The 50,821-nt window shown below is 35.2% G+C and overlaps 1 protein-coding gene across 1 annotated transcript; it reads right to left on the bottom strand.

The window, feature by feature from the left end:
• Nucleotides 1-16,880: 16,880 nt before the first annotated feature.
• Nucleotides 16,881-32,377, bottom strand: LOC133330802 (uncharacterized). The gene is made up of 3 exons (XM_061539209.1): nt 31,987-32,377; nt 17,144-17,241; nt 16,881-17,063 (listed from the first exon to the last, which is right to left on the bottom strand). The coding sequence occupies exons 1-3, from the start codon at nt 32,375-32,377 to the stop codon at nt 16,884-16,886; spliced, it is 669 nt and encodes a 222-aa protein (XP_061395193.1). The 3' UTR covers nt 16,881-16,883.
• Nucleotides 32,378-50,821: the final 18,444 nt, after the last annotated feature.

Below are 50,821 nucleotides of genomic sequence, written 5' to 3'. Positions count from 1 at the left end.
AAGGTCTCTTAACTAATTGTTCGGACCTCTAAAGACCTCTTCACTAATGATTTGGACCTCTAAATATCTCATCAATAAGTATTCGGACCTCAGAATACCTCCTTAATAATTGTTCTGACCTCTAAAGACCTATTCACAATGATTTGGACCTCCAAAGACCTCCTTAATAATTATTCGGATCTCTGAAGACCTCTTCACTAAATGTGCCGAGCTCCAAAGGCCTCTTCACTAATGATTTGGACATCTAAAGACTTCCTCAATAATTACTCGAACCTCGGAATACCTCCCCAATAATTGTTCGGACCTCTAAAGACCTCTTCACTTATGATTTGGACCTCCAAAGACCTCTTTACTAAATATTCGGACCTCTGAAGGTCTCTTAACTAATTGTTCGGACCTCTAAAGACCTCTTCACTAATGATTTGGACCTCTAAATATCTCATCAATAAGTATTCGGACCTCAGAATACCTCCTTAATAATTGTTCTGACCTCTAAAGACCTATTCACAATGATTTGGACCTCCAAAGACCTCCTTAATAATTATTCGGATCTCTGAAGACCTCTTTACTAAATGTGCGGAGCTCCAAAGGCCTCTTCACTAATGATTTGGACATCTAAAGACTTCCTCAATAATTACTCGAACCTCGGAATACCTCCTCAATAATTGTTCGGACCTCTAAAGACCTCTTCACTTATGATTTGGACCTCCAAAGACCTCTTTACTAAATATTCGGACCTCGGAAGGTCTCTTAACTAATTGTTCGGACCTCTAAAGACCTCTTCACTAATGATTTGGACCTCTAAATATCTCATCAATAAGTATTCGAACCTCAGAATACCTCCTCAATAATTTTTCGGACCTCTAAAGACCTCTTCACTTATGATTTGGACCTCCAAAGACCTCTTTACTAAATATTCGGACCTCTGAAGGTCTCTTAACTAATTGTTCGGACCTCTAAAGACCTCATCACTTATGATTTTGGCCTCTAAATACTCATCAATATCTCATTCGGACCTCAGAATACCTCATTAATAATTGTTCGGACCTCTAAAGACCTTTTCACAAATGATTTGGACCTCCAAAGACCACTTTACTTATTATTCGGACCTCTGAAGGTCTCCTCACTAATAGTTCGGACCTTCAAAGACATATTCACTAATGATTTGGGCCTCCAAAGCTTTCCTTACTATTTTTCGGACTCCTAAAGACATCCTCATTAATGATTCGGGCCACTAAAGACCTTCCCACTAATGATGTATACTTCTGAGGCCTTCGACATCTGAAAACTTTGTGACTAATGTTTTGGGCCTCTAAAGGCTTCCCTATGAAATATTCCGACCTCCAAAGACCTCAATAGAAATTCGGAAACCTAAAGACCTATTCACTAAATCAAAGTCTATTCAGTCCATTTGCAAGGATCTCATAACATTTTCGGATACTTATGGTTGAGACCTCTAAAGAAGATTTGGACCTCTGAAAGCCTCCTCGCTAATGATTTGTACTTATCTCATCAATAAGTATTCGGACCTCAGAATACCTCCTTAATAATTGTTCGAACCTCTAAAGACCTCTTCACAAATGATTTGGACCTCCAAAGACCACTTTACTTATTATTCGGACCTCTGAAGGTCTCCTTACTTAATATTCGGATATCCTGAAGAGATCCGAGCTCTTAGTTGGTCCAAATACGGTGTGAGAAGCTCTGAAAAGGTCCGAATATGTTATGAGGAGCTCTCGAGTGGTCCGAATACACATTGATGAGCTCTAAAGAGGTCCGAATAGGTTATGAGAACTTCTCAAAATTATGAAATGCTCTGATGAGGTCATGAGAAGTTCTTAAGTGGTCCGAATGTGGTATGAGAAACTCTGAAGAGGTCCTAATCAGTTATGAGAAGGTCTGAAAGGGTCCGAATACACTATGATGAACTCTAAAGAGGTCCGAATAGATTATGACAACTTCTCAAGTGCTCTGAAGAGGTCATTAGAAGTTCTCAAGTGGTCCGAATGTGGTATGAGAAACTCTGAAGAGGTCCTAATCAGTTATGAGAAGATCTGAAGGGGTCCGAAAAGACTTCGATGAACTCTAAAGGTCCGAATAGGTTATGACAACTTCTCAAGTAGTCCGATTAGGTTATGAGAACCTCTCAAGTGGTCCGAATACGATATGAGGATCTCTATCTCTAAGTTATGATAAGCTCGGGATAGGTTATGAGTTGCTCTGAACAGGTGTTATATTGTTATAGAGGTCCGTATAGCTAATGAGTATCTCTATAGAAGTTTGGGTAGGTTATAAGAAGGTGCCGGAAGTATCAGTAGGTCGTGAAGTATCAGTAGGTCTATATTTATATTTAAAGAAGAGGTCCATATATGTCCAAATAAATTATTCGGAGGCCTATACAGCTCCAATTAGGTTAATATGAGCAGAGTATTGGTCGGATTATCCTGTATAAATGAGCTTAGGAAGCACTATAGGCTTTCGTTAGCTTTATTAGAGTCGCTCATCTTTTTTGAAATAAATTAACCGGCGATCTTGAAATGCGAACCGATTGTTGTCCTATTTTTCGGATAGCCTTAACATAGCTCTATCTCGTCAAAAAGTTCATATGTTCAGTTATTAACCGCCAAGGCATATATATTTTCATTAGGTGTGACCGTTTCCTGATAACAATTCTCTTATAAAAAGCGGACATCGAAAAAATTAGAATACATTGCAGTCAGCAGATAAGCGCTTACAGACATCGAGGACAGAAAAAATAATAGCAGCAGAATGCGGAACATTATTGGAATTCTAATATTTTTATTTGCGGTAAGTTTTCTGGGAAACACACACAAAAATAAAATAAACAAATATTGGGAATTTTATTTTTCAGTCCTGCCTAGCTAACCCCATTGATGACCCCACGGAACCGCAAAATCAACAACTATATGCTAAGCTGCGCAAAGAACTCATCCATTTAGCGGATAAAATTGAAATACTTGTGGAAAAGTCGTTACCCCAACTGCCCCGGGAAAAGGAATCTGAAAATTTGCGAGAAGGTTTTCAGGATTTCCTTAAGCAAAAGCGGATGTATCAATCCGCAGCCACTTCTGCTGATTGCCAGGAGAAATCAATGGCATTTTTTGAAGATCTAGTTGAAATTATTAGCTACTTTATCATGGATCATCCACGTACCGCATTTGCTGATAACATTGTCAGGATATTCAATGAAAATGGTATGGGCGAAATTAAGAAGGAAGTCGATGAATTGGTTGGCAGTAGAATTTTCGAAAAGCTTAAAAAGAGTGACTTCGAGAATTATATCAAAGAAACTTGTTAGAAGGGGGAAATAAATAAAGGGTTTAAAGAAAAATAAATGTGTTTTTATGGTCCGAGTCTCTGAAGACCTCCTCAGGCACTATGGATGCTTCTCACTAATGATTTCGGCCTCTGGAGACCTCCATAATAATTATAACGACCTATGTAGACATAATCACTAACGATGGGGACCTCTGCAGGCCTTCTCAGTAATGACTCCGACCTCTAAATACCTAAGATCTAGCACTAGAGACCTCTGGATACCTCCTCAGTAATGATTCCGAACCCTGCAAACAAAACATATTCGCTAATGATTCTAATTATTCAGACCTGCAAAGAATTTTTCACTCATAAATCGGACCTTTGAAATCCTCACCAATTATTCGGATCTCTGAAAACTCCACACTAATTATTTAGACATTTGAAGAACTCCTCCATTATGATTCTTGAATATATTCTCCTTAATGATTCGGGCCTCTAGAGACCTCCTCCATAATGATAAAGACCTATGTAGACTTTTTCGCTAACGTTTGGAACCTTTGGAGGCCTCCTCGACAGTGATTCTGACTTTTGAAGACCTGAGACCTATAGATTGCGCCTTCTGGATGCTTCCTCAATAATAGTTTCATACATTGAAACCTGCGAATATTTCCTCTCTCGTAATTCAGATCTCAGAAAACTTCTTACTAATTATTCAGACCTCTGAAGACCTCTTTACTAATGACTCCGACCTTCAAAGACCTTTCCACAATTGATTCGGGTCTCGGGAGAGTTTCACAATAATGATATGAGCCTACTTTAACTTTACGTCTGGGACTACTTTGACTTTACGTCGGTCCTCCAAACCTTGAACACTTCCATGGACCTCTAAAGACTTGCTCACTAATGACACATAGGGCTTCTTCGAACTAATCCTGCGAGGTTTTGCATACTTATTTTGACCTACTAACTAATGCGTCCGACATTTACATACGTTCTCATTAATGATTTGGGCCTTTGGATACCTCATCGATAGGGTTAAATACCTATTTAGACATCTGCATTAACCATTGGGACCTTTGAATGCCTTCTCATTAAAGAATCGGGTCTCTAGAGACCTCCTCGTTAATGTTAATGAACTATGTAGACCTTTGGGACCTCTGTAGGCCTTCTCGGCAATGATTTGGACCTCTGAAGACCTCTGGATGTCTGCTTAATAATGTTTCGGGCCTCTGAAGCCTTTCTGCCGAATGCCTCATACGCCTCTTCACTATTTATTCAGACCTGTGAAGATTTTCACACTCATAATTCGGATCTGTAAAGTGATCATCAATGATTCGGATCTCTGAAAACTCTTCAGTAATTATGTAGACCCCCTCGCTTTTGATTCCAAACTTCTTACTAATGAATGGGGTCTTTGGATAAAACCTCGATAATGATAACGACCTATGTAGACTTCCTCGCTAACGTTTGGGACCTCTGGAGACCTTCTAGGCAATGATTCTCCGAAAACTTCTGACCTAGCAATCGTGACCTCTGGTTACCTCTTCAATAATTATTCGGACCTCTGCAGACTTTCTCATTACTGACTCCGATGTCTGATGGTCCGAATATGCTATGAGCAACTCTAACGAAGTCCAAAAAGTTACGAGAAGCTCTAAAAGGATCCGAAGAGGTTATGACCAGGTCTAGAAAGGCTCTATTAGCTTACGACAATGTCTAATGAGGTCAGAATAGGTTATGAGCACTTTTGAAGAGGACCGAATAGATTCTTAGCAGCTCCGTAGAAGTCCGAATCGGTTTTAAGGAGCTATAAAAAGGTTTGAATAGGTTATGGGATACTCAAAGCAGGTCCGAATATGTTATGAGGAGCTCTGATAAAGTCCGAATTGGTTCTGAAGAGCTACGAAGAGGTCAGAACATGTTATGAGCATCTCTGAAAAGAACCGAATCGGTTCTGAGGAGCTATAAAATGGTCCGAACAGCTTATTGGATACTCGAAACAGGTCCGAATATGTTATGAGGAGCTCTGAAGAGTTGCTTAAAGGTTATGTGGACGATGTCTAATGAGGACCAAATAGATTATGAGGATATCTGAAGATATCCGAAAATATTATGAGAAGTACATATGGATTAGGAGAAGTTCTCTACAAAGACCAATACGTTATGAGGAAATTTTAAAGGTATACATAGGTTATTAGCAATTCTCAATACATCCGCATACGTCCCTCAGTAGAGGCCCAAATCTGTAATAGGAGGCTCTTGAAAGGTTCGGATATGTTATGAGTCGTTCAAAATTGGTTGTGATGCACTCCTAAAAGGAGTGTTGTAAGAATCTCGGACAAAGTCCGAATAGGGTATGAGGATCTCGGATAAGTTACGAATAGTTATGGGATACTCCGAATATATTATGAGGAGCTCTGAAGAGGTGCGAAAAGTTTATAAAGAGCTCTGAATAAGTTCAAACAGGTTATGTGAAGCTCTAAAGAATTCGGATTTGATTCTGAAAAGCTACGAAGAAGTCAGAATATGTTATGAGCATCTTCGAAGAGGACCAAATAGATTACTAGCTGTTTTGAACAGATCGGAATCGGTTCTGAGGAGTTATAAAAAGTTCCAAATAGGTTATGAAATACTCAAAAGAGGTCCGAATATGTTATGAGGAGCTCTGAAGAGTTGCTTATAGGTTATGAGAGGATCTGAAGAGGTTCCAACAGGTTCTGTGGAGCCCTGAAGGTGTGCGAATAGGTTATAAGAAGCTCTGAAGATGTCCGAATAGGTTATGAGGACCTCGGCAGAGAGCTATAAAGAGTTTCAAATATGCTAAAGAGCTCTAAAGAGGTTCGAATAGGTAATGTGGAGCTCTGAAGAGATCTGAATATGTTATGAAAAGCCTTGAAGATACGATATGTGAATCCTTGATGAACTGTGAATTTGGATGAGTTTCAAATAGGCTATGATGAACTCTGAAGAGGTCCAACTAGGTTATAAGGAGCTCTGAAGAGGTAGAGGTGGATTTTTAAGTTACCTTTTCATTAAGGTCCTCATAAGTATTTTCTGGTTTATCTGAGGGCTAGATTTTTGTCATAGAATCTCTAACAACGTCATAATAATTTATAGATTAGGAAACAAACTAACATAACAATAAAATTTCCATTCTAATCAGTTATGGGCTTTTCCAGAGGGTTATCCAAGGTCAACTCGGAAGTAGATTAATTTTAAAATATAAAAAGCACACCTTTGCAGTGCTGCCCTTTAGTAATCAAACAAAATTCAGCAAATGACAATCAGTCTTAAAAGGTTCTCAAAAATGCAGGCTCTAATTTATTTCGTGGTTGCAATGGTGGCCCTGGGACAGGTAGGACCAATATACAAAATAAAAATAATATATAGAAATTAAAAAAATTATAATAACAATTACAGACCCCCTTTTCGCTAGCCAACAGATTTGGCGATGTTCTGGATAGTGAAGAACGCTCCCAAATAGTGTCGATGTTGGATGAAACCAAAGAAATGGCCGGTCAGGTGGATGCTCTGCTGCTTAAAGTTTTACCACAAATTCCCACCGGTTCCAATTATGAGGAGTTACACAATACAATGCTGGCATATTATGATAAAGTCCATGCCTATAAGGAACGTAAATATCATTGCCGCAAAAGGGCTCGTGAATTTTTAGAAGGTTTTGGAGAATTTTCGAAAGTGTATTCTGACGACGAGGCCAACACTGAGGAAAAGCAAGAAGTTGTAAAGCTACTGGAGGATGCCGGTCTTAAGGAAATGCGTGATAAATTCAATGAGAAAATGTCGCATAATGAATTCGATTATATTATGGAATAGATGTAAGGCTATACATACCGGAATAACTAGAATAAATGGTGATGAATAATTTATTTTAAATTATTTGGGTTAAAACACAAATTTATGAGCAGCTCTAAACAGGTCGAATAGGTTCTATGGATCTATAAAGAGGTCCGAAATAAGTTATGAGGTTCGAGCTCCGAATATGTTATGAGGAGCTCTGAAGAGGTGCGAATATTTTATGAGGAGCTCTGAAGAGGTGCAAATAGGTTATGAGGGGCCCTGAAGAGGTGCGAAAAGGTTGTAAGGACCTCCGAAGATGTCCGAAAAGGTTATAACGAACTCCGAAGAGGTGCGAATAGGTTATGAAGACCTCTGAAGAAGTCCGAATAGGTTATGAGCGCATCGGAAGAGGTCCGAATTGGTTCGATGCGTTTATAAAGAGGTCCCAATAGGTTATGGGATACTCACATGAGGTCCGAATATGTTAAAAGGAGCTCTAAAGAGGTGCGAATAGGTAACGATGATGTCAGAAGAGCTCCGAATTGCTTCTGAGAGGCTATAAAGAGTTCCGAATAAGTTTTCAGATACTCAAAAGAGGTCCGTATATATTTTGAGGAGGAGGAGGAGAGATGTGAATATGTTATGTGGAGCTCTAAAGAGGTCCGAACAGATTATGAGGAGCCCTGAAGAAATGGATACTTAAAAGAGGTCCGAATGTGTTATAAGGAGCACTGAGGAGCTATAAAGGGGTCAGAAATACTCAAAATATGTTATGAGGAGCTTTCAAGAGGTTATGAGGAACTCTGAGGAACTCCGAATTGTTTCTGAAGAGCTACGAAAAGTTAAGAAGAGGTTCTGAGCACTTCTGAAGAGGACCGAATAGATTATTAGCAGCTCCGAAGAGGTCCGAATCGGTTTTGAGGAGCTATAAAAAGGTTTCTGAAGAGCTACGAAGAGGTCAGAATATATTATGAGCATCTCTGTGGAGAACCGAAAAGGTTCTTAGCAGCTCTGAAAATGTCCCAATCGGTTCTGAGGAGCTATAAAATGGTCCGAATAGCTTATTGGATACTCGAAACAGGTCCGAATGCTAAAAGTATTACGACATGAGGAGCTCTGAAGAGTTGCTAAAAGATTATGTGGAGAACTGAATAGGTTCGAACATGTTATGAGGAAAAGGTCCGAATAGGTTATGAAGAGGATTAATTGAAGCTCTCGAAAATTCGGAATATTTTTATATCATCATCATATATCAGCACTGAAGAGGTCCTAATGGCTTATAAAGAACTCTGAAGATGTTCGAATATATTATTAGCAGCACTGAAGAGTTCCGAAGTGGGTTTGAGATGCTCTGAAGATGTCTGAATATGTTTTGATACATTCAAAAAGGTCGGAATTGGTTCTGAAGGGCTATACAGGGGTTCAAGGAGGTAATGGGATACTCAGAATATGTTTTCGGAACCTTTGTTAATCCTTGGAAAAATGTAGTTGAAAATTAAAAAAAAAATATTTATTTTCACTTGTCCTGAGATCAGTCATGTTTTCCCGACCATTGGAATATTTCTTATCTTTTTGGTTGTTGTGGCTTAGAATTATCAGTTTGTTGTCAGGTGATTCGAAACGATAAGAATTTATTGAATTCTAATGGATTCTAATATAAAACCCAATGATGCCTTCAGTATAGCTGACTATTTTCATTTGGAAATTCCTAAAGAGCGGAACGAATATGTTACCTCTATTTTATATAGCTGTGATACTAACGACCCTAAATCAGGTAAGGACCTCTCAACATTTTCAGGATCATAACAAAAACAAATTCAATAAAAATTGAAATTTCTAGGTCCTCCTTGCCGCACCCAGTTCCTCTGACGACATTTCGACCAGTGAAGAACGTCAACGCCTATATTCGGTGATAGATGAAATGAAGGAGTATGCTGGTCGTTTGGAAACCACTATTTCGAACGTTCTGCCACAATTACCCAAATCTTCCGGCTATAATGAGATTCACAAAGATCTCGCAGAATATCAACAGATCGCCAAAGAATATCATGAAGTTAAATGTCGTTGCCTTAAGAGAGCTGCCCAATTTTTTGATTATTTATCGAAATTTCTGGAAAATTATTCCGAGCAGGGACAAGAATCTGAGGAGGAAAAGGAAACTGTAAAGCTTTTGAATGATGCAGGTCTTAAGGAGGTGAGAGAAAAATTCAAAGAAAAAATGGCCAATGGAGAATATGAATATTTGACCGATTGATAAAGCGGAAGAGAAGAAGGCGAAAACTGTAAAATTAAATTTCAAAGTTTTCAATAAAGTTCAGTTGCTAAAAAATTGTCCTCCTTATCTGAAGCCTCTTACAAAAGAGCTATAAGGAGATTTGAATACGTTAGACGATACTTAAGAGAGGTCCGAGTAGATTATTAGCAGCACTGAAGTGGTTTAAAACAGGTTTGAGGTGCTCTTATAAGGCCCGACTACGTTCAGAAGTGGTCCGAAAAGGTTATGAGGAACTCTGGATAGGTCCGAAGTGGTTTTGATGTGCTTTAAAGAGGTCCAAATAAATTGTTTTCAGCACTGAAGGGGTTCGAAGTAGTTTTGAAGAGCTCTTAAGAGGTCAGAATAAGCTCTGGATAGGTCCGAAAAGGTCCAAACAGGTAGTGGAGTACCTAAATGTGGTTCCAATATGTTCTGGGGTGCTCTGAAGAGGACCAAATAGATTACTATCAGTACTGGCGAGGTCCTATTTGATTTTGAAGGGCTCCGAATTGATTATGAGGAACCCTGAAGAAGTCCGAATATATTGTTTTAAGCACTGAAGAGGTTCGAAGTTGCTTTGAAGAGCTCTGAAAACGTCCGAATATATTATGAGGAACCCTGGAGAGGTCCGAACAGATAAGAAGAGGTCTGATTAGGTTATCAGATGCTACAAATGGTCAGAATCGGTTCTGAAGAGTCCGAAGCGATTATTACCACCACTAAAGAGGTTCGAAGTGGTTTTGAAGAACTATGAAGATGTCCGAATGGGTTATGTGGAACTTTGTTGAGGCCTTTCGGGCTTCTGGTGAGCTATAAAGAGATCCGAATAGATTACGATCTGCTCTGAAGTGGTCCGAATAGGCTATGAGGAACGCTGGAGAAGTCAGATGTGATTTTGAGGTAATCATAAGAGGTCCGAATATATTATTATCAACAATAAAGAGATCCGAAGTGGTTGTGAAGAACTTTAAAGATGTCTGAATAGGTTATGGGAAACTACATTGAGGTCCGAATAGGTTCTGAGGAGCTGTAAAGAGGTCCGGATTTGTTATGAGCAGCTCTGAGGAGGTCCGAATATGTTATGAGCAGCTCTGAAGAGGTCCGAACAGATTATTACAACCACTAAAAAGGTCTGATTTGGTTATGAAGAATCTGTTGAGGTCCGAATGGGTTCTAGTAAGTTACAAAGGGGTCCGAATAGGTTATGGGATGCTCATAAGAGGTCCCAATATGTTATGAAAAACTCTGAAGAGGTCCAAACATATTATTAAAACCACTGAAGAAGTTCGAAGTCGTTCGAAGATGACCAAATGGGGAACTTTCCTGATACCCGAATTGATCCGGAGGTGCTATAAATAGATCCGAATAGGTTATGGGATGCTCAACAGAGGTCCGAATATGTTATCTGCAGATCTGAGAGGTCCGAACAGAATATTATGAACACTACAGAGGTTCGAAGTGGTCCTTAAGAACTATAAAGATGTCCGAAAAAGTTATGGAGAATATTGTTGAGGTTCGAATGGGTTCTGAGGAGCTATAAAGAGGTCTGAATAGAATGGTCAAAAAATTCCGGAATATGTCCGAACAGATGATTATCAGGATTGAAGAGTTCCGAAGAACTTTAAAAGTGTTCGAATAGGTTATGGGGAACTTTGTTGAGGTCCGAATGAGTGCTGGGGAGCTTTAGAGAGGTACGAATAGGTTATGGGATACTCAAAAGAGGTCCGAATATGTTATGAGCAGCTCTGAAAAGTTCCGAACAGATTATTATCAGCACTAAAGAGGCCCTAAGTAGTTCTAAAAATCTCTAAAGATGTCCGAATAGGTTATAAGGAACAGTGTTGGGTACAAATGAGTTCCGATGAGCTATAAAGAGGTCCGAATAGGCTACGGGATACTCAAAAGAGAACCGAATATCTTATGTGGAACTTTGTAAAGGTCAAGATATATCATAAAGAGATCTGTAGAGGTTCGAAGTGGTATTGAGAATAACTGAAAATATCCAAATAGGTTATGGGGAACACTGTAGAGGTCTGAATAGGTTATGAGGATCTCAGAAGAGGTCCAAATAGGTTGAAATTGGTCCTTTGGTGCTGTTATTTTTTCTATAGAACAAAATGTTCTATAGCGAAAAAAAATCTGCGCCAATGAAGAATATTTTTTCCTCTTGTTGTCTATTTTTCTGCCCAGCTGGTATTATTGTTGTTGCTGTTATTTTTATAATTTTTTTAAGTAGGCGAAGATGAAATATGAATGTTGAGGATTTTGTTGTTCTCTCAAAAATTTATTCGAATACTGGTTCGTGCGTTCATTGGCTTTCAGTCGTCATCGCTAATTTTTTTTACGAAGAACTAAATATTATGGACAGCCACATCATAATTATTAAATGTCTGTCCAACGAGGGGACAACATGCTTCATGGGAACCATGATTCGTAGTCATCGATTTATTTTTATAAAAATCGATTCATAATTCCAAAAATTTTGGCCTAAAAATCTGACCACCATTCACAATTCGGACAAATGTATTTATATGCAGAATGTATGTATGTGTGTATTTCAATATTTAAACATTTGCTATCACATATTTATTTGAGATTTGTTATTCCATGTGCCCAACTAGCACCTAATTAACAGTTTACATGAAAATTGTATCAGGTCGATGACTTTTTTTTGAAATTTTTAGATTTTTTTTTTAATTTTCCAATAACAATTTTCTGAAGGGCCCAATTAGTGACACTTTGACATTTTATGGGCATCTAAGGTTAAAGGAAAAATTTATCTTTTCTTCGCCATTGGCAATTTTTTCCTTTAGCATTTGTCTGGTCTCCTTAAGACCGGCATCTTCCAACAACTTCACAGATTCCTGCTCCTCCTCATTTAGGGTGTCGGTTTCATGGCCCACCTCCTGTGAATTCATTTTCAGGTATGTTGGTAAATAAGCAAAGGCCCTTGCCATCTTTGTACTGCAACGAATTTTTTCTTGAAAATATTCATCAATAATTTTATGGCGTTCTTCGCTGGTCATAGAGGGCAGGATAACACGAGTACTGGGTGCGGCAAGAAGAACCTGGAAAATTAGTTTTTTAATCTATTTTTCTCGTCCTAAAAACGTTTAGTTCCTTACCTGATTTAGAGTCACTATTATGACAACACAATAAAGAATTCGTAACATTATCGATCTGCACTTCGTAGATTTCCAATTAAAAATTGAGAACTATAAACTAAAGCTTGACTGGGTTTTATATTAAATTTCAATATTTTTTCTCACTTTCAGAAAAGCTAACTAAGCAAAACCGATTAGTCTCGATGAAAAAAATAGTGATAAGAAATCATCAAAAGGTCGGAAAAACTCGCAGGTCATATAATAATAAAAAACAATGTAAAGTAACTAAATGGGGGATTTTGAAAGGAAACCTTTTTCATGGACCAACAGGGGCAAGAATTTGAAAATAATGCATACACTGAAAAGGTTCGAAGTGGTTTTGAGAAACTATGGAGAGGTCCGAAGAGGTTTTGAGGTGATCTGTAGAGGTCCGAATAGATTGTTTTCAGCACTGACGAAGTCCGAATAGATATGGGATATACAAAAGATGTCCGAAATGGTTCTGATAACCTATAAAGATATCCGAATTGGTTCTGTTAAGCTATAAGAGGTTCGAAGTGGTTTCGAGGGACTCTGGAGAGGTCCGAAGTGATTTTGAAGTGAAGATGTCCGAATAGATTATAGGATACACATAAGATGTCGGAATTGGTTCTGAGGAGCCCTGAAGAGGTCTAAAGTGGTTTTGAGTTCTTCTGAAGAGGTCCAAATAGGCTACGAGGAATTCTGAAGAGGTCCGAATAGATTGTTTTAGCTCTAAAGAGGTTCGAATAGATTATGGTATATACTAAAAAAAGGTCCGAATTGGTTCTGAGGAGCCCTGAAGAGTTCTAAAGTGGTTTTGAGTTCTTCTGATGAGATCCGAATAAATTATGAGGAATTCTGAGGAGGTCTTAAAAGATTATTAGCAGCTCGGAAGAGGTTCGATTAGATTGTAGAGGCCAAAAGTTGTTTTGATGAGGTTCGAATAATCTATTATCTGCTTTGAAAAAGTCAGAATCTGATCAGAAGAACTTCGAATCGTTTATGTGATATTCAAAAGATGGCCGATTTGGTTCACAGGAGCTATAAAGAGGTCATTAAAGACTATAAGATACTCATACGCTATTAGTATCTTTGAAGACGACCAAATAATGTACGAAGTGGTGGGAACTCTGTAGAGGATCGAATAGGTTATAGGATGCTGTGAATGTGAATTGGTTCTGAGGAGCTGTCAATAGTTCCGATTAGGTTTTGGGACTCTAAAAAATGCTCGAACATGTTATGAAGAGCCCTAAAGAGGGCCGAATGGGTATGGGGATATTCAAAAACAGGTGTGAATTGCTTCTGAGGAGCTGTCAATAGTTCCCATTAGGTTTTGGAACACTCAAAAGTGGCCGAACATGTTATGAAGAGCCCTAATGAGGTCCGAATGGGTATCGGGATATTCAAAAAAAAAAAAGCTCTGAAGTGGTCTGAATAAGTTCTGAGGTGCTATAGATATTTCCGATTACGTTATGGGACACTCAAAAGTGGTTCGTAATTGCGAAGTCTGTAAATTTTCGAATAGGTTAAAGAAAGCTCAAAAGAGGGCTGAATTACTCAAAAGCATCTCTGAAGTGGTCTGAATAGGTTTTGAGGAGCTACAAAATAGTTCCGCTTACGTTATGGGACACTCAAAAGTGGTTCGAGTATGTTATGAGGATATCTGAAGAGATCCAACATGGTTTTGAGTAGCTATAAGGAGGTCCGAATAGGATTCGGGATACTCAAAAGCAGCTCTAAAGAGATCCTAATTGGTTCTGAGAACTATAAACAAGGACGAATAGGTTATGGGACTCTGAAAAGAGATCCGAATATGTTTTGAGGATCTCTGATGAGATTCAAAAATGTTCTGAGTAGCTATAAGTAGGTCCGAATAGTATACGGGATAATCAAAAGCAGCTCTGAAAAGATCCAAAATGTTTTTTAATAGCTTAAAAGTTGTCCGAATAGGTTTCGAGTTACTTAAAGGAGGTTCGAATATGCTATGAGCAGCTCTGAAGAGATCTGAGGTGCTATAAGGAAGTCCGAATATGTTATTGGAAACTCATAAGAGGTCCGATTATGTTACGAATATATTATCAGCGCTTCGGAAACGAACTGAATATGATAAACAGCTCATACGAGGTCCGAATTCGTTCTGAGGAGCTATAAATAGGTCTAAATAAGTTTCGGAATACTCAAAAGAGGTCCGAATATGTTATAAGGAGCTCTTAAGTTGTTCAGGTTGATTATTAGCGACTTGGAAAAGATATGAATATGTTTCTGAGGAAGTCCGAATTGGTTCTGTGGAGCTATAAATAAGTCCGTATAAGTTATGGGATACTCATAAGAGGTCGCAATATCTTACGTATAGATTATTAGCGCTTCGGAAAATATTTGTTTATGTTATGATCAGCTCTAAAGATGTCCAAAATGGTTCTGATGAGCTATAAAGAGGTTCGAACAGGTTTCGGGATACTCAAAAGCAGTTCTGAAAAAAATCGAATTGGTTCTGAGGAGCCATAAATGGGTTTTACCCATACTCACAATATGTTCGAATACGCTATGAGAAGCGCTGAAGTGGTCCGATTAGATTATCAGGGCTTCAAAAAAATATATATCTGAATATCTCATCAGCAGCTCTAATGAGGTCCGAATTGATTCTGAGGAGCTATATAGAGGATCGAATATGAAGAAGTTCGAATATATTATAGGCAATTCTGAAGCTGTCCGAAGTGGTTTAGAAGAGCTCTGAAGAGGAGCAAGGACAAACAGAATTATAAAAATATCTTTTCCAAGGACCAAACGAGGCGAGGATTTTTAAGAAATATTTTTTCCCAGGACGAACAGAGTTATAAATGAATATGAAGAGGTCCGAATATATTATAAGCAATTCTGAAGCTGTTCGAAGTGGTTTAGAAAAGCTCTGAAGAGGAGCAAGGACAAACAGAGTTATAAAAATATCGTTTCCAAGGTCCAAACGAGGCGTGGATTTTTAAGAAATATTTTTTCCAAGGACGAACAGATTTATAAATGAATATGAAGAGGTCCGAATATATTATAGACAATTCTGAAGCTGTCTGAAGTGGTTTAGAAAAGCTCTGAAGAACGAACATAGTTATAAAAAATATCTTTTCCAAGGACCAATCGAGGCGTGGATTTTTAAGAAATATTGTTTCAAGGACCTTTAACACGTGTGGATTTGTTAAGAAATATTTTTCAAGGACATTCAACAGGCGCTGATTTTTTAGAACTATTTTTCAAATACCTTAAACAGGCGCGGATTTTTAAGAAATATTTTTCAAGGACATTCAACAGGCGCGGATTTTTAAAATATATTTTCTTCAATGACAACAGGGTTGGATGTATAAAAAAATAATACTTCCAGGACTTTTAACAGGCGTGGATGTATAAAAAAAATATTTTTCCAGGTCCCACAGAAGGCGTGGCTTTATAAAAATAAAATATATATTCCAGGACATTCAACATGCGTGGATGTATAAAAAAAATATATTTTCCAGGACCTTCAACAGGCGTTAATTTCTTCCAGACCCTTCAGAAGGCGTTGATGTATAGAAAATATTTTTCAACGACCTTCAATAGGTGTGGATTTAGAAAAAATATGTTTACCGGAACCTCAAACTGACATGACGTTTTTTAATATATTTTTGCAAGGACTTATTTAATATTTTGTCCTGGTGTGGATTTTTTAAAAAAATATTTTCAAAATGTGTATATTCAAAGACCTTCCAGGGACGTGGTTTTTTTAATATCCAACCTATAAGAAGCGTGGATTTTTTAAAAATATTTTTCAAGGTCCTTCAATAGATGCGGATTTGTAAAATATATATTTTTTCATGGTTCATTGACAATTTTTTTAAATAAATGTTTAATTAAAGTGTTTTTTTTAGAATTAACTGGAAAATAACTTTTTTCCCGCGAGACCATGAAATAAAAAAAAAAAACAAATAATCAACCCGACAAATAATCTGATCAGAAAAATATTTTCCCATAATTTAGACAAATAACAAGTGGGTGGTGGGCGTATAATTTGTTTTTTTGGTCAACACTTTCCGCCAACAAAACAAATTAAAACAGCCAACAACAACAACAAAAACCACAGCAAATACCCTTGAATTCTTCAGCATGCTTTGTCGTCGCGATATGCGTACGACAGACATTCTGGTCAAAGCGCATAAATTCGCCATAAAATTGGAAAAGTTTGTGATTTTTTTGGTTTTGAGGAAAAACATTTGTCACTTTGGGGACTTAAGCACCCGTGGCAATCAGTACCACAACAACAACAATAGCCATAAATAAAATGTATATTTCAACTGTTTTTTTTGTGTTCCCATGGAATATTTGTGATAGGCGCTAATTTTTGTTTTCATCGAAGTTATTTTTGGAAATGTGATGACACTGACACTCCTACCCACCCGATCGATTTTTTACTTACCAATTGTCGTATAGATGGTACTGCAGAAAAACATGGCATTCCAAAAGGACCAGGTCTTCTGTGGTGCTGCCAACTCCTCCAGTGTCTTATTGTTATTCAGCAGTGACTCCACACCCGACTGATGATCACGCAGTGTTCGTATCAGTTTGCCATCAAACTCTTTGGGACTGTACTATAAGAAAGGGCGTAGGGGAGAGGTGAGAGGTTAACGAAGGCAATTGGGGAATGGTGGGACTCAAAATCTACTATTACCTTTCTCATTTCATGATCTTCGGCCAGACGACGTATGGCATTGAAAAATTGTTTCTGTGCCTCGTGGGTGTTAATGTGGGCCACTTCTTCTTGTCGGCCTGGAAAGAAAAGAGGCGGAGAGGGAAATGGATGAATTAATAATAAAATAAAGTAGGAAAAACCAGATGAGAATATAAAAAATATCTTTTTCCTTCAACCTTCAACAGAAGTCGATTTAAAAATATATTTTTAAAGTACCTTTAAAAGGAGTAGATTCTGATAATGTATTTTTCAAGGGCCTTCAACAAGCGATGAAGTTTTAAAAAATGTTTTTTACCGCCCATCATAAGCGAGGATTTCTTGAAAACACTTTTTTGAAGACCTTCAGCAGACAGAGTTTAAAACAAAAAATATTTTAAGGACCCTTTAAAAATTTTTAAGTCCTTACAAAGGGCTTAGATTTTTTAAAAAAAAAAAATTACGGAACTTCAATAGGAATGGATCTTTTTCTAGGAGCTTACAAAGGGCTAAGATTTATTAAAAAAAGATTTTAAGGAACTTCAACAGATATGGATCTTTTAAAAATATATTTCAAGGTCTTGCAGAATACTAAGATTTTTAAAAATATAATCTGAGGACCTACAACAGACATGGATCGTTTAAAAATATTTTTCCAAGCCTTAACCAGTAAGGAGAGTATTAAAGTCGGACTGGGCCGACTATATGATACCCTACACCACTCGAAAGAACATACTCATGTCTTCCTGCAACCTATGATAAATTTAATTTCATTCGGGCAGATTTAGAGTCTTCTGCGTACCATGGGATAAATATATGGAAAACGATTTATATTTGGTACGCCGCACTGTTAAAAATTTAATTTCAATCATACAACCGTCCGAAATACATATGGAAGCTATGGCTGCATCTGCACCAATTTCAACAAAACCGTATAACGTCATTCAAGTCTCAATTTAATACGTTCGTGTTAATCGGACAAACATAAGGAGTTTGGTGCACCATATATGTAAAACCGGACGAAAATATATATGGGAGCTATATCTAAATCTGAACCGATTTTCACGAAACTTAGCAAACATCATTCTAGACATAATTCAGTACGTTATGCCAAATTTCGAAAAAATCGAAAAATATATAGGCACTTCAGTACGCCATTTACATAAAATCGGACGAAAATATATATGGGAGCCATATCTAAATCTGAACCGATTTTACACACACCATTCTAGGCTTAATTTAGCACGCTGCGCCAAATTTCGTGCAAATCGAAGCATATTTAGGGACTTTGGTGCACCATTTACCTCAAATCGGACGAATATATGGCAGCTATATCTAAATCTGAACCGATTTTCACGAAACTTAGCACACATCATTCTAGACTCAATGTAGTACGCTGTGCTAAATTTCGTGCAAATCGAAGCATTTTTAGGGACTTTGGTAAACCATTTACCTTAAATCGGACGGAAATATATATGGGAGCTATATCTAAATCTGAACCGATTTTAACGAAACTTAGCACACATCATTCTAGGCTTAATTTAGTACGCTGTGCCGAATTTTGTGCAAATCGACAGATATTTAGGGACTTTGGTCCACCATTTACCTCAAATCGGACGAATATATATATGGCAGCTATATCATAATCTGAACCTATTTTCACGAAACTTAACACACTTTATTATATACTCAATTTAGTATGCTGTGCTAAATTTCGTGCAAATCGAAGCGTATTTAGGGACTTTGGACCACCATTTACCTAAAATCGGGCGAAACTATATATGGGAGCTAATCTAAATCTGAACCGATTTTCACGAAACTTAGCACACACCATTCTAGACCTAATTCAGTCGGCTATACCAAATTTCGTGCAAATCGAAATATATATAGAGACTTTGGTATGCCATTTACATAAAATCAGACGAAACTATATATGAGAGCTATATCTAAATCTGAACCTATTTTCACGAAAATTAGCACACATAATTTCAGGCTTAATTCAGTACGCTGTGCCAAATTTTGTGCTAATCGAAGCATATTTTGGAATTTTGGTCCACCATTTACTTTAAATCGGACGTAAATATATATGGGAGCTATTTCTGAATTTGAACCGATTTTCACGAAACTTAGCACACATCATTCTAGATCTAATTCAGTAGGCTATACCAAATTTCGTCCTAATCGAAAGATATATACTGTTGTACACAATTAACTTTAAATCTGCCGAAACTATATATGGGAGCTATATCTAAATCTGAAACGATTTTCACGAAACTTGGCACACATCATTCTAGACCTAATTCAGTAGGCTATACCAAATACCAAAATCGAATGATATATAGGGACTTTGGTATCCCATTTACATTAAATCGGACGAAACTAAATATGGGAGCTATATCTAAATCTGAACCGATTTTCTCCAATTTCAATAGGGTTTGTCCTTGGACCAAATAAATAAGCTGTGCCAAATTCCCTCCAATTCGAATCATAAATGCCACCTGTACTTTGTTAACAAAAATACATGGACGCACGGTGGACAGACGAACATGCGTAAATCGACTTAGAAAGTGATTCTATGCATATTCTCAAAATGAACCACGGGTCTATCTCGATCCCTTTTGCCTGTTACAAACATATTCACAAAGACATAATACCCTGTACCACAGTGTGGTACAGGGTACAGTACCTCTTTCGATTCGTGGAAAAATTATTCTTGAAATATCCACACCTCCGTTGGTCCTTGGAAAAATTATTCTTTAAACTCCACTCCTCCATTGGTCCTTGGAAAAATTATTCTTGAAATAATTTCCACTCCTCCTTTGGTCTTTGGAAAAATTATTCTTGAAATATCCACTCCTACTTTGGTCCTTGGAAAAAATATTCTTTAAAAAATCCACGCCTCTGTTGGTCCTTGGAAAAAATATTTTTTAAAAATCCACGCCTATGTTGGTCCTTGGAAAAAATATTCTTTAAAAAATCCACGCCTCTGTTGGTCCTTGTAAAAAATATTCCTTAAAAAATCCACGCCTCTGTTGGTCCTTGGAAAAAATATTCTTTAAAAATCCACGCCTATTGATCTGTTAGTCCTTGGAAAAAATATTCTTTAAAAAATCCACGCCTCTGTTGGTCCTTGGAAAAAATATTCTTTAAAAAATCCACGCCTATGTTGGTCCTTGGAAAAAATATTCTTTAAAAAATCCACGCCTCTGATGGTCTTTGGAAAAAATATTCTTTAGAAAATCCACGCTTCTCTTGGTCCTTGGAAAAAATATTCTTTAAAAATTCGCGACTTGGAAAAAAATAAATTTTTTTAAATTCCACTCATTTTCCAAACAGTATTTTCCCCCAATAGAAAAATAATTATTTTTTTCTAGAAAAAATTTCAAAATATTTTCAGCTCCCATGTTGAGTGAACCCATAAAATTGATGAACATCAATTTGAATCGAATTAACATAATTTATTGCTGAAGGCATAAGTGCACCTCAGTGCGTGCGTGCCTTCCTAAATATTCCAAATCAATCTTCTGCTGCTATTCCAAATTTGAATCTCAATTGTTATTTGTTTATAACCGCGTTTAATCATTTTGTATTCCAAAATTATTCTAATTAAAGCAAATTACAGTTCCATAAAATTCTAAAATCGAAACTTTTCACATAAATTTTTCGGTCAGTATTCTGCACAGAATCTCCTTTCAAGATTTTAGTTTATGGATTTTAATATTCCCCCAACAATTATTGATGGGGAATTTTTATTTCAAATTGTGATTATAAATTTGTGTTTAATTTCAAATTTTTTTTTTCGAATTTTATTCATATTTAAGTTTGTTTGTTTATAGAATTGTTTTGGTTTGGCAAATTTATGGAGCATTTCCTTTTGGGGGCAACATGATGTCGGGAATTCAGCTAAATGCCCTGTAGGCAAAATGTTGTTTTTTTTTAATTAAAAAAAAAAACAAATAAGAAATAAAAATATTAAAATTGGGGAGAGTATGGACCTCACAAAAAATATACTTCTAAGATAATTTTGAGGTCATTGGAAAAATACAAATTAAAACCAGTAAGGAAAGGAGTGAAGTCTAACGGTGCCGACTATATGATACCCTTCACCACTTTGGGTATATTCAACTGATGAATTTTAACAGACGTCGTATTCTTGAAGGACCACTAAAATGAAATTGGATCCATAAACATGGCATTCTGCAAACTATACTAAATTTTTCATTTGGTCAAATATATATCTGATCCTATATCTAAGTCTGAACCGATTTCAACGAGATTTGAAAGAGATTAATTTATATTACCTTCATTGTACAAAATTATGTGGCAGCTGGACAAACATAGGGTCTTTAGAGCACAATTTACATAAAATCGAATTTTCTTGAAACTTGGCACACTTCGTTCGTGCAAATCGAAAGATATATCGAAACTTTGCTGCCCCATTTACCTTAAATCGGAAGAAAATATATATGGGAGCTATATATAAATCTGACCCGATTTTCTCGAAACTTGGCACACTTCGTTCTGGACCTAATTTAGTACACTATGCCAAATTTCGTGCAAATCGAAAGATATATAGGAACTTTGGTGTCCAATTTACCTTAAATCGGAGGAAAATATATATTGGAGCTATATATAAATTTGACCCGATTTTCTAGAAACTTCGCACACTTCGTTCTGGACCTAATTCAGTACACTATGCCAAATTTCGTGCAAATCGAAAGATATATAGGAACTTTGGTGCCCCATTTATCTTAAATCGGACGAAACTATATATGGGAGCTAAATCTAAATCTGAACCGATTTTCACGAAACTTAGCACACATCATTCTAGACTCAATTCAGTACGCTATGGCAAATTTCGTGCAAATCGAAGAATATGTAGAAACTTTGGTGCACCATTTACCTTAAATCGGACGAAAATATATATGGGAGCTATATATAAATCTGAACCGATTTTCTCGAAACTTGGCACACTTCGTTCTGGACCTAATTCAGTACTCTATGCCAAATTTCGTTCAAATCGAAAGATATATAGAAACTGTGGTGTCTCATTTACCTTAAATCGGACGAAACTATATATGGGAGCTATATCTAAATCAAAACCGATTTCCACGAAACTTAGCACACATCATTCTAGACTTAACTGAGTACGCCATGTCAAATTTAGTGCAAATCGAAAGATATACAAGGACTTTGGTGCACCATTCATCTAAAATCGGACGAAAATATATATTGGAGCTATATCTAAATTTGACCCGATTTTCACGAAACCTAACACACATCATTTTGGACCTAATTCTGTACCCTATGCCAAATTTTGTGCAAATCGAAAGTTATTTAGAAACTTTGGTGTCCCATTTACATTAAATCGGAGGAAAATATATATTGGATCTATATAAAAATCTGACCCGATTTTTAGAAAAATCGGCACACTTCGTTCTGGACCTAATTCTGTACACTATGCCAAATTTCGTGCAAATCGAAATTCATTTAGGGACTTGGAAGCCCCATTTACCTCAGATCGGACGGAAATATATAAGTGAGCTATATATAAATCTGACCCGATTTTCTAGAAACTTGGCACACTTCGTTCTGGACCTAATTTAGTACTCTATGCCAAATTTCGTGCAAATAGAAAGATATATAGGAACTTTGGTGACCCATTTGCCTTAAATGGTACGAAAATATATATGGGAGCTATATCTAAATCTTAACCGATTTTCACGGAACTTAGCACACATAATTCTAGACCTAATTCAGTACCCTATGCCAAATTTCGTGCAAATCGAAATATATATAAGGACTTTAGTGCACAATTTACAAAAAATCGGACAAAGCTATATATGAGAGCTATATCTAAATCTGAACCGATTTTCACGAAACTTACCACACATCATTCTAGGCCTAATTCAGAACGCTGTGCCAAATTTCGTGGAAATCGAGAGATATTTAGGGTCTTTGGTGCACCATTTACCTTAGATCGGACGAAAATATATATGGGAGCTATATCTAAATCTGAACCGATTTTTCCTAATTTCAATAGGGTTCGTCGTTGGGCCATATAAGTGACGTATGTCAAATTTCATCCAATTCGGATAATAAATGCGACCTGTTCTTTGTTTACAATTTAACATGGACAGACAGACGGACGGACGGATGGGCATGCATAAATCGACTTATAAAGTGATTCTATGCATATTCTCAAAAAGAACCATGTGTCTGTCTCGTTTCCTTTTGCTTGTTACAAACATATGCACAGAGTGGTGAAGGGTATAAATATTAAAATTTGGAAGAGTATGGACCTGGACCTAACAAAAAATATACTTCTAAGGTAATTATGAGGTCCTTGGAAAAATACATATTCCTTTATAAACCAGTAAGGAAAGTAGTAAAGTCGGACGGGGCCGACTATATGATACCCTTCACCACTTTGAGTATATTCAACAGATGAATCCTAACAGAAGTCGCATTTTTAAAGGACCAGTAAAATGAAATTGGAACCATAAACACGTCATTCTGCAACCGATACTAAATTCTTCATTTGGTCAGATATAGAAGCTATATCTAAATCTGAACCGATTTCAGGAAACTTAACACACATCATTCTAGACCTAATTTGTTACGCTGTGCCAAATTTCGTGCAAATCGAAAGATATATAGGGACTTTGGTGCACCATTTACATTAAATCTGACGAAAGTATATGTGGGAGCTATATATAAATCTGAACCGATTTTCAGGCAACTTTACACACATCATTCTAGACCTAATTTGCTACGCGGTGCCAAATTTCGTGCTTAAATCGACTCAAAAAGTGATTCTATGCATATTCTCAAAAGGAGCCATGGGTCTATCTCGATTATTTTTGCATGTTACAAACATATGCACAAAAACATAATACCCTGTACCAGAAAAAAGAATTTGGTTCAATAACCTCAAAACCTGGGGGCTACCAGAAAAAATTGACCAATATTTATAATTTATAGTGGAGAGATGTGCTACCTAATAAGAACTCGACGTACTAAATTACAGTCAATTTGGTCGAAAAATCCGATCAGAACCCCCAAAATACCAAAAATTTTGGGGTACCGTTATATGGGTACTACCAGAAAAACTGGACCTATATTTATAATTTTTAGTGGAGTAATTTGGTACCCAATAAGAACCCAATGTACAAAATTTCAGCGAATTCAGTTATAAAACGAGCCCAAAAACCCGAAAATACCGAAACTTGGGGGTACCCTTATATGGGGGCTTTCCGAAAAAATGGACCTTTATTTATAATGTTTGGTAGGGAGATTTGCTACCCAATAAGAACACAAAGTACCAAATTTCAGTGAATTCGGTCGAAAAATGCGATCAAAACCCCCAAAATACCGAAAATTGGGGGTAATCTTATATGGGGGCTATCCGAAAAAATGGACCTTTATTTATAATTTTTGGTAGGGAGATTTGCTACCCAATAAGAACTCAATGTACAAAATTTCAGGGAATTCAGTTACAAAACGCGCTCAAGAACCTCAAAATACCGAAAATTTGGGGGTACCCTTATATGGGGGCTATGCGAAAAAATGGACCGTTATTTATAATTTTTGGTAGGGAGATTTGCTACCTAATAAGAACACAAAGTACCAAATTTCAGCGAATTCGGTCGGAAAATGCGATCAAAACCCCCAAAATACCGAAAATTGGGGGTAATCTTATATGGGGGCTATCCGAAAAAATGGACCTTTATTTATAATTTTTGATAGGGAGATTTGCTACCCAATAAGAACTCAAAGTACCAAATTTCAGCGAATTCAGTTAAAAAACGCGCTCAAGAACCTCAAAATACCGAAAATTTTGGGGTACCCTTATATGGGAGCTATGCCTAAACGTGGACCGATTTTTTCCAATTTCAATAGGGTTCGTCCTTGGGCCAATTAAGTGACCTGTGCCAAATTTCATCCAAATCGGATCATAAATGCGACCTGTACTTTGTTAACAAAAATACATGGACGGACGGACGGACGGACGGACAGACGGACAGACGGACATGCATAAATCGACTCAGAAAGTGATTCTATGCATATTCTCAAAAGGAACCATGGGTCTATCTCGATTATTTTTGCCTGTTACAAACATATGCACAAAGACATAATACCCTGTACCACAGTGTGGTGAAGGGTATAAAAAGTGTAACATTAATTTTTTTTCAAATATCCAGAACTGGCGGCCTCTGAAAATTTTTTTAAATGTAAGACTGAAGTTCCTTACAAAAAATATATTTTTTTTAAATTCCGATCTTTGAAAAGACATATAAATTCAAAAGTCAAAACAAATTTTTTAATTGTAGAACGAAAATAAATAAATTTCCCCCTCTTTTTCCCTCCCACTGTATGTCGACTGAACGCAATTTCCATAAGCCATGCAATGATTTATTTGTTTGTTTCTTTCAATTTTTTGTGCCATGAATTTTTAATTTTTTTTTTGTTTTGTAACAAATTTTTATATTGTAATGCCAAAAACGCATTTAATTCCATAAAAATATTTGTTTCTAATTTTTTCCCTCAAAATTCCCCCTCTAAGGCTCCCCATACAAAATCTCTCCAACTATATATTAGCTGACATCATGGATTGTTGGACAAATCCACTTAAACCGATATTATATATGAGTAACTGTGTTCCTAAAAATTTATGGGATTATTTTCACATTGCAGTGCCGCCACTAAGTGAAGGTCAAGGTCGTATACTAATTTTGGTTTAACATCAACCTCCAGTCCGAAGTAAAATGGAGACAGACTGACTCTCTAATGCAGTAATGCTTTTTGTTTACCCTTTTTGTATGAAATGTTTTCTCCATTTCATTTTGTGTTGTTGCTATTGTTTTTGTTTTCAAATGCACAACGAAATAATCTCCAGTTCTCTGACCTCTTTTGTTCTGATTTACAAAAAATTTCCAAATTTTATTTGAACTTGACACAAATGGCATGAACTGTAATCGGAACTACATGAATAAGTAATTTACACCATGGCATTATTTTTGGATGTAGGATGTGTGTGTGTACGTATTGTTGTTGTTGTTTTTATACCCTTCACCATACTGTAGTACAGGGTATTATGTATTAGTGTATATGTTTGTAACAGACAAACGGAATCGAGATAGACCCATGGTTCCTTTTGAGAATATGCACGAATCACTTTTTGAGACGATTTATGCATGTCCGTCCGTCTGTTGATGTTAAATTGTAAACAAAGTACAGGTCGCATTTTTAATTCGAATTGGATGAAATTTGGTACAGCTCATTTATTTGGTCCAAGGACGAACCCTATTGAAATTGTTGAAAATCGGTTCAAATTTAGATATAGCTCCCATACATATTTTCGACCGATTTAATGTAAATGGTGCACCAATGTCTCTATATATCATTCGATTTACACGAAATTTGGCAGAGCGTACTGAATCGAGTCTAGAATGATGTGTGCAAACTTTCGTGAAAATCTGTTCACATTTAGATATAGCTCCCATATATAGTTTCTCCCGATTTTAGGTAAATGGTGAACCAAAGTCACTGCAAATCTTTTCATTTGAACGAAATTTGACACAGCATACTGAATTTAGCCTAGAAGGATGTGGGTTAAGTTTCGTGAACATCGGTTCAGATTTAGATATAGCTCCCATATATATTTTCGACCGATTTTAGGTAATTGGTGTACCAAAGTCCCTATATATATCTTTCGAATTGCACGAAATTTGGCATATCGTAATGAATTAGGTCTAGATTGATGTGTGTTAAGATTCGGGAAAATCGGTTCGGATTTTGATATATGTCCTATATATTTTTTCTTCCGATTTTATGTAAATGGTGCTCCAAAGTCCCTATATATCTTTCGATTTGCACGGAATTTGGCACAGCGTACTGAACTAGGCCTAGAATGATGTGTTCTAAGTTTCGTGAAAATCGGTTCAGATTTAGATATAGCTCCCATATACATTTTCGTCCGATTTTAGGTAAATAGTGCACCAAAGTTCCTTTATATCCTTCGATTTGCACGAAATTTGGCAAAGCGTTCTGAATTGAGTCTAGAATGATGAGTGGTGAGTTTCGAGAAGATCGGTTCAGTTTTAGATATAGCTCCCACATATATTATCGTCCGATTTTATGTAAATGGTGGACCAAAGTCCTTATATATCCTTCGATTTGTCCAAAAAGTTAGCATAGCGTACTGAATAAAGTGTAGAGTGATGTGTGTGATATTTCGCGAAAATCGGTTCAGATTTAGATATAGCTCTCATATATATTTTCGTCCGATTTTAGGTAAATTGTGCACCAATTTTGCTAATTTTGCTAAAAATCATTTTCCATAAATTTTTCTCATGGTACGCAGAATGCTCGAATGAAATTAAATTTATCATAAGTTCCGGAAAGACATGAGTATGTTCCTTCGAGGGAACATTGACATGCAATTGTAAGGATACATATGTACAATATAACCAAAGTTGTGAAGGCTATCATATAGTCGGCCCAGTCCGACTTTATTAATTTCCTTACTGGATTTCATGATGATTTATTTGTATGATTTAGATGATGTGATGAAAATAAAATTATATTTTTATAAAAAATCGACTAATCTCGGAATTGTTTAAAAAATGTTGTTTTTAAAAGGACCAAGGACCTTGGGGATTCACAAGTGGTAGTTCTTGGAAAAAATATACTTATTAATGAAATAATTAAAAAAATATTTTTTTTTAATTCACACCTTTAGATTCCTGGGAAAACTATTTAATAATCCGATGGTAATCTGATATTGATTTTTACATTTATATCCACTTTTTCAAAATCCACAACTAAGTCAACTTTTAAAGTCTTTGGAAAAAACATTGTTATTTTAAAGTCAAACCTCTGTTGGCCTCAAAAAAAAATTAAAAAATATATTTTTATAAATTACATTTCTTCAAAAAAGTCTAATTAAAACTCCACCTTAAGGTGAAGGATGCAAAAAAATCTCGAGACGTATAAGTGACGACAACACACATACGCACTAAGAAAATTTTTTGAGAGATCTGAATACACTACAGAATATTGTTGAAGGCCCATCAGAATTTTTAAAAGAATATTTTTTCAATGACCCATAAGTCGTGGCTTTTTAGAAGAATATTTTTTCAATGACCCACAAGGCGTGGATTTTCAAAAGAATTTTTTTATGACCCACAAAGCGTTGATTTTTAAAAGAACATTTTTTCAATGACCCACAAGGCGTCGATTTTTAAAAGAACATTTTTTCAATGACCCACAAGTCGTGGATTTTTATACCCTTCACCACACTGTGGTACAGGGTATTATGTCTTTGTGCATATGTTTGTAACAGGCAAAAATAATCGAGATAGACCCATGGTTCCTTTTGAGAATATGCATAGAATCACTTTCTGAGTCGATTTATGCATGTCCGTCTGTCCGTCTGTCCGTCCGTCCGTCCGTCCGTCCGTCCATGTATTTTTGTTAACAAAGTACAGGTCGCATTTATGATCCGATTTGGATGAAATTTGGCACAGGTCACTTAATTGGCCCAAGGACGAACCCTATTGAAATTGGAAAAAATCGGTCCACGTTTAGGCATAGCTCCCATATAAGGGTACCCCAAAATTTTCGGTATTTTGAGGTTCTTGAGCGCGTTTTTTAACTGAATTCGCTGAAATTTGGTACTTTGAGTTCTTATTGGGTAGCAAATCTCCCTATCAAAAATTATAAATAAAGGTCCATTTTTTCGGATAGCCCCCATATAAGATTACCCCCAATTTTCGGTATTTTGGGGGTTTTGATCGCATTTTCCGACCGAATTCGCTGAAATTTGGTACTTTGTGTTCTTATTAGGTAGCAAATCTCCCTACCAAAAATTATAAATAACGGTCCATTTTTTCGCATAGCCCCCATATAAGGGTACCCCCAAATTTTCGGTATTTTGAGGTTCTTGAGCGCGTTTTGTAACTGAATTCCCTGAAATTTTGTACATTGAGTTCTTATTGGGTAGCAAATCTCCCTACCAAAAATTATAAATAAAGGTCCATTTTTTCGGATAGCCCCCATATAAGATTACCCCCAATTTTCGGTATTTTGGGGGTTTTGATCGCATTTTTCGACCGAATTCACTGAAATTTGGTACTTTGTGTTCTTATTGGGTAGCAAATCTCCCTACCAAACATTATAAATAAAGGTCCATTTTTTCGGAAAGCCCCCATATAAGGGTACCCCCAAGTTTCGGTATTTTCGGGTTTTTGGGCTCGTTTTATAACTGAATTCGCTGAAATTTTGTACATTGGGTTCTTATTGGGTACCAAATTACTCCACTAAAAATTATAAATATAGGTCCAGTTTTTCTGGTAGTACCCATATAACGGTACCCCAAAATTTTTGGTATTTTGGGGGTTCTGATCGGATTTTTCGACCAAATTGACTGTAATTTAGTACGTCGAGTTCTTATTAGGTAGCACATCTCTCCACTATAAATTATAAATATTGGTCAATTTTTTCTGGTAGCCCCCAGGTTTTGAGGTTATTGAACCAAATTCTTTTTTCTGGTACAGGGTATTATGTTTTTGTGCATATGTTTGTAACATGCAAAAATAATCGAGATAGACCCATGGCTCCTTTTGAGAATATGCATAGAATCACTTTTTGAGTCGATTTAAGCACGAAATTTGGCACCGCGTAGCAAATTAGGTCTAGAATGATGTGTGTAAAGTTGCCTGAAAATCGGTTCAGATTTATATATAGCTCCCACATATACTTTCGTCAGATTTAATGTAAATGGTGCACCAAAGTCCCTATATATCTTTCGATTTGCACGAAATTTGGCACAGCGTAACAAATTAGGTCTAGAATGATGTGTGTTAAGTTTCCTGAAATCGGTTCAGATTTAGATATAGCTTCTATATCTGACCAAATGAAGAATTTAGTATCGGTTGCAGAATGACGTGTTTATGGTTCCAATTTCATTTTACTGGTCCTTTAAAAATGCGACTTCTGTTAGGATTCATCTGTTGAATATACTCAAAGTGGTGAAGGGTATCATATAGTCGGCCCCGTCCGACTTTACTACTTTCCTTACTGGTTAAAAAGAAATTTTTGCAATGACCCACAAAGTGTGGATTTTTAAAGAATCTTTTTCTTCAATGGCCCACAAAGCGTAGATTTCGAAAAGAATATTTTTCAATGACCCACAAGGCGTGGATTTTTAAAAGATTATTTTTTCAATGAACCACAAGGCGTGGATTTTTAAAAGAGTATTTTTTTGAATGAACCACAAGGCGTGGATTTTTAAAAGTGAGGGCTTTTAATTCTATGCTACCATTCAGTAGTGGATTTTCAAAGCGAATATATTTTTCAATGACAAATATTAAACTAAGGAAAGTAGCGGTATGTAGGCGTATAAGTGACGACAAACCGCATCCGCTTTGAGACACTGAACAAAATGAACACGTTATCGTATACGTACCGTCAGCACTTATACGCCTGAGTCTCCTGTTTTTCAAGTATGGATGTTGTGAAGAATATTTCTCAGGAACAACGGTCTGAATATTATCACATGAATATTTATTAACAAACCATGAAGGAGTGAATTACACAAATGCTCTGACATCATGACGGATCATGATTGAATATATCCTCAGTTTTCATAAAATGCTGAATTATTAAAAGGGATATAGTTTTATGGCACCATCTAATATTTTCTATGACCAAACTTCAACTAGGAAATCTAACGATGTATAGGCGTATAAATGACGACAAAATGTAAAAGCCCCGAGACACCGAAGAAAATGGATACGTTGTCGTATACGTTACGTCTACACTTATACGCACTGAGACACATATTTCTCAAACGTGGATTTTCGTAGGTATATGTTTTGAAGGACCAGCAAAGCAAGGATTTTTGAACGAATATTTTTTCAGGTCCACTAAGTCGTGGTTTTTATTAAAGAATATTTTTTCAGGTCCACCAAGTCGTGGTATATGTTTTGTATGACCAGCAAAGCGTGGGTTTTGGAACGAATATTTTTTCAGGTCCACTAAGTCGTGGTTTTTATTGAAGAATATTTTTTCAGGTCCACCAAGTCGTGGCATATGTTTTGTATGACCAGCAAAGCGTGGGTTTTGGAACGAATATTTTTTCAGGTCCACTAAGTCGTGGTTTTTATTGAAGAATATTTTTTCAGGTCCACCAAGTCGTGGCATATGTTTTGTATGACCAGCAAAGCGTGGATTTTTGAACGAATATTTTGTCAGGTCCACTTAAGAATATTTTTTTCAGGTCCACCAAATCGTGGTTTTTATTAAAGAATATTTTTTCAAGCCTACCAAGTCGTGATTTTTGTTGAAGAATTTTTTTCAAGGAACATCTAAAAAATGAAGGAAATTTATGGTATATAGGCGTATAAGTGACGACTACACTTATACGCCTATAACAAAATTGAAAGGTTGTCGTATGCGTAACGTCAACACTTATACGCACTGAGGGTCGTGTATTTCAAGCGTAGATTTACTTAAGGTACCAAAAAAAACGTACACTTTTTTAAGGTCCGGACGAGACATTTTTAAAAATTTAAAATTAAGTTTTAATCTCTCTTAGCGATGATTTTTCATTGCAATATTTTTGTAAGGACCATCCTTAAACGAAAAGTTTTTAAGGAATATTTTTTCAAGCTCCAATCGATTCGCAGATTCTTTTGAAGAATTTTCTTCAAATAATGTTTTTTAGATTTTTATCATTTTCATAACTGGTTATGGAATCGCTTTAAAATATCTGATTATTTTTTAAACATCCCATATTTTTATTTTCAAAAAAATTTCGTTATCCAAATTTTCAAACTTACTTTCAATAGCCTTGAAGAGCAATGCACCACCCACCGTGTAGAGAGCGACCACCGTCAACAGGAATATATGTGTAAACCATTTCTTCGACCATTTACTTAGTTTATTGTACATGCTAAAGGTGAATTTTTCACCAAAACTCATGCCCGATTTGGTGAAATCGACGAAACCTTCAAAACCCTTGGCCATAAAATTGCCCGCTGCAAATGGATTGGCATAGGGTGGCCAATAGGGTGCACCAGCCACTGAACCTGTACCATAGGTACCTGTTTGAGCTGTTGGCGGCATTGAACCCATTGCGGAACCATTGTGTGGATTGCGTATAATAATACGTGGCGGTCGATTTGGAAATCTTGAGGGTGGTGGGGGCGGTGTCGGTGTTGCTTGGGACATTATGAGACTTTTTCTATTTTTTCAATGGTAGGAGAGGTGGTTTATTGTTGGATTTTAATTTTTTCTTTAAATGCTGCCACTTTGTTATTTAAATTTAATTTCAATATTTTTTTCTATTACTTTTATATTCTATTATTTTTCATAATCACAGATTTATTTCCTTTCTTTCTATTTTTTTTTTTCAATTTTATTTTTGTTAAAAACTATTGCAAAATATTCCAAAAAAATCTGAATGTCGAAATTCTTTCACTTTTTATCAACCGCTAAGTGTTATCCGAAAATGTGTCGATTTTTTTCTAAACGGCGACTTTAGTGTGTTTTTTTTCTATTCTACTTTCGACGCGTTTTGGTCCGTATCGTTCTTAAATAAAAATCAAACTGAAACAAAGTCGCCACTCGCCAAATTTTTGGCTGCTGACTTTTTTGCTCACCAGCAGCCAGCCATCAGAAGAAGAACAGCAACAACAAAAACGCTAATGATGATGTGTTGGTTCGTCATAATGATGTTGATTTTTTGTTTTTCCTGATAATTATGAAAATGATGACGACCCATGGAGACTCACATGGTTGTTGTTGTTGTTCGTCATGTGTGTGGATGCTCTTGTTGTGTGTCGTCAATATATATCCATACATCCATCTACCGAACATATAAGTGAGTGACGTTATTGTCCGGCATTTCTCTTCGACATGAGAGGCTGATGATGATGATGAGATTTTGGTTTGGATGAAAAAATCTCAAAAAGAAAAATGTTCTGTTCTGAAGAATACCAGCAGCACTTGCCGGTCGGCGGCACTATATATTTATTGTCGTCATCAAAGTCCATGAGTTTCTTAAGACTTTAACTCATCAAAATTTTGGTGGAAGAAAACAAAAGAAAATAAGAAATTTCCGAACTGGAAGAAGTGTTATTTTGACCAAATCATCATCATTGAGATTCTTGCGATTTTTTTTTCTTTTTTAGTTAATATTTATTTTAATAACAATGACTGCTGACATTCCAATAAAATAATATATTTTATTTGTCCATATTAATTTTACCATAGCAAAATAAAGAAAACAGAAAAACAAATATCTACTGATGTTAAAAAAATAAATAAGGCAAATAAATTTTTAAATTATTCACCTGTTTCGTGGAAAAATTCTAATCAAGGATTCAACGAATTTTATTCCATTTTTATACCCTCCACCATAGTATGGAGGGTATATTAATTTTGTCATTCCGTTTGTAACTCATCGAAATATTCATTTCTGACCCCACAAAGTATATATATTCTTGATCAGGGTAAAATTCTAAGACGATCTAGCCATGTCCGTCCGTCCGTCTGTTGTAATCACGCTATCTTCTGAAGGAATTGAGATAGGGTGCTGAAATTTTGCATAGGGTTGTCTTTTGTCTGCAGGCAGGTCAAGTTCGAAGATGGGATATATCGGTCCACGCTTAGGTATAGCTCCCATATAACAGTACCTCCCAATTTTCGGTATTTTGGGGTTCTTGCTCTCGTTTTTCAACCGAATACGCTGAAAATTGGTACATTGAGTTCTTATTGGGTACTAAATGTCTCCACAAATTATAAATATAGGTCCACTTTTTCTGGTAGCCCCCATATAACGGCACCTCCTACTTTTCAGTATTTTGGGGGTTTTGATCGTATTTTTCCACCGAATTGGCTGTAATTTAGTATTTTGAGTTCTTAATAGGTACCAAATCTCTCTACAAAAAATTATGTATATAGGTACATTTTTTCGGATAGCCCCCATATAAGGGTACCCCCAATTTTCGGTATTTTGGGGTTCTTGAGCGCGTTTTTCAACCTAATACGCTGAAATTTAATACATTGGGTTCTTAATAGGCACAAAATCTCTCCACAAAAAATTATAAACATAGGTCCATTTTTTCGGATATCCCCCATATACGGGTACCCCCAATTTTCGGTATTTTGGGGTTCTTGAGCGCGTTTTTCTACCGAATACGCTGAAATTTGGTACATTGAGTTCTTAATAGTTCTTTGTAGTTCTCTCCACAAAATATTATGAATATAGGTCCGTTTTTTCGGATAGCCCCCATATAAGGATACCCCCAATTTTCGGTATTTTGGGGTCTTGAGCGCGTTTTTCAACTGAATTTGCTGCAATTTGTTATTTTGTAGTCGTATATTTTTAGGGTAGTCCCCACATAACCCCCTTTTTTTATTAAAATAGTTATCTGATTTGTTGCGCGTTTTGGGTTTGGTTCTAAGACCCTTTTGTAATCATTTCAACTGCGGAGGATAGAGAGATAAAAAATTAGAACGTAAGGTTCGGTAGTGAACTATAGCCGCATTTAGACCTAGCCCCTGATTGGAGGTTCCAGAAGGAGTGGACCGATATTCCCCATCTTCGAATTTGAACTAAGCTTGGAAGAAATAATAAAATGGACAAAGTTCGGATGAAATCTAAATTTTCTGAAACGGATTTGGTCCAAAGAAACATGGGGTCTAGTACCAATATTATCCTTTAAAAATTGCGAAAATTTTTTATTATGGTTTACATAATCCGTTTTTAGAAATGTCGGTATAGGTCCACTTTTTGGTATGTTTCCTATATTTTCATTTATAGTACTTGTCAATATAACTATGGTGGAGGGTATCCAAAGTTCGGCCCGGCCGAACTTACCGCTTTTTCACTTGTTTCGTACTAAAATAAGAAAAACATGAAAATAAGAATTCAGAGGTATGTAGGCGTATAAGTAATGACAACATTTATATGCTATAAGGCAATGGACAAATGAGAAAGGTTGTCGTATACGTAATGGCAACACTTATACGCAATGAGATACACTCGAAGTGAAATCATTAACTTTGCATATATTTTGTATAAATATTTATGAAATTTAATCCAGCAAGATGTAAATTTTTTAAAATGCATTTTTGTAATGACCCACAAGGCGTAGATTTTTTAAATAATATTTTTCTAATGACCCACAAGGCGTAGATTTTTAAAAGAATATTTTTTCAATGACCCATAAGGCGTAGATTTTTAAAAGAATATTTTTTCAATGGCCCATAAGACGTAGATTTTTAAAAGAATATTTTTCTAATGGTTACCAAGGCGTAGATTTTTAGGATAATATTTTTCTAAATTTTTCTAGGATAAATTTTTTCTAGGATAATATTTTTTAAAGAAACCCACAAGGCGTGGATTTTTAAAATATTTTTTAAAGAAACCCACAAGGCGTAGATTTTTAAAATATTTTTTAAAGAAACCCACAAGGCGTAGATTTTTAAAAGAATATTTTTTCAATCATCCACAAGGCGTAGATTTTTACAAGAATATTTTTTCAATGACCCATAAGGCGTGGATTATCAAAAGAATATTTTTTTCAATCATCCACAAGGCATAGATTTTTAAAAGAATATTTTTCTAATGGCCCACAAGGCGTAGATTTTTAAAAGAATATTTTTTCAATGACCCACAAGGCGTAGATTTTTAAAAGAATATTTTTTCAATGACCCACAAGGCGTAGATTTTTAAAAGAATATTTTTTCAATGACCCACAAGGCGTAGATTCTTAAAATATTTTTTAATGCCCACAAGGTGTAGATTCTTAAAAGATTTTTTTTTAATGCCCACAAGGCGTAAATTCTTCAAATATATTTTTTTTTAATGCCCACATGGCGTGGATTTTTAAAGGAATATTTTTTCAATGACCCACAAGGCGCAGATATTCAAAAGAATATTTTTTCTAATGACCCACAAGGCGTGGATTTTAAAAAGAATATTTTTTCAAACTAGCTTTAAACTTAAAAAATTGTCGTTTTATTGAAAAAATGTCTTTAAAAATCTATGCACCACTTTGTTCTTGGAAAAAAAAAATATTCTATAACAGAACCCAAGCTTCCTGACCTTGGAAAATTTTTCCTTAAAAATTCTGTGGAGCTAAATAATATATTATTTTTTTAATCTCCGCTCCTTGGTTCTTTGAAAAATAGCAGTCTAAAAATCCCATTTTCTTGATCCTTTGAAAAAATATTTATACTCAAATCCATTCTTCTTGGTACATGAAAAAAATAATATTCTTCTTAGTGCGTATAGGTGTTGTTGTTACGAATTCGACTATTTGCGTACTTGTTATGTGCTTCAATGCGTATACGTTTTGTCGCTACTTATACGCCTACGTAACGTTGATTTCGTCACTTAACATTTTTCGATATATAATTTATAAACATGGATACTGGGAATACAAATATCTACGTTTTTAGATCTCTGGAAAAAATAGGTTGAAATATCTAAATTTTTTGATCTCTGAAAGAAACACTTCAAGGTCCTTGCAAGAAATATTTTTTTATATATCCACGCTCCAACGATCTTGGAAGAAATATTTATACATACCTACGTTTCAAGGTCCTTGGAAGAAATATTTTTTTTAAATATCCAGGCTTTAATGGTACTTAGACAAATATTCCATAAAAAATCCACGCCTATCTCAGTGCGTATACGTGTTGTCTTTACGTATTCTACAACCTATCACATTACTTAGGTGCCACATTGCGTATAAGTGTTGTCGTTACTTATACTCCATAATAATGAAAATTCCCTTTTCTTATTTTTATAATATTATTTAGAACTTGTATTTTCAGAACAGAATAACCGCGAGCCTCTTTAGGAAATTATCTTTATTGGAAATTATTTATCCTTCGAAATAAGAATATTTTATTTGTCAAAATATCCTTGGGTCTAAAATGGTTTTTATTTAAAGTAAAAAAGTGTTACTATGTTGAGGATAAAAAATAATTAATTTAATAGGCTGAGCATATTTCTTGTGTAAAATAAATTAAATTCTCAGGGAGGGCATATTTTCTAAAGGGAAAAATTGGCATTCAAAGATCTGAGGAAATTTCATCATCATCCTTTTTAAATTCAAGCCACTTCGCCATTCAAAACATATGTTCTTGAAATGCTCTTTTGTTTCAGTGCGTATATGTGCTGACATTACGTATTCAACAACCTATCATATTTGTTAGGAGTCTCATTGCGTATAAGTGTTGTCATTACTTATACGCACTCGTAACTAAAATTTGTCACTTTTATTATTATACCCTACACAACTATGTTGCCAGGGTATTATAGCTTTGTGCAGCCCCAAGAGTTTGTAACGTCACGAAATATTGGTCCTAGACCAGGCATGCTTACCCATATACGCTACCGTAACTGAGGGCCGATGGTTAAACACATTTTCTTTTTTTCCCTTTACGTCAGTCGCTTTTAATGGAGAATTCTCAGTTACTCTCACACACATTTGCTCTCAGTTAGTTTTGCCCAACACTGTCCTAGACCCAACTTTAAGTATACCGATCGTCATATCTCGACTAGCTGAGTCGATCTAGACATGTCCGTCCGTCTGTCCATTATAATTTCTAAACACGATACAGGCCACAGTTATGGACCAATCTTCACGAAATGCTGCATGTAGGATGGGTTCTGGTCAATGAAGACCCCTATTGAAATGGATTGAAATGGACCAAATACTTAATTTTTGTCCGTTTTTCTGGTCGCTCCACAAGCCGTAATTATGGCTCGAACATCGCGAAATTTTACATGGAAAACGGGATCGGTCTAAAGAATAAGCATGCCTGCATTGACAAAGATCGGTCAATATTTAGCGGGTCAAATGGAACATGACTTTTGTGTGAAAAATTACTAAATTTATATTCTATAGCGTATATGTTTACCCCTGAAGGATGTTGATCCGAGAACTTGATAGTATATCCAAGAGGAGTGGTTGGCCTTTATATTGATTACTTAAATACACTTAAATATTTACAGGTGCTTTTTTAGGAACCCATTACCGTACTAGAGGGCAGAAATATAGAGCTGATCGCTTTGAAATTTTCCATGAGGATACAGGTATGGTCAAGACAATGCCTATAATTTTCGGTGATGATCATGTAATAATATTCGGATGAAGTGGACTGAAAACTTAATTTTTTTGTGTTTTTCGAGTCTATCTATAGGTCACAATTATAATTCGAACATTACAACACAACCTACGATGAAGGGAATCTGGACAATTAGAAGGGCTGTAATGAATATTGGGAATATTCGGAAAATATGTCAGTGTAAGGAAGAGGTGCTGTTGATCTCTAATCGGTCAAGAGGGTGCAAATATCGCGAAATACTGCCCAGGCTCGAACTAAACATCCACAGAAAGTTAGAGTTTCGTGTAGAGTATCGTATGGTCGGCCCCGTCCGACTATACTGCTCTGCTCACTGGTTTTTATAATGTAGTTGGAAATGTTAGATTTTGATAATGAAACTCTGGTCTAATTAAATGTTCCCTAATTAAAATAATTCATAGAAAAGCATCCTTAGATCTGAAAATGTTATTCCAAAGTACTAAATCATTATTCAGAATGGGAAAAATATGTTTGCTAAAGAAGAAAAGGTCGTCATGTTCTGAGGATATATATATATATTTTTTTAATAACCTCAGAATTGAATGTCATATTTTAAAAGTCCACTCTTTTTAGTTCTCCAAACAAATATTCAATAAAAAACCCACTCTTCTTGGCCTTCGGTAAAAAATCTTATTTAAAAACCCCACTCTTGTCTCAGTGCGTATAATTGGCGCCGTAACGTATACGACAACCTATCACACTTATTAGGTGCCACATTGCGTATAAGTAATGTCGTTAGTTATACGCCTATGTAACTCTGATTTTTTTCCACTTGAATGCTAAGGCTTTTGTGAATGGAAAAATCTCAAAAAAAAATCTCTATTGAAAATAATCTATCCTCAGAAAAAATAATATATTTTCTGTTAAAAAATTGTCTGAAACTATTATTCCAAAGAAAAAATATTTCTCAGCCAAAAGTATGCTATGGGCTGCGGATATTTTTTGCAGATCCGGCAACTGAGATTTTTTTTCGACACAAAATATATCCTCATCCTCTAACAAGGATGTATTTCTGTCCTCGTTTTTTTCGAACTCATTTAATATACTAATTTCTAAAGAAGGATTAAAAAAGTGTCCAAAATTAGAGAGTATGAGTATGCTGAGAGCATGTTTTGTGAAGAAATAATTTCAGTTATAGGGTTGAGGATATTTTCTATAGAATAAAATACGAATAAGAAATTTTTTCTACACAAAAAATGTCCTCCTCAACTTGTGTGGATGTATTCCTGTCCTCAACTTTTCCAAACTCGCACTATATTCGAATTTCTTCAGATGGATAAAAAAGGTGTAAACAGTCCCTATATTCGAATTTTTCCATTCTCCAACCCCATTTTTTCTTACTATTCTCGGTTTACATGGTTTTGGGGTTTTGTTTGGGATATTCTCCCCTGATCTCTCCCCCTTAATACTTTACAATAAAAAAAAAAAACTTTTATAACCAAAAAACACTTGTAGCATATTGAAGTATTTAGTTTAGCAATGAATTCGATTTTCGTTGAGATTAATAAACACTAGGGTTGGAATAAAACCCCCAACGAAAAAATAAAACTTCACATAGGCGTATAAGTAACGACAACACTTATACGCAATGATCTCATCTAACAGCTTTGATAGGTTGTCGAATACGTAACATCAATAATCATACGCAGAGTTTCTACATAGAATCTCCTGAGAGATTCTATAGTAAAATATGTTTCTCTGGATTGAGATAAGAAAAATATATTTCTCTGGAATGAGATTAGTGTTGTTATAGAAAAAATGTCGTCTTTATGTCCGAACATTTATACCCTTCACCACACTGTGACTTTGTAAAAGTCAAAAGGAAACGAGATAGACACATGGTTCCTTTTGAGAATAAGCATAGAATCACTTTCTGAGTCAATTTACGCATGTCCATCCGTCTGTCCGTCCATGTATTTTTGTGAACAAAGTACAGGTCGCATTTATGATCCGATTTGGATGAAATTTGGCATAGGTCACTTAATTGACCCAAGGACGAACCCTATTGAAATTGGGAAAAATCGGTTCAGATTTAGATATAGCTCCCATATATATTTTCGTCCAATTTAATGTAAATGGTGCACCGAAGTCCCTATATATCTTTCGATTTGGACGAAATTTGGCACAGCGTAATGAATTAGGCCTAGAATGATGTGTGCTGAGTTTCATGCAAAATCGGTTCAGATTTAGATATAGCCCCCATATATAGTTTCGTCCGATTTTAGGTAAATGGTGCACCAAAATCTCTATATATCTTTCGATTTGCACGAAATTTGGCACAGCGTAATGAATGAAGTATGGAATGATGTGTGTTAAGTTTCTTGAAAATCGCTTCAGATAGCTCCCATATATATTTTCGTCCGATTTAATGTAAATGGTCCACCAAAGTCCCTATATATCTTTTGATTTGCACGAAATTCAGCATATCGTATTCAATTAAGTCTAGAATGATGTGTGGTAAGTTTTGTGAAAATCGCTTCAGATTTAGATATAGCTCCCATATATAGTTTCGTCCGATTTTACGTAAATGGTGCAACAAAGTCCCTATATATCATTCAATTTGCACGAAATTTGGCAGAGCGTTCTGTATAAAGTGCAGAATGGTGTGTGCTTAGTTTGGTGAAAATCGGTTCAGATTTAGATATAGCTCCCATATATATTTAAGGTAAATGGTGTACCAAAGTCCCTCAATATCTTTCGGTTTGCACGAAATATGGCAAAGCGTAATGAATTAGGTCTAGAATGATAATTTCCTGAAATCGTTGAAATCGGTTCAGATTTAGACATAGCTTCTTTATCTGACCAAATGAAAGAAATTAGTATTGGTTGCAGAATGACATGTTTATGGATCCAATTTCATTTTGCTGGTCCTTTAAAAATACAACGTCTGTTAGGATTCATCTGTTGAATACACCCAAAGAGGTGAAGGGTATCATATAGTCGGCCCCATCCGACTTTACTACTTGCCTTACTGGGTTTTTCTTCAGAATCTATGTCTTTCACAAGACTATGAAAATTTTTCCTAAACAAACTAAATTATACCCCGCCTCAAAATATTTATTATAGGAAAATAATAATCCCCCTTTCCAATTTTTTAGGAATATTTGATTTCTATATTAATAAAAAAATTGTTTTCTAATCTCTTAGTGGGTGGACCATAAACATAAATTTTACAGACATCAACACCAAAAATATTTTAATTTATTGTGGTTAGTTTTTTATTAGATTTCAAGATCATTTTCCAATTAAAACACCTTAAATTCCATTGTAATAAAAAAATGCTGTCACCGGCAATTCAAATGTCTAGAGGTTGTTAGATTTATTTTTGCAAAAAAATCTATACACACACAAATTTTTTGCAACAAATCAACAAGAAAATATTTTTGTTATAATAAACTTGTGTCTCATATTTTTCGAATATTTTTAGAAAACAATTTTGTTTGCTTAAAAATAAAAATTTTTTTAATGGAAAAAATAGTGACTTTCTTCACAAGTAGGTGTCGGTCGGACATTAAATGTCTGTGTCGTGAGAGAGACATTGTTGATTTTTTTTATGAGGGAGGTGGTGGGTTGGTGTTAGGAGGATAGTTGTTTGTTGTATATCATTAAAAATGTTTAGAAAAATTGTCAGCGTGTTGTCGCTTGATTTCTTTATTATTTATTTTTTCAAAATTTTGATGGTCATATATATATTTTTTTAGATTTTTTATTTTCTTCAAATTCGTATGAAATCTGTCAAAATATTTTGAAATTTCACTTTTCGCACCATGCAAAAAAATAATAATAATTATTTTTGTAACACAGAAATTGTATATAAGATTTCATATATATATATATTTTTTTTTTGAATTATGAAGATATTAAAAATAAATGTTGGTAATTATCAGGCAGTAAGGCTGTCTGTAAGGTGATTCAATGGTGGGCGAAATTAGATTTTAAAAATGTCTTAATTAAATATAGGAATAATTTGGAAAATATTTTGGGAATTTTGGAGGACATTAAATCCAAAAAAAAAAAAAATAAAAATAAATTTTAAATTATTCCAATGATATATTTTCATATTTCTAAAATTTATTTGAAATAAAAAAAAAATTAATAAAATCATAGGCTATCATAGCCATCAGGTGTTCTGCAGTCAGATATTAACCACAACAATTTCTTCAGGTACTTTGCAGTCAGGTATTAACCGTAAGATTTTCTTCTTAATTTCAAAATCATTTTCTTTGACATGGTATTTTCCTGGATCATTTTCTTTATTTGTTTTTTTTTTTTTCGTCTCGTTCTACTTTTTGGCAGACAATAATTGATGACTCTCAATTTTCGAAGCAGCCGACGACAACAATGAACACTTCGACATTTCTGCTAAAATGTTTTACTGTTTATTTATTTTTTAAATATTGAAAACAGAAAAAAGTCAAATTGAAAATAATGATTCATTGTCGCGTGTTTATGTTGAAATGAAAAAAAACACACACACACAATTGTTACGTTTAAGTGAGACATAAAAATTCCGAGGAAATAGAAAAGTGTACGCAGTCACACGCAGATGTTGTGCAAAAACGAAACATTGGGAATAATTAATAACATTTTTTTTTGGAAATGGAAGATGAGGATTTTTTCGAAATATATATACATACAGTGAGTGTAATAAGTATTTTGCCTCGATACAAATTTGACAAATTTCTAATATATACGCCTAAAGCCAACATACCAAAGATGTAAAATGAATTATGTATGATAGGATATGTTTGTGGACATATTTAGATTTTATTTCTGCAAGAATCACTGCGAAAGACCTATTGGTCTAGAAGGTATCGGCCAAAATCTATACCAACCCAAAAATGATTATCACAAAAAAGTATTTTGCTTTTTATTATTATTTTTGAAAAAAATCATCATATAACACACGCTTTGTCTTTTTATAGTTACCATTGCGGGTATCCTCATGCTAGAAGCGATTTGGCGACGATTCCAATAAACCACGGTATTTTTTCCGCGAATATTTTCTCACATTTACGTTCAATACATTCTCCAGCAATATATCATTTAATATTTGGTAATTTCTCGTCCTAATCTCAAAATGAGAGTATTAAATAAAGTCATCGCGGCTTAAAAACATCCCAAATAAGTTTAGAATAATAAAAAGGAGGTTTTGCAAAATATATCGCTAAGAAAATATTAAAACCAAAATCCGACAAACAAATTATTTAAAAAAATATCGCGAAACCCCACTTTTCTGACTTTGAAAACTTTATGGTCCATTAACATTGATCTAGGAACCAATATAAGCGATGAAAATAGCAATAAGGAGGTCAGATTCAAAGATATGAACGGTTTTGTGGCAATAGAAATGCATCTTATTTTGAAAATAAATATATCGACCAGTTTATTTAGTGCTGCATTTAATTCACAACTGATGGTGTTAAACGGATGTAAAATATTGAATGCGTCTTCGTCACCAGCTACCACAGTTTTTCAAAACGCAATAGTATTTGACGAAGAATAATGTTTTCTCCCAAATTCATGTACTGCTTTGTAGTTTCTGTTATTTTAGAACTGTTCATATCTTTGAATCTGACCTCCTTATTGCTATTTTCATCGCATATATTGGTTCCTAGATCAATATTAAAGGACCATAAAGTTTTCAAAGTCAGAAAAATGGGGTTTCGCGATATTTTTTTTAAATAATTTGTTTGTCGGATGTTGGTTTTAATAGTTTTTAAGGTCCTGTCCTCGCGATATATTTTGCAAAACCTCCTTTTTATTATATTAAACTTATTTGGGATGTTTTGAAGCCGCGACGACTATATTTAATACTCTCATTTTGAGATTAGGACGAGAAATTACCAAATATTAAATGATATATTGCTGGAGAATGTATTGAACGTAAATGTGAGAAAATATTCGCGGAAAAAATACCGTGGTTTATTGGAATCGTCGCCAAATCGCTTCTAGCATGAGGTTACCCGCAATGGTAACTATAAAAAGACAAAGCGTGTGTTATATGATGATTTTTTTCAAAAATAATAATAAAAAAAGCAAAATACTTTTTTGTGATAATCATTTTTGGGTTGGTATAGATTTTGGCCGATATCTTCTAGACCAGTAGATCTTTCGCGGAGATTCTTGCGGAAATAAGACCTAAATATGTCCACAAACATATCCTGTCATACATAATTCATTTTACATCTTTAGTATGCTGGCTTTAGGCGTATATATTGGAATTTTGTCAAATTTGTATTGAGGCAAAATACTTATTACACTCACTGTATGTCAGTTGGAGAAATCTTAATATTTAGAATATGTCGTTACGAATTCGATAATCTAAGACATTTATTTGGTGCCTCCTTGCGTATAAGTTATGTCGTTACTTATACGCCTACTTTCTTAATTTAATTATTTTCACAGAATAGTTGGAAGTAGTTGGATTCTGAAAACAACTGAGTTTATTGGCTGTGTTAATTTCCACTATTGAAAACGCCATCAGATTTATTTTTTGTCTTTTGATTTTTTTTATACCCTTCACCACACTGTGGTACAGGGTATTATGTCTTTGTGCATATGTTTGTAACAGGCAAAAGGAATCGAGATAGACCCATGGTTCCTTTTGAGAATATGCATAGAATCACTTTCTGAGTCGATTTATGAATGTCCGTCCGTCCGTCTGTCTGTCCGTCCGTCCGTCCGTCCGTCTGTTGATGTTAAATTGTAAACAAAGTACAGGTCGCATTTATAATCCGCTTTGGCTGAAATTTGGCACAGCTCATTTATTTGACCCAAGGACGAACCCTATTGAAATTGGGAAAAATCGGTTCAGATTTAGATATAGCTCCCATATATATTTTTGTCCGATTTGAGGACTTTAGTCCCTGAAAATCATCCGATTTGCACGAATTTCGGTACAGCGTACTGAATTAAGTCTAAAATGATGTGTGGCAAATTTCGAGAAAATCGGATCAGATTTAGATATAGCTCCCATATATAGTTTCGTCCGATTTAAGGTAAATGTGGCACCAAAGTCCCTCTGTATCTTTCGATTTGCATGAAATTTGGCACAGAGTACTGAATTAGGTCCAGAATGATGTGTGCCAAGTTTCGAGAAAATCGGTTCAGATTTAGATACAGCTCCCATATATAGTTTCGGACGATTTAAGGTAAATGTGGCACCAAAGTCCCTCTGTATCTTTCGATTTGCATGAAATTTGGCACAGAGTACTGAATTAGGTCCAGAATGATGTGTGCTAAGTTTCGAGAAAATCGGTTCATATTTAGATACAGCTCCCATATATAGTTTCCTCCGATTTAAGGTAAATGTGGCACCAAAGTCCCTCTGTATCTTTCGATTTGCATGAAATTTGGCACAGAGTACTGAATTAGGTCCAGAATGATGTGTGCGAAGTTTCGAGAAAATCGGTTCAGATTTAGATATAGCTCCCATATATAGTTTCGTCCGATTTAAGGTAAATGGGGCACCAAAGTCCCTCTATATCTTTCGATTTGCATGAAATTTGGCACAGAGTACAGACTGAAGTCCAGAATGATGTGTGTCAAGTTTCGAGCAAATCGGTTCAGATTTAGATATAGCTCCCATATATAGTTTCGTCCGATGTAAGGTAAATGGGGCACCAAAGTCCCTCTATATCTTTCGATTTGCATGAAAGTTGGCACAGAGTACTGAATTAGGTCCAGAATGATGTGTGCCAAGTTTCGAGAAAATCGGTTCAGATTTAGATATAGCTCCCATATATAGTTTAGTCCGATTTAAGGTAAATGGTGCACCAAAGTCTCTATATATCTTTCGATTTGCACGAAATTTGGCATTGCGTAATGAATTAATGAATGTGTGTTTAGTTTCGAGAAAATCGGTCCAGATTTAGATATAGCTCCATATATATCGTCCGATATATATATATACACTTATAATAGATTTTCATAATTTTGTCCCTGGTCCTTTAAAAATTCGACGTCTTTTAGGTTTCATCTGTTGGATATACCGAAAGTGGTGAAGGGTATCATATAGTCGGCCCGTCCGACTTTACTGCTTTCCTTACTGGTTTTAATTTAATTTTTATTCAACAATTACACGTATACAAAGCCTTCCGGCGGAAAAGAGGATCCATTATGCTTAACCTCATTACGTATTCGTCAACATATAACATTTATTGAGTGTCTCATTGCGTATACATTTTGTCGTTACTTATACGCCTATGTAAAGTTGAGTTTTTACTTTAATTATTTCCATAGAATAGTTGGAAAATTGGAGTAAGTAAATTTTCTTTAGTGAAAATAAAATAATTTTCTTTAATAAAAAAATAAACAAATTGTAATCATCCTCGGAAATTATAATATTTTATGGGACCATTTTTGTCTATAGAAAAAAAACATTTTTGTCTATAGAAAAGACATTTTTTATAGAACAAATCTTTAATAGAAATAATTTTCTGTAGACAAAAGCATCATACAACAATATAATTGACATTTTCCTATTTCCAATTTTACAAAAGACAAAATCAATTTTAGACTCAAGAATCTTTTGGGAAGACATTAGTTATAGCAAATTAGATTCGACATTATGAATAGGAAAACGTTCGTCATGTTAAAAATATCCACGTTTATCTCATTGCGCATACGTAAGGTGATTACGTATTCGACAACCCATCACATTTATTGGGTACATCATTGCGTATAAATTTTGTCGTTACTTATACGTCTAGGTAAAATAGTTTTATATAAATTATTTCCATAGAATAGAGTAAGTATATTTTCTCTATTCAAAATAATCTATCCTCAGAAATTAAAATATTTTTATGGAAATAAATTTTTCTATAGAAAATATTTTCAGCACTGAGAATATTTTTTTATTTTTTGTAGAACAAAATATTTCGTAGAAATATTTCGAGTCTTTGCAATATTTCGTGATATTTGCACCCCCTTGGCCGATTAGAGATCAACAGCACCTCTTCCTTACACTGACATATTTACGAATATTCCCAATATTCATTACAGCCCTGCTAATTACTTATCGAGATTCCCTTCACCGTGGGTTGTGTTGTGATGTTCGGCTTGTGGCTTATAGATCGAATCGAAAAAACACAAAACATATGTTTTCGGCCCACTTCATCCCACATTTTTTATGTGATCATCATCGAAAATTATAGGCGTTGTCCATAACTGGAACCCCATGGAAGATTTCAAAGCGATCAGAGCTACATTTCCGCTCTCTAATCTGGTAATGGGTATCTACATAATATCTGAATACGTAAGCACCGATAAATATTTAACTTTAATTTCCACATCCGAGTACATATGACATACCAATTATATGGTATCAATTTAAATACGACTCCTCTTGGATATACTTTCAACTTCTTGGGTCTATGTCCTTCAGGCGTAGATATATACGCCATAGAACACAAATTTTGTCATTTTTCACATTTTTCAGGATCTATTTGACCCGCTAAATAATTGCGGCCATATATGCGGTCTTTGGAGCGACCAAAAACGAAAAACGACAAAAAGGGTCTTCATTGGCCAGAACCCATCCTACATGCAAAATTTCGTGAAGATTGTCCATAACTGCGGCCTGTATAATGTTTACTAATTATAATGGACAGACGGATGGATACACATGTCTAGATCGACTCAGCTAATCGAGATATGACGATCAGTATACTTAAAGTTAGGTCTAGGACCAATATTTTGCGACGTTACAAATTCTTGGGGCTGCACAAAGCTATAATACCCTGACAACATAGTTGTGTAGGCTATAATTATTAAAGTAAAATATCTCCTTTACATAGACGTATAAGTAACAGCAGCACGTATACGCAATGACAATAACAAGTATATAATAAAAATATAAAAAAATCAAAATGTTTAAATTTTATATGAATATTTGAACACATACAAAGTGTATCAAGGCGTATGAGTAGCGTCAACACTTATTCGCCCCGAGGCACATATCAAATGTGATAGGTTGTCGAATACGTATTGACAACACTAATACGCACTCAGATATGAGAGAATTTCTAAAAAAATACTTCTTCCAAGGACTTTGAAACGTGGATTTTCTCAAGGTCAGGAAACTTTAATTCTCAAACGAATTTTATATTATTTTATATATATATATATATATATATATATTTAACATTAAATGTGGACATATAAACAAATCAAGAAGTTTTGATTTTTATAAGAATATTTGCACACACACGAAGTGTTGCAAGCCGTATATGTAACGTCAACACTCATACGCCGCAAGGCACATAACAAATGTTTGAACAATATTATTGGTTCAAACAACAAAATCAGGATCTGCTAAAGAATATTTTTCTACTTAGGTAATTGAAAAAATCGTCTCCTTGTAGAATTTGTAAAAATATATTCAGCAAAAATAAATCCACGTATTTGTTGTCTCTTTAAAAAATATTTAGTAAAAATTTCAAGCCTTTTTTGCTGAAGGTCCGATAGGCAAAATTTTTTTTAAAAAATTTTTGTTTGAGTCACCAAGAAAAGTTATTTTTTTAAGAGCAACCAAAAAATATCATTTTTGAATGCTTGCAAAAAATACACGGAATTAAATTTTGTAAGGAAATCCATAAAATCCCATAAACAGCCAATTTTCATGTTATTTAATTTTTATTTCAAAATTATGGCGATGAATGAAAGAAAAACGACATAAAATTGGCAAATTCAGAATCATTTGACATAGCCGCAATTTCTTGAGAGAATTTATTTGTTTTTTTTTTTCATTATATAGCACAGGTATATAGAGGTAGACCAATATACATGTATATATACGAGAGGTGGATTAAAAAGTGGAAACTAAGAAAAAAAGTATGAAAATTATTTTTTTAGTTACAAATTAAATTTGTAGGCTGCAAACTTGTACTATAATATTTTTTTCAAATATTTTGTATTCTATGAAATATGTCATGGTCCTAAATTAAAACCAGTAGGGAAAGTAGTAAAGTCGGACGGGGCCGACTATATGATACCCTTCACCACTATGGGTATATTAAACAGGACTATTAGCATGAAATTGGATGAAATAAAATATGTGATATTTATCTAAATGTTAATCTACGTAGATCTATCCATAAAGTATGTAAATCGACTTCAAACAAATATAAATGGGTCATCCGTTGGGCTATGTCTGTACTTCTAGAAAACGCAACTACATAATTCTATGCTCAATTTTGTACGTTGTGCAAAATTTGATGTCAAACTGACTAACATGAGGAGTGATGCCCAATTTACTTGAAATCGGGCGAAAATATATATGGAAGCTCTATCCAAATATTAAGCGATTTCAAACAAACTTGTGACAGGATAGGTTATACTAATTTAAGAACGTTTTGTTCCTATTGGTTCTTGGTGCGTCAATTACTTAAAATCAATCTATAATAAAAGGGAGCTATATCTAAATCTGGACCGATTTTCACGAAACAACGCAGACATCATTCTAGACTCAATTCAGTACGTGCAAATCGAAGGATATATAAGGACTTTGGTGTAGCATTTACATGAAATCGGATATTTTGTCTTGACATTTTCACGAAACTTGGCAGACATCATTCTAGGCCTAAATGATTAGGCTGTACCAAATTTCGTGCAAATCAAAAGATATATAGGGACTTTGGTGCAACATTTACACTAAATCGGACGAAACTATATATGGAAGATATATCTAAATCAGGACCGATTTTCATGAAACTTGGCAGACATCATTCTGAGCTCAATTAAGTACGTTATGCCACATTTCGTGCAACTCGAAGGATATATAGGGACTTTGGTGCACCATTTACATGTAATCGGACGAAACTATATATGGGAGCTATATCTAAATCTGGACCGATTTTCTCGAAACTTGGCAGACATCATTCTGGGCTCAATTAAGTACGTTATGCCAAATTTCGTGCAAATCGAAGGATATATAGGGACTTTGGTGCACCATTTACATGTTATCGGACGAAGCTATATATGGGAGCTATATCTAAATCTGGACCGATTTTCTCGAAACTTGGCAGACATCATTCTTGGATCAATTCAGTACGTTATACCAAATTTCGTGGAAATCGAAAGATATATAAGAACATTAGGGCACCATTTACATGAAATCAGACGAAACTATATATGGGAGCTATATCTAAATCTGGACCGATTTTCGAAAATTGGCAGACATCACTCTAGGCTTAATTCAGTACGTTATGCCAAATTTCGTGCAAATCAAAAAATATATAGGGACTTTGGGGCACCATTTACATGAAATCGGACGAAACTATATATGGGAGCTATATCTAAATCTGGACCGATTTTCTCGAAACTTGGCAGACATCATTCTAGGCTCAATTAAGTACGTTATGCCAAATTTCGTGCAAATCGAAGGATATATAGGGACTTTGGTGCACCATTTACATGTATTCGGACGAAACTATATATGGGAGCTATATCTAAATCTGGACCGATTTTCTCGAAACTTGGCAGACATCATTCTAGGTTTAATTCAGT

The sequence above is a fragment of the Musca vetustissima genome, unplaced genomic scaffold (assembly GCF_032173495.1).
Source record: "Musca vetustissima isolate MV318-11 ecotype Yass unplaced genomic scaffold, APGP_CSIRO_Mvet_v1 utg20803, whole genome shotgun sequence".
NCBI classification, from domain to species: Eukaryota; Metazoa; Arthropoda; class Insecta; order Diptera; family Muscidae; genus Musca; species Musca vetustissima.
The sequence above is the reverse complement of the archived record's forward strand: the minus strand, read 5'-3'. Positions and strand labels throughout refer to the sequence as shown.

Bases quoted from the DNA above. Each gene is read 5' to 3' on its own strand.
- LOC133330802 (XM_061539209.1), bottom strand. From the start codon at position 32,377: ATGTCCCAAGCAACACCGACACCGCCCCCACCACCCTCAAGATTTCCA. The intron at 17,242-31,986 runs GTAAGTTTGAAA...TTTTCTTTCCAG, and splicing joins GCTCTTCAAGGCTATTGAAA to GCCGACAAGAAGAAGTGGCC. The intron at 17,064-17,143 runs GTAATAGTAGAT...CCTTTCTTATAG, and splicing joins AAGATCATGAAATGAGAAAG to TACAGTCCCAAAGAGTTTGA.